Raw genomic sequence first — 72,089 nt, 5'->3', positions numbered from 1 at the left:
TTAGCGCGCTGCGAGAAGAACTACAATTCTTAGCGCGTCGCGGGAAGAACTATCGTTCTTAGCGCGCTGCGAGAAGAACTAAAATTCTTAGCGCGCTGCGAGAACAGTTCGCCTCGCGTATCGCAGGAACAACTGGTCTTCGCGCAGGCTTCCTTGTAAGGAGTCTGGCGCGTGGAGCTGCGCAGACAACCTTAGGCGGGAAGGAACAAAGGGACAAGCAAAGAGTTAGGAGAAAAAAGGGGGGGGGGTCAAGACTAAAGGGCGGAACAGCGACAAGAGAGAGAAAGAGGCGGGAAGGAAAATATTATTATTATTAAAAATAAAGTATAAGTATAAATAAATATTAAATCATAAAAGAAAGAGATCGGATCGGAGAAACGGGTACCTGGGTCGGGTCGGATCGGGGCAGATGTCACAGTGCCACTACCTCCTCCCTTCGCGCGGCGGAAAAGGGGAGCGGCGTTGCGCCTGCCGTTTCCTTTTCGACAGGTATACTTTGCTTATCCTTTATGGTTCTATGAGCGCGATTCTGATAGAGTCACTAATGAATCTTTGCTCACTCGAATGTTTGTAGAGCCGGCGACCTTGGTGGACCAACCTCAGGGGCAACCAGGTGCCGAGCCTGCGCCGGAGGTCGCTTCGAAGTCCCCTGTTTTACCCTCAAAAAAGGGGGAGAATGGACTTCATGGCGATGTTTGACTCGCGAACGGAGTTGCGCCAAGGTATGTATTGCGTTTTTATTTTCTGACTTTTTTCTTTTAGATCAAGTCATGAACCATTTGTTTGTTGGTTTTTTAATAGGAGTCATTGCTGGCGTACAAGCTGCTGGCGGCACTCCTGGCGCCGTGGTTGCCAGCGCCGTTGGTTCTGCTCCTGCTCCTGCAAGCGCTAAATCTCCCCTCATCGGGATTACTAAGGAGCAGGAGGCCGTTTTACGCGCCGATCTGGCGGCGTCGAGACCTCCCTCACCTCCTCCTGCGCGCAGCCCTCCTCGCGAGACTGATTTTGGTTCTAGGTCGCAGGAGAAAAGGCCTGTTTCAGAGGAGGATGAGGAGGTTCAAGCTGAAGGCTCCGACAGCGGCCGCGCCAGCCCTTCAGCGCCACGAGGTTTCGTGGCGCAGTCTTCTCGTGGGGCCGGCGCTGACTTTTCTGCTTCATCCCCGCAGGTATTGGTTCGTTTTTGCTCCGCTGCGCGGACTTCCATATTAGTGTTTTGATGACTTAGATCATTACTTTGTGTTTGCAGGAAGCCGATCACATTTACTGCCCAAGATGGAATATTACTGAGGACAGCTCATTTCAGTCCATGGGTGTGTGTGCGGACTTCTGGGCTCATTCTGTGGCTCCAGCTGAAAGGAGGTTTCAGGAGGGCCGCGCTCGCGATGACTTGCTCAACGATCATCTGTTTGCTGGGTCGGCTTTCTTTGCTGCCTCCCAAGAGCTTCGCTATGATTACGTAAAGGTACGTGATGCTCTTGCGGAAGCCAAGCAAGAGGCTAAAGTGTCTGCTTGGCATCTTTCTGATGCTCGAGAGAGAGCTGAGAAACTCCAAGCAGAGCTCAGCGAGAACAGAGCATGTGCCAACACCGCCTTCGTGAAGCGCGGGCATGAGCTACAGGCTGCGCGGGAGAAGCTACAGACGGCCGAGGTGGACGCGGCCAAGTACGCGCGTAGAGTGCGCGACTTGGAGCTTGACGCGGAGGCGCGTGACCAAGCTCTTGTCCAGTCTATAACTGAAAAATCATCATTGGAGAGTGAGGTTGCGCGCCTGAAGAAGGAGCTGGCGGCCGCGCGGGCCGAGAAAGATGAAGCCTTGGCGACGGCAGCGTCTAGCCAGGAAGCACTCGATCTTGCGCGAGCGGAAAAGGAAGAAGCCTTGGCGGCAGCAGCGTCCGACAAAGAGGAGCTGAAACAGACTAAGGAAACTGTTGAGTTGTTAAACTCTCAGATTCCTACTCTTGAGACATCTGTTGCTTCCCTCGCGCAGGATCGCCAATGGCTAATCTCACAGGGTATGACTCGTTGCGCTTACGCGATGAAATACTCAGACGAGTTTCAGGCCCTTGTGATGGATTGCAACGCTGCCGCGCGCTTGGTGGGTCGAGCTGAAGGGTTTAAGGATAGCTATGAATATGGCATGCTGAAGAAGAACCCATCCGACTACCCTTATCAGAGCGACGTTGCCTGCGCGGACATGGCCGCGATGGGGGAGAAGTATTTGAATACTCCCATTCCCATCCTTGCGCAGGTATTTTAACCTTAATGAGATTACCTTGACTTATTTTCCAAGTCTTTTTGTACTCATATTTTTCCTTATGATTTGCAGATATCCGCGCTTGCTGACCAGCCCGATCTCGGCGCACTAAAGAAATTACTTGACGAGTGCGAAGGGGCTGGTGGCGGCGATGATGGCGCGGGGAATGCTGCCCCTGCTAGCGGCTCTGGCGTGGCCAAAGGACCCGCTCCTGACACTATTGTGACAGAAGGCGACTCCATTCAGGACGAACATCTTGACTATGGTCAGTTTGGAGATGACGAGGAGTGGGCTGCGCTAGATGCTGAGGGCGGTGATGAGGACGATGAAGAGGTTGACGTCGACGTGGAGACTTGAGAAACCCTTCATGTTTTTTGTTTTTTATTTGTAGTTTTGTATCTCATCATCTTGTAAACTTGTAAATTTCAATGCTTTGGAATGAAATTTTGTTTTTCCCTTATTCACATCTTGCGCATTCCCCATTCATCTCTTTATATTGCATGTTTGCTTGTTGAATATAAGATATGCTTGCACGTTGAAATAAGAACAAGGTTGTAAGGAAATCATTAAACTTAATCCTTGTCATTTTGTAAGTGATTTTGCAATATCCTGACTATGTTGACACGTGCTTTGGCGCTTCATTATTCCTCTTTTGCGCGACGTTATCGCGCATTTATTATAGGGAATTATGAGTTTTTAAGCCTTTACGTGTCAGTATGCGTTACTCTGATATCCATTACAATTTCATGCGCGACCTCGACCTGAGACCTTAACAACTATGTTTTGGCATTTGCTTTGCCTTAGTTGTGCTTAGGTATTTTTATGGTCAGGCTGCGCAGCATGCAGGATGGATGTTGTGAGTGATTTGAGCTAAGGCTCACATTATTGGGCTAAGGCCCTGAGCTAAGGCTCATATTATTGGGCTAAGGCCCTGACGTTTTAGAGTTAAGACTCGTTAACGCGTTTGAGCTTGAAGCTCGCGCATGTATGTTTTACTTCGTTTTATTTTTTGTTTTGATGTCAATACAATATTGTCATATTGCTCAAAATTAATAAAGGGAAGTGTGAAACATGTATGCAAAAGGTAATAGAATCCACATTAAGAGAAGATAGCGCGTATCATTATTCATAATGGCTTAAAGAGCCTTGATTACAAATTTTACATGAAACATTTTCTAAGTTGTGTCGCGTTCCATGCGCGCGGGATCCTCTTTCCATTCAAATCTTTTAAAGCGTATGCGCCTTTTCCCAATTCTTCCGAGACTTGATAAGGTCCCTCCCAATTGGGGGACATTTTTCCCGGTGGTATCGCGCGGCTAGCTTCATTATTTCGAAGGACAAAATCATTCTTCTTGAAGTGGCATTCTTTCACGCGCTGATTGTAATATTTTTCCAGTTTTTTCTTGTACTTGGCTTCACTGATGATAGCCGCCTCTCTGCGCCCTTCAAGTAAGTTGAGATCCAACCTTCTTTCGCGCTCGTTATCAATCTTGCTCATCATGAGCACTCTATGGGATGGGCATCCAATTTCTGCTGGAATCATTGCCTCCGTTCCATAGGTTAGGCTGAACGGGGATTCGCCATTGCTGGTTTTGCTTAATGTCCTGTGTGCCCACAGGAAATTAGGTAGCTCTTCGACCCAAGAATGGGATTCTCCCTCCAACCTTTTCTTCAGCCCTTTTAACAAGCTTTGATTCGCGCGCTCCACTTGGCCATTCCCCTGAGGGTGATAAACTGAAGTGAAAATTTGGTTGATGCGCAATTCCTTGAGCCAGCTGGCTATCTTCTTGTCAGTGAATTGTTTGCCATTATCGCTCACAATTTCCATGGGCAGGCCAAAACGGCATATGATGTGGCTCCAGATAAACTGCTTCATCGCTTCGGCTGTGATTTTTGCTAGTGGCTTGGCTTCAACCCATTTTGTAAAATAGTCTACTGCCACTACCAAAAATTTTACTATCCCAGGCGCTTGCGGTAGGGGGCCCACAATATCGATTACCCATTTGTGGAAAGGCCATGCGGAGGTTACTGGAATCAAGTTGTTCTTTGGCCGCATGGTGTTTGGCGCATAGCTCTGACATGCTTTGCATTTTTGGATCTCCTTTAGAGCGTCCAAGTACATGCCTGGCCAATAGTAACCTGCGCTCATTGCCTTGGCAACCACCATGCGCGGGCCAGCATGAATTCCACAGATTCCTTCGTGTATCTCTCTGATCACATAGCTTGCTTCCTCAGCATCTAGGCATTTCATGAGCGGTCCCAGATAAGAGCGTCGATATAATGTACCATCAAGCAGTTCATAGTTCTGCGACTTGTGTCTTATCTTCCTCGCCTGTGCGCGATCGTCCGGTACTTTTCCCTCCTTCAAGAATTCCATTACTGGAGTTATCCATGATGAAGGGGTTGTATGAGTTACAATGACGGACTTTGCTCCCACCGACGGGTTGCTCATCACTTCTACCCTGACATCTTTGCCAAAGTGATCAAAGCTGGTTGATGCCATCTTGCTCAGCGCGTCAGCAGATTTGTTTTCACTGCGCGGAATATGGATGATTCTGAAGCAGTCAAATTGCTCGATGAGCTTTTTCGCCTGCTCTAGATACAGAGGCATGGTATTCTGCCTCGCGCTGAGCCTCTTCAATTTTTCCTTCGGGGATTTCTGCGATGAAATCAGCTAAAACTTGTCCCTTTATTGCTGGACGGGGCTTATAGGCGATCGTGTGTTCTCCTAATTCCAGCGCCCATTTTGTCAGCCTTCCTGAGAGCTCGGGGCGCCGCAAGACTTGCTGGATGTTGTAACCAGTCAGAACTTCAATGGGATGACCATTGAAGTATCTATGAAGCTTGCGCGACGCGTGTGTTAGTGACAAAACTAACTTTTCCATGATGGAGTAGCGCGTCTCAGGATCTGTCAGCACCCGACTCATATAGTATATTGGCGTTTGGATTCCCTTGCGATCCACCAACAATACTGCGCCTATGGCGCGCTCTCCTGCTGATAGGTACAATGTCAAAGTTTCACCAGGAAGTGGAGCTGTGAGCGCGGGCAGGTTTATCAAACATTCTTTTATCTCACTGAAAGCTTGCTCGGCCTCAGGAGTCCATTTGAATTGGCTTTTCTTTAAGCATTTCTCAATGTGTTGACAAATGGGGTAGATTTGCTTGCATGGTTCGCTAGGAACCTGTTGATTGAAACCAATCTACCATTCAGCTTCTGGACTTCTTTCATGGTGGATGGCGAGGGCATGTCAAGGATGGCCTCCACCTTTTCTGGGTTCACCTTGAAACCATCCTTGGTGACCATTACACCTAGAAATTTTCCCTCTTGTACGCCGAAAGTGCATTTGCTCGGATTGAGCTTCATGTTAACTTCCTTTAGGCGCCCAAGGGTTTCTTCGATGTCTTTGAGCATTTGTTTTTCCTCCCTGCTTTTGATCACCAAATCATCCACGTAGACTTCTAGGTTTCTTCCAATTTGCTCGCTGAAAACGGCATCCATAAGTCTTTGGTAGGTGGCTCCCGCATTTTTCAGACCAAAGGGCATTTTTGTGTAACAAAAAACACCCTTGTCGGTTCTGAAGGCGGTCTTGTCCTCATCTTGTGGTGCCATTTGAATCTGGTGATAGCCCTTGTAGGCATCCAGGAAACATTTGAGCTTGAATGGCGCCACGGAGTCCACCTTTGCATCGATGTTTGGGAGGGGGTAACAATCTTTTGGGCATGCTTTGTTGAGGTCCTTGAAGTCAATGCACATCCTCCACGACCCGTTACTTTTCTTTACCATCACAGGATTGGCTACCCATGTCTGGTATCGTATCGGGCGGATGATGTTTGCGCGTAGTAGATCCTCAACTTGCTCATTCATGGCCCTCGCCTTCTCATCCCCCATGACTCTCTTCTTTTGAGCAATTGGCTCTACAGACTTGAACGTGTTGAGAGAATGTTGCGCCAGGTCTAGCGGAACCCCAGTCATATCAGAGTGTTGCCACGCGAAGACCGACATATATGCTCTGAGCAATCTTTTCATTCTCAACCTCGTGTCGTCTGATATCGTAGCGCCAATTGTGATTGTCTGCTCCGGGAATTTTGGGTTGAGAATCCATTCCTCTGGCGCGTTGTCTGCCATTGGAAGTTTCATTCTCCCTTCCCGCGGAGTACTTGTCACTGCACACAAATGATCTCGGTATACAAAAGTTACACCTGTTGGTGTTGGGAACCCCAACGCGCCGTGCGCTGGCGACGGTATTGCGTTGAATTGGGCAATCGTTCCCCTACCCAAGATCATATTGTGGCATGAAGTGGTGGGCAAGACCAAGAAGTTGACAACTTCGGCTCGCTTGTGTTTCTCATCCCCCATGGTTAGTTCAAATTGTATTTGACCTAGGGGATGAATGATTTCATTTGAAACACCAGAGATCGGTGCATTCACAATTTCAAGCCTTGCTTGGTCTGCCGGATCCAGTTTCCTGAAACATTGCTCATACATGATGTCTGATTCGCTGCCAGTGTCCACCAGGACTTTTGACACTTCATAATGAGCAATGTGTGTAGTGATGACAAGAGGACTGCTGATAGAAGGGCCTCCCCTGATTCTTGGGAAGATTACTTGTTGCTCGCGCCAATCTCCTTGGATTTGCGCGCTTCTCTTTCTTGAATTTTGCCCTTGCCTTCCTCCCTCGGCTACACAGATTCTTTTGAACCTTTTGCTGGCAGAGGCACCTTCTGGTTGTTCATTTTCTGGTCTTGAGTTTTTTACCAGGTGAGCCAGCTTGCCTGATTTCACATCTTTTTCAATTGCATCCTTCAAGTGGTGGCATGCATCAGTGTTGTGTCCTGTGGACTTGTGAAACTCACAGTACTTGCCACTGTCTGATGGTCCCTTGTAGTGTAGTGGCTTGGGGCTTTTGAACTGGACATTCTCAGTGCTTCACACTTGTGAAGGCGTTTTAGTGAGGGGAGTCCATATTCTTGGCAGAGGTCTGTTAGGATCTCTGCCGCCTTCCCTCTTGTCACCCTCCCCGCGATTACGAACGTCTTTTTGGGGCTGGGGTGAGCTTGGTTGCGCCTGTTTTTCTGCGGGAGAAAAACTGGTTGGTTGCAACCTGGACCATACAGAGTTCTGTTTGCCCCTTCTTTCGTTGCTGCGCGGTGTCTCAGCTTGATGCGCTCTTTCTCTTGCCCTATCTTGGGCAATTTGTTTTTCATTTCTCGCGAAGACTCGCGATGCTTCCATTAGTTTGGCCCAAGTGGTTGGCATGCCATCTCTGCTTACGAGAGCTCGGCGGAGTTGATCACTGCGCGCGCCTTGTATAAAGGCCACGCGCAAGAGTTGCTCAGTGATACCTCCGATTGCCAGAGACTCCTGATTGAAACGAGTTATGTAGTCTTCAATCGTTTCATCATTCCTGCGCACGCAGTGCATGATGTCATCAGGGTCGCGCGTGTGTCTGCGCTGATGTACGAAGTGGGCTTGGAACTTTTCCAATAGTTCCTCGAACCCATCGATTTGCCCAGTCGGCAAGCTCTCGAACCAGACACGCGCCGCGCCCGTGAGGCAGCGAGCAAACATGTGACACCATGTTGGCATCGTCTAGCTTTCTAGGTTTCCAGTGTTGTAAAAACCTTGTAAGAAATCGTCTGGATCCGTTGTGCCGTCATATTTGCCCAAACCACTTGGCATCTTGGTTTTGTGCTGAATGGGAGCCTTCGCGATCCGCTCAGTGAATTTTGAATGTTTCACCAAGATGGCTGGCCTGTATGGTGTGGTTACGTCCACTTGCCCTCTCACTGGTGGGCTGTACGGCGTGTGCAGATCCAGATCGGCTTTGGCTCCAGGCGCCATGTTCACGTGCGCGCGGAGCTGTGAGCCTCCTGCATGAGTATCTCGCGTCTTCCTCATGCTGTGCACTTCTTCATCACTAAACTCAGTGTGTGCAGTGTGAACAGAATGACCATCTTCCGGCGCGCGCGCCCTTTTTGTTCCATGAACGTTTTGCTTGTCAAACGCTAGCCTTTGTGTTAAGTCGGCTGACTTTTTGTGTTTGACCAGCTCATTATACTTGTCCATTAGACGTCGTTGCTCGTTTATGAGCCATTCTTTGGGGTCATTGGTTTCATCTTCTGGACCCATTGGTCCTTTTTGTTTCGCGCCGGCAAGATTTTGGAACGTGAGATCGTCTGGAGGAGTTTCAGTCTGGCCATGAGGAGTTGTGATGAAAGGATGGTTACTGGTGGTGCGCGTAGAGTCACGCGGCACCCTCAGAAACTGCTGTCCCCCATTAACATCCTCACGCTCAATATCCTCCAGAACTTGATCGACGTTACGAACACCAGAAACCATGGTGAAAATTTTTTTTTTTTTTTAGAGAACTGATGAGATTTTGTTGCCGTTGTAACAGGTGATGGCGCCAATGAAGAAACGTGGATCGACTCACTGGTAGACGATCTACTTTCCTCGGGTGTGATTATGCTATTTCACCGATGGTTCTCTGGGATCTGGGTTCTTCCACCTACAAAATGAACAGCACCGTAAACTTACCCCTCAGAAAGGGACAGAGGGGTCCTCTTTGGGGTAACCCTCCGGTGTGAGAATAAGAGTTTGTAGGAGAAGATAATAATATGAGAGTAAGGAAAATGGAGTGTATTGCTTAATATAGCTGAATACTGTGTAATTGGGTGTCCCCCTCCTTGTGGAGTTGATGTGGTATTTATAGTGCTAGGGTTTCCCATGATTGGGCTCAGACCTAATTAGGGCCTTTTTGGCCTCCTCCAATTGCTTTGCGCCACGTGTCCTTGAGACACCTGGTGCTTTTTCATTGGTTATAATCACGTGGTAGCACATGGGTTTTGCTGAGTTGTCCACCTTTCATTGGCAGCTGTCAACATCAGCATATTCTTATTCCTTAAAAAGATACCTTCTGGAAGGTTGTCTGACGTGCACAATCAAGGTTGCCCTAATCCTGATTTGGATAAGGACGAGGTTGATTATGTGCATGTGTGATATGCGCCAATCCTGAGGATGCGCGAGGTCTTCTCTTTATTCTCACGCGCAGATGTTTCATGCGCAGATGTGATATGCACGAGCATGTGATATGCGCCACGCGCGGATGCGCCACGCGCATATGTGATATGCGTGAGCATATGTGATGCGTGAGCATATGTGATGCGTGAGCATATGTGATGCCTGAGCGTCTGTGATGCCTGAGCATATGTGATGCCTGAGCATGTGATGCCTGAGCATGTGATGCGTGAGCATGTGATGCATAAGCATATGTGATATGCGTGAGCATATGTGATATGCGCCATGCGCATAGGTTTTGGCTTTGTGCCTTCATAATGTCTTGATTTCAAGCCTCTTGTCTATATCTTGTGGGTTGACCCGCCTCGCTCGGTGTTGAGGCGGGTACATACCTCTTCACCCGTGAGTTTTCGTGGACCAATCAAAATCTGCCATGTGTCAAGCATCCCTACCTACCACACAAGTTTTCATCACAAATCCGTCTTAAACCTTATGAAAACCAACTTTAACGTGATGTTACAAGCTGTTTTAGTCTCCAACGTGAGTTTTCAAAAAAGATGATTTTTGAGTTTTTTTAAATTCATCTCCGAAGATGAATTTCATTTGAATTTTGTCTTTTTTAAAATAATTATATTCTTCATCTTCTTCATCATCTCATCTTCTTCATCATCTTCTTCATCATCTTCATCCTACCGGACACCACCACCACCACAACCACCCACCACCACCATGAAATTTGAGCCGAACCATGTTCCACCGCCGCTATCACCACCACCACCGCCGCCATTAACAACAATATCGTGGATGTCTGTGGTGGCGGTGGCGGTGACCGGAATAATCACCAGAATAAATTTATTCGCAACAGGTGTCCTTCATTGTTATTAAGATTAATATTGTTACATTAACTCTTAATGATATTAATTTATTCGCATCAAATTTATTCACCATAATTTCTTCTCTCCTCAAGTTTCATGGTGGTGGTGGGTGGTTGTGGTGGTGGTGTCCGGTAGCATTAGGTGGCGGAGGATATGGTGGGAGTTTGATGAAGAAGATGAAGAATATGATTTTTTTTAAAAAGACGAAATTCATTTACATTTCATCTTCGGAGTTGAATTTCAAAAAAACTTAAAAAAACATAATTTTGAAAACTCACGTTGGAGACGAAAACAGCTTGAAACATCACGTTAAAGTTGGTTTTCATAAGGTTAGATTTGATGCGAAAAGTAACGTTTAAGACGAATTTGTGATGAAAACTTGCGTGGTAGGTAGGGATGCTTGACACATGGCAGATTTTGATTGGTCCACGAAAACTCATGGGGAATACCCTAATCTCACGTGAAAGTTGGATTTCGAGGGCTATTATGAAAAAATGAAATCTAACATGCTATTTTGTATTTTCTCTCTCATAAAATGGGCTATTTTGGTAATTTGCTCCACAATAAATACCAATAAAATCTTTGCTTAGAATATCAGCTTAAAATAATATTCTGTTTATCATTACTGTAATAATATTGGAATAAATTACATTTATAGAATAATCATTTTTTTGTAGCTGCTAGATTTGTAGTGTTGAATGAATCATTTGCCAAAAAAAATAATAATTAAAAACATAACAAAGTGAAGAATATGCTAGGTTAATCTACCAATACTATTAAAATAAAACTATTTTTCTACATGTCATTTAACTAGAGTAAAAAATTAATATGCCAACTAATATTAGAGTAAAGTTAAAATATAAAGGATAACAAAAATGAGAAGAGCGAGAAGAAATCTAGTTCATTGATCTTATATTTGAATGACTGAGATTATTTAATAAATAAAAATTGATAAAAAGGGCATGAAAGGTAATAACCCACCTTTGTTGACTTTCTCTCTCCACATGCAAGACACATGTCAATTCCCCCATCATTTTAAAATGTCCATAACTTTTTCATACGACATTATTTTTTTTTTTTAAATTCATCATAATAATAAGCGTTTTTTATCTTTAAATTACTGGGTTTTTTAATGTGTTTTTTTGTTGTTCATCGTGTCATTGTGTAATATGTTGTTTTCATTGTGTTTTACGTTTCAAGTCATTGTGTTATATATTCACCATTGTGTCTTACGTTTTAGGTCATTGTGTAATATGTAACGTATTCACTATTGTGTCTTACGTTTTAGGTCATTGTGTCATACGTATTCACCATTGTGTTTTACGTTTCAAGTTATTGTGTAACATATATTAATCATTGTGTTTTATGTATTATATAAATTGTTGTTATTTTATCATTATTTTTACATATTATTACACAACGGTGTTATTAGTATTTAAAAAACATAATGATGAGTTGAAAGACACAATGACGAAAAAAGATACAATGATAAGCGAAAAGACACAATGGTGTGGGAAAAAAGACACAATGGTGTGCGAAAAAAGACACAATGATAAGCGAAAAGACACAACGGTGTGCCAAAAGACACAATGACGATAAGCGAAAGACACAATGGTGTGCGAAAAGACACAATGACGAAAAAAGACACAATGATAGCGAAAAGACACAATGGTGTGCGAAAAGACACAGTGACGAAAAAGACACAGTGACAAGCGAAAAGACACAATGGTGTGCGAAAAGACACAACGATAAGCGAAAAGACACAATTGTGTGCGAAAAGACACAATGGTGTGCGAAAAGAACAATGACGAAAAAAGACACAATGGTGTGCGAAAAGACACAATTACGTGATTTTTGTTTTAAATTTTATATAACAAAAATCATACTCATATCAAAGATAAGAAAAACGTTTGTTATTATGATGTATTTTTTTTTAAAAGAAAAATATCATACGAAAAAGTTATAAACATTCTAAAATGATGGGGGTATTGACATGTGCCTTGCATGTGGGAAGAGAAAATATGTACAATTACCTCTATACCCTTTTTCCTTTGGTCCTCACTTGACACATGTCAATTATTTATGGCTTCTCACACTTCTCATTTTTATTACCCTTTGTAGAATAACTTGACCCCTAATACTATTATCATTTATAAAATAACTAACAAAGTTACAAATAATGTTGTATTTAATACTATTACCATTTAATAAGATTTGTAGATATTTATGAATTATAAAATTTTATTTATCATTATTTATATCTTATGAATCTATAAGGTATGTTATTATGTATCTATCTATAATATATATAAACGAAAACATAAAAATCCTACGTGTCGTGATGTGGTCGCTCCCCCTTTTTTGGAGTTACCAGATTTGCTTGATTTTTAAATGGAGGCTTCTCATGCATTTGACCCGAATTCACGGGTATGGGTCTTACCAAACCCAGATATTCCTTAAACGGGTTATAACATCTCATTAAATTAATAACTAATCTCACTAAATATTTGATATAAAAATCCTATAAAATAGGGATATATTAAAAATTAATATATGATAATTTTAAAATATATTATTATAAATAAGAAACAATTTTATGGTAAAAAAATAAACGGGTCTTGGGTCTCACCAAACTCATATAGCTTTTAAACCGGGTTATAGCATCTTATTTATTTGTGAAACCTTTTATCATCAAACTATAAGTATATTCTTAACTTACATACAATAAACAAAGGTAAAATTCAAAAAATAAATAAATATTAGAAACAAATAATATAAAACAACCCCCGTAATACGGATGTGGTCGCTCCCCATTTTTTTGGAGTCACCAGATTTGCTTGATTTTTAAATGGGGGCTTTTCATGCATTTAACCCGAATTCACGGGTATGGGTCTTATCAAACCCATATATTCCTTAAACGGGTTATAAAATCTCATTAAACTAAAAATTATTCTCACCAAATTTTTGATGTGAAAATCCTATAAAATAGGATATACTAAATATTATTATATGATTTTTTTTTAAATATTATTTATAATTAAAAACAACTTTATAGTAAAAAAAATAAGCGGGTCTTGGGTCTTACCAAACACAGATAACTTTTAAACCGGGTTATAACATCTTACTTATTTGTGAAAACTTTTTATCATCAAACTCTAAGTATATTATAAATTTCATTACAATAAATAAAATTAAATCCAAAAAAGTATATAAATATTGAAAACGAGTAATGTAAAACAGCCCCGTAATACGGGGGACATATGTTTTTTATTGTTTTTTTAACCATTCATGTATTACACTTACTATATCCTAATATAATGATAATGTAATTGAACTAAAGGGAAGTAACTTTGGATATTTAATTGAACTAATAAAATTATACAATATGTTATAATGTTAATATAAAACTCAAGTTGTAGATTTTTTATAGCATGATATTTTTCATGGTAAATAGCTTGTCTAGATTTTTGGAAGATTATACGCTTCATTCCATTAGAATATTAGGTAGTTGCATAACATTTAAGTTCGTGTGTAAATATATTATGTATTGGCTCAGTTCTAACTATATAAATTTATATTCATTATCTTAGATACATAATAGCATAAATGATATATTACTTACACACACGCGCATATATATATATATATATATATATATATATATATATATATATATATATATATATATATATATATATATACTTAGACTGATTTAGACAAGTTTTTTGGCCATACCGGCAGCTACGATTTTTGAAAAGGCCAAATGAAATCGGCCGTGGGCAGTAAATGGTAGGTTCATAAAAAGATTGAATGTTTTAAATATTAAAGGTTTAAGAAAAATGAATGAAAATTTTCAAAAGCACGAAATACTTGTACGTTTTAATATTGTTAGATTCATGTACGTGAAAAGAATTATTTCACACGCAATCTTTATATAAATTTAATGTTTCTAATTTTTTATTAATATTTCAATTGATTTTGTTTACCTAGTCGGTTCCAAACTGTAAGCCGGACTGCATTACTCCTAACCTGGTCGAAAGAAATCTAATTTTTAATTTTTATAATTCCTTGTGTTTTTAAGTTTTTCATAATTTATCATGCTCATTTTTCATTGTTTCTTATGAATTTCAGTTGGTCTTACTTTAATCAAATCTAATATTATTAATTTTTTTCATATTTTTGTAATAAAGTCCAAACATTTACACGAATACAAATATCTTTTGTAATAAAATGAATTAGGACGTTTTATTCAATACAAATACACATAATACGCGACAACTGTTTCTACTTCATATACATGTTTTTAAAAGTCGTATGAAAATCCTATACACCAAAAGTGGATGAACTAGAAATGAGTAGAGATTGGGTATAACTTACCAAATACCAACCCAATCAGGCCTCTCATTAAGCTTATTATAGTTATAGTACACAAAGTGACCAGTCTATTTGTAGGTAGGTACCTGCCCAACAATCCATGTGGTTAAGCCACTCCTCTAGTCTCATGGACCACTTTTATAAACACATACATAAAGATGACATACCAAAACCATACGTAAATGTGTGACAGTGAAAGATTGTTGTGGAAGACTTGTTCTTTTTAGGAGCAAATGTACGATATGGGCCGGTACCATCAAGCATGGAGGTTGAGGTAGGGGGCATTATGATTGTGTCCAAAAATAAACAGATTAACAAACAAAAGGCGAATACTTCACGTGGTTTGGTTTACCTCTGAAAAGAGCAATGGCTAGTGGTAAAAGAGTAGTTATTATAGGAACAAAACGGTACGAATATAGATACAGAGTTTAATACCTATCATATGAAATCTTATCTTATGTTATTATTGAGTTAGGTGAAAGAGGAGTGTTAAGGGCATTTATAAGTTGTAAGTTATAATCCACCTTCTGACTTGTTTGCTTTTACCCCTCACATGCCTTCATATGGCATTTACCTTTAACATTCAATCAAACCAACAATCATACAGGTACTTATGATACGGCTCATAATTACATACATGTCAACATCTAACTTGAGCTATTCGGTTTCTCGTTTTCCAGGTATTTCACAACGCCATAGACAACCGTTCCAGCAACAAACAAGAAGACAGTTGGGGTAAATGAAGGATACAGATAACGAATAAAGCGTCCCATTCTTCTGGAAGGAAACCTGTATACACAACACATTCCAATCAAAGGAGAAAACAAAATTAACATAACAGAAAATATTTTTTTGATTCTAGAGAATAAGTATTATATTTACATGTACTATGGAAACGGGTAAAGAAAGACAGTCCTGTGGTTGCGATAGTTAAAAACGGTTTTGACTTTCAAAAAGAGTGAGCTTGAAAATGAAATCTTAACCGAAGATGAGTCAAAGTCATAAAGTTGCATCATTGTACAAATAATATCAGCTATGTATATTGCAGAGTTATTGATCTCTATTGAGGTGGAGAAATGAGTGGTTTTAGTTATTGGTCGAATATATTCGGGTCGTGATTAGGGGTGTCTACAAGCCAAGCCGCTCATGAGCTACTCGAGATCGGCTCCTTGAAAGCTCAAATCAAGCCGCACTTAAACGAGCCCGAGACTAAAACTAAGCTTGTTAAATAACTGAGCCGAGGCCCGGGTTCTCTTATTGAGCTCAAGCTAACTCACAAGCCTAAACTAGCCTATTATTCATATAATTTTTTTATTAAATATATATTTTACTATTGTTATTATTATATATAAACTTATGATAAAAACAACTAAATGATATATATTATGTTATATATTAAAATTATAATTAAAATACATATAAATGTATATAAACTAATTAATAAAATAATTATTTTGGCAAAAAAACAGCAAGAACGGCAAGATTTGTTGCAAAACTCAGCATTAGGGGTGGCAATCTTGACCCAAACCCTTTCAAATGAGTCAATTTAAGTTGTTTTAAAAGTTAAATGAGTTGGTTTGGGTAAAAGGTTTTAACTAAATGGGTCAAAATGAGTCATTTGAAATTCCATTCTTTTATTTTCGGGTCAAAATGGGTCGGTAAGTTCAAAGAAATGGGTCGATGTGAGTTAGTGTCCTAAGGAAATGTGACAGGTTTCGGATCGGAACGGGTTTTCGTACAAGACAGGTTTCGGCACGAAACGGGTTTCAGATTGGAACAGGTTCGGTTCAGGTTTCAAGCCAACACGAGTTTTCACCCGTGACGTGTTGGGTTTTGGTTTCTTTTGTTTCTTTCTGGTCGATTCCGGACTCGTTTTTGTTCATTTTTTCAGTTTTGTTTTTGTTCAGTTTGAATTCTTTTAGTTTCGTTTTGATTGATTTTTTCGATTTCGATTGATGTGGTCCGGTTTTGGCTTTTTGTTTCTTTGTTTCATTTTCGTCGATTCTTTCGGTTACGATTCGATTCTAGGTGGGTTTTTTTTTTTTTTTTTTTTTTTATGGAACGAGGACAACGTAGGAAACATTTTAGTGTTTTTACTTTTTTTGTTTATGATTTATATTTTGAGTTATAATTTTTTTATTACTATTTTTGAATATTTTTTTGAGGATTTTTGATCTTAATATAAAACCCCTCAAAAAAATTCAAAAAAATAATTATAAAAATCATAACTTAAAATATAAATAAAAAACGAAAAATCTAAAAAAACTAAAATGTTTCCGCCATTATTCTCATTCACAAAAAATAAAAAAAACACTCAAAACCCGGTTCGACCCTAACCTATTTCGACCCTAACCAAAATAACCCTTTTTTTAATTGACCCGTTTTGACCCAAACTCATTCTGACCCATACTTGTTTTGACCCATGACTCATTTCAACCCATGACTCGTTCGACCCAACCCAACCCATTTGCCACCTCTACTCAGCATTGACTATTTTTGGATTCTATTAACTAAAAGAAATTTTCTATCTACCAATATAAAAGGGTCCTATGATCTATTTATAACATTTCCAATTCTTGGGAACTAAGCATCCATAAAAGAAAAGACTTAATAATAAGAAACAAATAAAAAAGGCGGTTTCACTAGCCCGAAGGGCTAGAAATCCTTTCCAGAATTAAACCAATAAATGAATGAGCCGAGCCCAAGCCATGCTCGAGCTTTTGAAATAGAGCTCTAAACAAGCGAAGGTCGATTTCTCTCGTAAGTTTGAAAAGCCGAGCTCAAGCCTAGACAAGCTCGGGCTCGGCTTGTTTGCACCCTTAACTGAGCCCGGCTTCCTACAGCAACCATCAAACCACATTGGCACACCAATCACATATTTAAACATATAAACAATAATTTCTTCAGCAAACCTAATAACTATCTTCACATAGCCCATAGATTACTTATTTGGACTTAAACCGAAAAACCCCTAAATGAATTCACACACAAAACTGTAAACCTGTATCCATCCTTCATTTCATTTTTACTATGGTTATTTATTTTGAATTTCACTTGGTTTGTTTTTCTGGCCTATCAGTTAGGGTTTGTAGCAGGGAGATGGTAATAGTTGACGATAGAGATGAAACAATGAAGAGGTGAAGGCGACATAGCGGCGTTGGTACTTGGGTAAAGGTTGAAGGCAAGAGTGCAGAGAGTTTGTCCCGGTTTGGTAGGGAAGTGTGGATGGTCGGAGGTGTTAATTACAACTAGGGTTTATGATCGCTAGTTTATTATCAGGATTTATTTGTCTTAGCTCATGGGCGCGTTAAAGGACCGTCTGGCATTTCCGTTTTGTTTCCCATATATTGAGGGGGATTCTCCCTACATTGTAATCACAGTTGTTAGATATATATTAGTCCAGCCGCTTTTAAAGGTAAAATATGATGGTCATTCGGATAAGTTAACGAGAAGATATGTTTCAAGTCAGCAAGGGATAACAAAAGTGTTTTAACTACAAGTTGGGAGTCTGTCATGACATACATAGCAATCCACATATGCAAGTTTTGGTACAAAAAACACAAGCAACCGTTGTGTCAGCCTTTACACTAGTAAAATTTTCAAATTAAAATAGATACAAGGATGTTACAAATCTAATTTTTTTTAACTTCATAGCATATAAGACTTAATCAAAAGCTAAGCTAATCAATTAAATAGTGTAAACTAATCGAGTAACAAAGAAGTATACCTGAAGCGGCTAGAGCAATCCCCTCAATAATAATAATGGAGCCTAAGCCTAACCAGGCGAGAAGAAACGCACGCTCATTAGCTCCCTGCTCAGTCGGTTCTTCGGTCCGCTGCGAAACAAATTTAGGCGTTTCAACCGGTTCTCGTCGAATAATCCTCGGCCGCTCCTTTTTCCCCTTTTGTTTCGAGCCGAACCCTAGGGGAGAGGTGGTGGCGGCAGATGAGGTGTCATCGGTTGATTCTGGTGGTGAGTTTTGGGCTTTAATGGCGGTTAGATGGGTAAGATGACGGTGGGATTTGTGGCTGTAACTGATCAAGGTTGAAGATGAGGAGGGGAGAATAATTAACGCCATTTTCTCTTCAGTTCGTTAATCCTTTAGTTTTTTTTTGTTGGTGGTTTTTTAGTTTTTGCTTTTCATCTTGTAGTTCTAAAAAGTGTGTTTTGAACCCTTTTACTTGTAAAACTTTTCGTATTCGTTTTTATGTTTTTCTTTCGGTGTAACGACTTAGCTAGTTCGGTTTGGTTTGGTTTGGTTAGTTGAAACTTCTTTTTTTATCTCTTCTTTATGGAACCAGTACACGTTTCACTATATGAAACTAGAACATTATTAGTAAGTGGGCACTTACATTTTGGTTATAACCACTTGTTTAATGTCAGAGATGAATCATAACAAGTTAATGTGATCTAAATAACATAATATCCAGTATACTATAGCATATATCAAACAATAAAATGATTTAAGTCATTATACGAATGACCTTAAGTCATAATTAATTTAGCATGTTTCAACACTACATCAATAACATCGATTCAACACGTTGAGTTGAGGAGGTTATTCTTAACTGGATTTGACCCACTGGTTATGGGCCCAATAGACACTCATGAGCCTTCTAGCCCATATACACGCTTATATAAAGAGGATTGATCCTCACAGGAAGGGGATTTTTCCTTAATAATCAATCCATTATCAGCAGAATATTTAACGTTTTCAATGCCCTTTCATCTTCATTTTTCTTTAGTATGTACATTCATACACTGATTATCATGAATACCCGGCTGGGTCATGGTCTTTGACCCCTTCTAACGGGTTCTTGTTGATGCACGCCGATGCAAGAAAAGGCAGAAGACAAATATCTATTTGGGTTATTGGTCATCATCATTCACCCTTAATGCAAGTAGTCTCACAAGCAATTAGAAAGCGTGTGAGAACAAATAGTCTACTTCACACGCTTTCTACAATCACAAGTTTCAAACACCAAACCAAAAACTGCATCCTATCTTATTAATTGATACACTTAAAATAATTAATAAAAACCTTGACCACCCTTCTGGAAGACAAATGGGCGGGGAAGGGAGCAAGAAGGTAATTTCACATCACTACTTCCGTTTGCTGTATAAGATCCCTTGACTTGACAATAACCGGTAACACATCTCTATTTTGTCCCTTTTAATTTAGTAATCAGTTCCCTAAGTTCAATTCGCGACAAAGGCTTGTAATGTCGGGAATTATACCTCCATTTTGGTGCCTTGTAATACCAGCTCCAGCAACATCATTGAGTAATTGTGCAGGATCTTTAGCACCCCCGTGTTGCAGGAACTTTGTCCTGATAGCAGTACCCGTTTCTAATGATAACGGGTCGTCCTTGCATACTCTTTCCCAGATGGTTGATGCAAAACACTTGGCATACAAATAGCTATAATAACCTACACACAACATTAATTAATTACATAACATACAAGGTTTAGATTTACATTAATATGGTTCTTATGATGATTAGAAACTATAGGTTGATAAGAAATGTACCTGCACCGTAATATAATAGATGACTGAATCGCGTTTGCCAATGTGTACCCTCAACATGTTTCCAATTGGTATGTTGTTTTCTCAGTTCCGCAACAACCGAGGTGGAATTGATTGGTGACAATGTCTTATCACCATATAATGTTTGGTCCACCAGTGCATAAAATATCTGTAGATCAAAGCATTAATTAAGAATGATTTAAATATTCGTGGTTTATGTCACAATGCTAAAATTCAAAAGAAATATAGTATTAAATAAAAATTTGACCTGCTGTTGCAATTCCATTGCTGCAAACATCCTTTTGGATCCCTGCAATGAGGTGACAAGTTTCTCGGGAATGATTTCACCGGTTGAATAATGTTTGGCAAATTTCTTCAAGACTCTATAATCCCATGCATAGTACCTAAAATTATTAACAAATTTTAGAAGAAATATTAATAAAGTATTTAATATCATACTAGCTTCAACAAAACTGATTATATTGAGATAAACATAATCTAAAGACAATTAATATCTTTTTTTTAACCTAATGTGAACAAGAATATCTACTTTGCTAATCAGAACTAGTAATAGCCCCTTTCTTACAGGTCATTATCTAATTCTGATTATCGAAAATCACGTAATCACTTCACAAATATCCAAATATCCACATAGATAAATTGCCAAAACAGTAACTTAAAATACTAAATTTGCTGATGTGGGGCATATATATCTTTTCCCTCTTAAAGGATTGAGAAATGATTTTTTTTTCCTAAAACTAAATCTTTTTCATACAAATCACTGGTTTAATATAAATGGGATGTTAAAAAACTAACAACCCAAATAAAAAAACATTTTTGTAATAAAAAAGTTAGTTTTTGTAACTTTTTAATATAGATAGATGACCTTTCACAAAAACAAAAACTATACTTTTTCATATAACTCTTATGAAAACTACTAAATCAATTTGAAGCATGTATGAATGGACTTCTAAAAGCTAAAGTACTTTTTTTAAGCGGTGTTTAGTTAACAGCTAGTACTCACTCAAAAAGGTTTGAAGGGGTTTCAGCCATGTCAAAAGCCACCCGGGTTCCTGAAAAATGTTGATAATCCTGCAAAATATAGATGAAGATTACAATAAGACAAAGATACACATAACTACATAAGGCAAGGCCTTTATAACGTTAAACAATTAAAGGATCAAAAGAGTGCATACTGTTCTTGAAAGCAAGGAATGAAGAGCATGCCCAAATTCATGGAAAAGTGTATCTACATCAGAGTGATTAAGCCCCACAACTCGTGAACTTCGTGACTTTGAAAAATTGCAAACAAGAGCTATAACCTGCACAATAATCAAGAAAACATTCAGTCACTTGTTTTTTATACATACAGACAATTTTGACAGGTACAAACAGAGATTAACATACTGGCAATTGATATTCCGTTTTTGAAACTCGACGCCCTCCTCTGATTGCAAAATGAGCACAACCGGGATATTTTCCATTTCTAGAATTTAGATCAAGGTATATATACCCCAAATCTCCCTGCAAATAATATATTATTTGTGATACAATAATGTTATGTTCACTTATTATACAAGCTAAATGCAGAACCCATATTGGGTCTAAAATGTAGGTGAAAATGTGAAATTATGTAACAGCGCGATGCAATGTAGAATATAATATGAATCGTCATAAAAATATAAATGCACCTCGTTGGGTTGATGTAGGGCCATCTTTATCACATCCGGGTGCCATGATTCGCCTGGTGCGAGAGGAATATTAACAAATTTCATACCGAACAAGGACTCGACTAGAACTTTAAATCCCTCAATACATTGTGATAAAGAGAAATATGAAGAGACGGCCTGAGAAAGAATATTAATGCAATTGTTAAGTAAATAACAAAAGACATCATTAAGTGTATTAATATAGTTGAGATATAAAAAGCACAAGATAGCATACTGAGAAGTCCAAGTTGTAAGCAGATGATTTCATTGACCTTGCAATGTATGCTTCATCCCATGGCTCTAGTTCAACATCTTGCTGGCTGTTTTTCCTTCTTTTGAAATCACGCATTGACTCAAACTCCTAACATATTGAAGCAATAAAAGTATGAAATGAAACAGAGAAAATTGGAGTACTGGAACTACAGGTGGCAAAAAAGAGCCGGTGTGACACCTGCAAACGAGCAGAGCGTTCAGTGAACTGTTCGTGAAGCGTTAGGTGATAAGTTCAATTATTTTATTTAAACAAACAAGCACGGACACATGTCCCGTTCATTCAATTATGTTTGTGAAAGTTCATTTATGTTTCTCCAAGTTTGTTATATACTGATATCTATTAAAATATTTTAGATCTATTATAATTTAGTCTAGCTTTATTAATTACTTAAGCCTAGAAGATTGATGTCCACATTTACTTTTAATTGTTGTTTCCTCAATTATGTCCCTTTATGTTCGTTCATCTATGTTCAGTTATGTGTGTTTGTTTACGTTCATGAACCAATCGTTAATACTGTTAACAAACTAACATAAACGAATATGAACACGTTCACTATCATAACGAACAAACATGAACAAGAGCATTCCATTCGTTTAAATGTTCATGTTTGATCATCTGTTTGGTTTAAGTTAAACAAACGAACACGAACATACACCAATCGTGTTCGTTCTGTTCATTTACAGATCTACTGGTACGGTAACAGGAATGGGTATGCTCTAAGTATTGTTAAAACGCAACCTGCAAACACGGTTTTTTGGCTCTTCTTTAATCTAATTATAGTATTAAATTACAAGAATAAAATAGTTTTTTTAATAGAACAATTTGAGTACATTTTGCATACACTTTCAGTGACTTTCAAATCATTTGACCCATTTTCAATTTCAACAATTTTACCCATTCGATCCGCTAGAACAAAAAGTAAGTATAGCCCAAATCAACAAATTTGGTAAATGGGTCAAAACTGTCACCTTTGACTGAAACCAACCATTAGAAGAGACTTTTGAGAAAAGTACCTCAACTGCCTTGGGCTGTACAGTTTTACTCAGCTCAACTAAAAAGGATGATACAACATCTGGTGATGAAGCCATATTTGACTGCAAAGCATACTCAACATATGATTTATACCCCATTATCTGCAACAAAAAAGATGCTAATGGTTAGTTTCTTCACATGGAGCGCATCTCTGCTTGTTGAATGAAAATTTGGGACACATGTTTTTGATGTACAACATAAAAGACGTGATTAGCTAAAATTATTGCTTTTGCTAAGCAGTTCAGTCTACTAAAAGGATTTAAAATATATGCACAAGTGCACAACATAAAATGACATGATCACGTTATATTGTGCTTTATACTTCTGGTGGGATGAGTGAAAAAATGCTTTTTCAGGAATCAGAAGTATACTTGAAGATAAAACAATTTACACGCCATGTCGCCATGTAATATCATGACATGCTGCATGATGCATAAATACAATGTGTAAAAGAACTTTCCAAAATACATAAGGACAAACCTGAGAAATTTCATGACGTGCAGCGATTAGCTTGTCAAGAACACCAAGATTTGCATGTGGAACAGAATTGCTTTTTATATATGTCATTTTCCTAACCTGAACGAGAACAAATATATAGAGGGAAAAAATGGGTCAGTTTATTTGTTCCAAATTTGTCATCGTATATATTGCTGAGTTCATATTAACAAAATCAATAAAGTGAATGTATTTTCATTTAAAGGACTCATATTGAACCTCATCATCAGATGTACATTGCAAGACAGTAGACACAGTGCTTGGTTCTGTTACTATTCTGAACCCCTTTTCTCTAATGTTGACTATTGAACCAGGCGAAGTTAACCGATTAACAGGCTTAACAAGATTATGCAAGTTCTTTGGAATCCGTGATGCTGGATATACATCCACATAACCTGGCTCCTTTACTATATTTTCATTGTACCTAATGAAAATAGGTTAATCGATATAAACAAAGGTTTGTTTTTGTTGAATACAAACAACTGAAACAGTGCAATGCATCATTAAAGTAATCCAAAAATGAAGCAATATGGATTATAATTACTTACTGTGCACAGCATTTAGCAATTTCAACATTTAGCTGACTCACTCGCTCTTTCTTTTCTGTTAATATAAAAATATATAGTTAGTAAATATACTTACTAAAGATAGTACTTAACAGTTATACAACAGAGTGAATTAAAAAACCTGCACATAGATGAATTCCACCCTTCTCAAAATCAACGCGGAGATCCCGAGCAACTCTTTTAGCTTCTTCGCTTGTCAAAGTTTGATCTTTTTCAGCTTTCACCACCGCATCATATAAAGTAATATTTGTATTGAGATACTGCATAACATTGATCAAGAACACCACAATCATCATTGCAAAATCAAGAAGCTGCATCAAGTAATCTTAAAACATTCCAAAAACAGAGCTAAAAAGTTATTATTCATAATATCTATTCTCACATTAGACCTTCAAAGTACTAATAACAAAACCAATTATGTAACTTGTCACCTCACATGTAGATATTCGTTTATCCTCATTGACGCCTTCAACGCCTCGTCAACATATTCCCTGTATTCTAACTTAATTACAATCAAGAAACAGCATAAAGAAAATGATTCCAACAACACATATGCATCTTGGTTTTAATAGCTTGAGGCGCACCGAGGCGACAAGGTCCCAAATTTAAGAAAAAAACGCAAAGAGCAAAGGCGGCTTTTCGTACGCAAGACATGCAATATCATAGAAGTTTTTTTTATATATATTTTCTATAGGTTTATAGCCACATTTACTCAATATTTAGGCATCAATAAGCTTTATATATGATTTAATAATTGACTTGCATACATGTAAAACCTAAAAAGTTTGCTATACAACATCTGGATGCACGGAAAATCGCATTGTACAAAAAGCGCACGCCTCAAGGCTTTTTTCGGTGTGCCTTAGGGTTTTTTTTGTGCTTTTTTGTACAAACTGTGCCTTAAGTCATTTGAAGCGCACACAGCGTATTTTTTGACCGTTACAGGATCACTATAACTGACTCCACTGAGTTCACCACCGTAGAACTCAAGTGCGCCTCTCGCCTAGGTGCGCATTTTTAAACCAAGAGTCTCATTAATGGAAATAGGAAAAAAAAAACCTGTCTGGATGTGTATTTCTACATAGTTCCGCAGAGTCCACAACTTGGCATACCTAAAGCAAATAACCAGATCAATTATACTTTTCAAATCATATTTGATGTAAAAATTGAAGTAATAATATTAATGCATATACTATACACCAATATAAACCTTACTGTGTTTGATATTTCATCCATGGCATTAATAATTTCAGAAGCAGCCGGCATTCGAGAAATATAGCTAACAAGTTCATTAGACCTAATAATAAAAAACAAAAGCAATACATAACATAGTTAATTCATTAACCTCAAACATAAACAGTAATTAGGTTTACAATATACGGAATGAAGTAAATATATTGATTCGAATTTATTTAATTTTACCGTTCAATGGCGTCATCTACTATACGTTGAAATCCCCTAGGGTTTTTTAAATGATGGCAGCCGTATAAACCGGTTTCCTCCATGCGATGAACCGCCGGTGATATGAAGTGTCGGATGTTGAATTTGGACCTGAGAATTGAAGGTGATTTGCGGATTAGGGCGTACATGGTGGTTCTCCGGTTGCCGGTGGTGGTGGTTATTGGGAGGTTGAACACGACGGAGTCGAATATCTGACAACTTACTTAACTAACGTTCAATTACAGAAATCGTCCCTCGCTTTTAAAAAATGCAATCGACCAATCAAGCCCAAGCTCAAATTAAACGAGGCATCTCGGCCCGTTTACAAAATTAAGGCAGCTCGGCTCAGGTCGTTTCAAATTAGATTTTTTAGCTAGTTTTATCCAAGATTTCATTATGCGATCTATGAGCCACGGGCTTTTTAAACAACCGTTGGCATGGTGTTTATGATATACTTTGAGCAAATTACAAGTTTATTACACATGGTTTTATGAAATTTATGATACTTTGGTTCTTAGACATCGTTTATTACGTTAGTAGTATAGTAGTCCCTATTTTAAGGTATGCTTAAGTACACCATTACCACTAGTCGTGGTGATTAATTACGCACTAGCCTCCATGCAGTGGCGTAGCCAGAAACTTTTTCCTACGGGTTTGAAAATTTTTGAGGGACAAAAGACCGACTGTTTACCACTTATATTTGGGTTTTCTACGGGTTCGATGTTGAAATTTCTATGGGTTCGATGTCAAAATACACTAATATATAACATGAAAACAAAATTTTGTACGAGTTCGGCCGAACCCATTCCCCTAAGGCTGACTACGCCCCTGCCTCCATGCAGAATAACGCGTCTAGGGATGGTAAGAGTATGGTTTGATCATTTTGACGAACATTTGCTCCGAAGCTGTAAAATACAAACTGAACCGGCTGGTTTTTATGGTTATATGGTTTATCAGTTAAGGTTTACCGTTTAAACAGCAAAATGTTTAAAACATACATTTGCGGTAATTTTTTCTTAAAATATAAGGAATGTTCATGCATAATATCCATACAAAACTCTATATTTATAAAATATGAAAAGGTAAATAAATGTTAAGCAACCAAATCTGAGTTCAAATCGTAAACTATCACGCGTCGTTCCAACAACCGGCGGGGAGCACCTCAGTATACGATCGCGTACAGTAACTGGGAGTCCTATTACACCTAAGGCCAACTTCAATTCACCAAACCAAGGTTCATCTCGTGTAGTGATTGTGGACCCGTACAAGGATATTGAGTAGACGGTTGATGTATCATACTCGACCCTATCTTTCGTAGCATGCATTCCCATCCGTGTCGCAACTGATTCGGTAAGCTACGTGTCCGGTCCACGGAGAACTGCCTTCGGTCCCCCAAACTGACTTACTCATGGCGGCCGGAACCGGTAAATAAGACAACACATATTTTAAACTGCCGAAGCTGGCCGATTTTCACCAGTATGGACAGTTCTGTTGGTTTCAACTTTCAACGGTTTATGAACGGCCCTAGGTGTGGAAATGAGTCAAACTAAATCAAGCTTGTGTAACACCAAGTTCGGCTTGTTTAGCTTAAAAGAGCTGAGACACGGCTCATTGACCTTCACGTACATAGTTCGAGTATGGCATGCTTTTTGTCTATTATTATTTTTTTGTTTAGGTTCTAAATATATAAATTGATACAAATTATAGGACGACTATTTAGACTCGTAAGACAACTCTACTTAAGCATGGCCTCAAACTCGTTTATTAGGCTATGTATAGTGGAGGGGTTACAAAATGGGGTAACTTGCGCCATGTGACGCTTTCAACTTTCAACGGTTTATGAACGGCCCTAGGTGTGGAAATGAGTCAAACTAAATCAAGCTTGTGTAACACCAAGTTCGGCTTGTTTAGCTTAAAAGAGCTGAGACACGGCTCATTGACCTTCACGTACATAGTTCGAGTATGGCATGCTTTTTGTCTATTATTATTTTTTTTGTTTAGGTTCTAAATATATAAATTGATACAAATTATAGGACGACTATTTAGACTCATAAGACAACTCTACTTAAGCATGGCCTCAAACTCGTTTATTAGGCTATGTATAGTGGAGGGGTTACAAAATGGGGTAACTTGCGCCATGTGACGCCCAGTCAGCAATGTGTGAGTTTTTGTTTTAAGGGTGTAATGGTGTTGTATCCCATATATATGTATATCACACACACACACACAAACTATTACAATAATAATAGAAAAACAAACATTGCAGGTGACAAAACTAGTCGCCCACCCCTTATCGGCCCGGGAGCGGTGTTCACGCCCCGTTGTCGTCCAAATATGTAGACAACTACTTATAGTCTAAATCTATTATAATAAAAGCCTACCACTTTTGCCACTTGTCATTACCATAGCCCTTCTCATCTTTTTTTCCAATTTTCATATATGGTCCTTATTTTTTAAGTCATTTCAATATATGACATTAAAATTATAGGTTTATTCCAACTAAATTCATTACTACATATAATAAGTATTCTCCATAGACGATTGTGAATTTTGAAGTGTTAGTTAAAGTGTTTATTAGGTTTATTCCAACTAAATTCATTACTACATATAATAAGTATTCTCCATAGACGATTGGTGAATTTTGAAGTGTTAGTTAAAGTGTTTATTATGGTTTATATTCAAAATAATAAAAAAATAAACATTCGATTCATAATATTTGGAATGAGAACAATCGACTTGCACTAAATTCTGATAACGTCAGCGGCTAAGGCTTAGCCTTTAATACCTAAAAATACATATGATTTTAAAACAAAAAGTTCGGGTTGACCCGAAACCTAGAATTCTGACCCAAGAACCAACCCGAATTACTTCGGTTCAGGTTCGGTTTAGTATTTTCTTGGGTTCGAGTTTCATAGGTCAGGTTAGTTTGGGTTCAGGTATTGGTTTTATTGGGTTGGGTTTCATGTTACGGGTAAGAGTCGCAGCCCTACTTTCAGTGATTATAAATAAGAATCACTACATTCATTTTATGCGACTTTAAATCTTCTAATATTCTTTTAACTCAGAATAATCACTATTATTTGAACATGGTTTTAATGTTAGTATGTATTTTTCATTTTTCTGGCAATTACATTCATATGAATTATAGGTTTATTCCAATCAAATCAATTACTAAATATAATAAGTATTCTCCATAGACGATTAGTGAATTTTGAAGTCTTAATTAAAGTGTTTATTATGATTTATATTCAAAATAATAAACAATAAACATTTGATTCATAATATGTGGAATGAGAACAATTGACTTGGACTAAATTCAAATAACTCCAACGGCTAAGGCTTAGCATTTAATACCTAAAAATACATATGATTTTAAAACTATAAGTTTTCGGGTTGACCCGAAACCTAGAATTCGGACATCAGCCGGAATTACTTTGGTTCAGGTTCATGTTAGTATTTTCTTGGGTTCGAGTTTCTTAGGTCAGGTTAGTTTGGGTTCATGTACGAGTTTTCTTGGGTTGGGTTTCATGTTACGGACAAACGTGGCAGCCATACTTTCAACAATTGTAAATAAGAATCACCACATTCATTTTATGCAACTTTAAATATTCTAATATTTTTTAACTTAGAATAATCACTATTATCTGAAAATGGTTTTAATGTTAGTATGTATTTTCATTTTTCTAGCAATTACATTCATATGAAATAAACAAATCATTTTGTTATTTTTAAATTTTCGGTTTTTATGTTGCTTGATTATTTTTAATTGTAAAAATATGAAGTCAATTAAAAATTTGTCATACACAGAATATTAATGACAACAAATTTATCATGATCAATCAATTTTAAATTGTAAAGACTCTAAGGATGATTATATCATCAAAGTTCTGGTATATGGTTTTTGGGATAATAATGTTTTCGTTTTGGATAAACACAGGAGATGTTCTCAAATGACATCATATTAATTGATTAAAAACTATGATATTTTATGTGTATGAATATTTTTTTATTAGTATCATGGATATATATTATCGTTTATCTAAAGTTGGTATGTACTTAGAGAACCTTTTTTTGTCAGACGGACAACTATATATAGTTATATCAAGAGTTATAAGCGGCATATATTTTACTTATTAAGAGTTACAAGCAGACATGGACTAAAATTTTTGTTTTTTGATAAAGAATGTATACTAGCTAATACAATCATAAATGTAGTGCAAAAGAAAGTTTTTATCTATTTGTAACATATTTGTGGAATCTTAATTATGTAATTTCTGTAATTTTAATTTAATTATAATTGTATTAATAATATATGATCAATTTGTTGACTGTATTTCACTTAATGGTAAAAGTTTAAAATTTTAAACAATTACCCGTGTAATACACGGACCTCCGACTAGTATAAAATAAAATAATTATTTTGAATTTGAGCCAAAGTTGTTTAAAATATAAAATCATTTGACATGCCTCCGGAAGGGTGATGATTCGGATCGGTGTCCACTCCGTTTCCCGCAAATATCTCCCCATACGTTCTTCTTTCCCATCCTCCTCTGTTTCTTTCTATCAAAATTCCCCCAAATTCAACAAAAACCTAAAAGATATCATCATCTTCTTCATCTTCATCTTCAATCCCATCTCACTACACTGTGGAAAACAAATATGCCATGAACACCACCAATAATAATAATAATAATAATAATAAATCTACTAATGTCAATTCCACCACCACCACCGCCTCTTCTTCGTCATCATCATCATCAGAACCCGAACACAATTCCATCGATCATGTCTACAGAAACCTCAATTCCAACTCCAATTCCAATTCCATCCTCAAAATGAGGAAAATACCTCCCATTCCCATTCGCCACACCCGAACCATGGCCCAAATGCCAGACAATATTAATATTAAAGACGACGAAGATTGCCAGCTGGAAGAGGACGATGAGGCAGAGGAGGATTACTTACTCCATGCTTCTTCCCTTGGCCTCAATCACATTCGCACCACTTGCTCTGTTCCCTCTCCCCTTCGGGTTGTTTCCACCGATATTAACCTTTCCAATTTGGCCACTAGTAATAAAGATAAGACTCTTGTTCCTCCGCGCTGTGCTGATCCAGGTTCTTACATTATCATTTATTATCAACTAGTAGGGATTTCGATTAATCAATTCAAGAAGTTATCGCTCATGAATTTGTAGGCAAGAAGGTATCATGGAGTCAATCCAAATCTTTGCGAGTCCTTCCACCACCCATTGGTGGACTCGAGGTAATCTACTCCTTGTTAGAGAAGACTCACTTCATCTGTCTTACATATTTAATTAATGATTCAGATTTCTTTTATTTAATGCTTGGTTACAGGGTAATGCAACTATGTCTAAAGAAATGCAATCTCCAAGGTTCCAAGCCATACTGCGTGCCACGAGTGGTCTTAAAAAAAGAGCCTCCGATCTCAAGAGTTTAACTCATGACCTTGGCTCCAAAGGATCAAGGCCTCTATCTTTTGCAAAGTCGCTTGGATATGGGCGTGTGGAGGTATATCATTGGTTCATGTTATTCTAAATTTCATATATATATGGTTCGTTCACTCTTAATATGGTTGCTCTATGCCATTGCAATATGTATCAAGTTCAGGAGATTTTGGTAATGCTTAGAGGAAAGTTTGATAAGTTAAAGGAAGAAATCGATGCTGACCTGGCTATTTTCGCTGGAGATTTGGTGGGCATACTTGATGAAACTTCAATGCACCAAGAATTGCAAGAAAATTTGGAGGATTTGTTGATTATTGCAAGAAAGTGTGCAAAAATGGCACCCAATGAGTTTTGGTTGAAGTGTGAAAACATTGTTCAGATTTTGGATGACCGCCGTCAAGATTTACCAACGGGTATTCTTAAACAAGTTCATACACGCCTTTTGTTTATTCTTACTCGATGCACCCGGCTTGTGCAGTTCCACAAAGAATGTGGTTACGATGAAGGTCATCATATGTTAGGTCTTCACCAGCTTAGTGACCTTAGTGTTTATCAAAAAGTTATAGAATCTACATACCAAAACTCCAGTGGCTATTATGAAACTGAAGTCAATGAAACACAGGTTGATCAAAACAAAGAGCAAAATCAAGCAAAGTTAAGTTTAGTAGATGTAATTGACAATGTTGATGTTAGTGCTGCTAAAAGTGTTGCTTCATCAACAGTAGACAAGAATCTCAAAGGCCATGATGACGTGGACACCCCAACAAAAGATGTTTCTGACCAATTTGATCAAAAAGATGATCCTTTCTTAACTATTGGAATACCAGTTTGTCCTCCCGAGGAGTTGGAGATATCATCAAATTTAAGAAGAGATACATCTGAGGTTTCAGTTTCTCATCATAGTTATGAAAGTTCATTGATTTGTCGTATATGTGAAGTTGAAATACCGACTGTACATGTGGAAGAACATTCTAGAATATGTGCCATTGCTGACATATGTGATTTGAAAGGTTTAACTGTCAATGAAAGACTGTATAGAGTTGCAGAGACTTTTGAAAGGATTATTGACGCGTGTACACCCAAGAATGCAGATATTACTATTGGAAATCCCGAAACTGAAAGAATATCTTCTTCCAGTACACCAGATGACTCTGATGAATCATCACCTAGAAAACAACGGTTGACTTGTCAATGCTCTGAAGATATACTAGAATGTATTCATGAAGCTGACAGTAACTATGTGATGGAAAACCTGCAGACTTTGCCCGATATCTCTAATGAAAGACGTGGGACCCTTACACCTATTACATGTCACATAGGTTCTTCTGGTGGAAGCTTGACACCTAGATCAACTTTACTAACACCAAGAACCAATCAGATTGAACTATTTTTGAGTGAAAGAAAGACCACAACTGAGCATGAAAACTGGCAGCAGGTAGTAATTATTTATCAATCTTCATCTTTTTTATAATCTAAGATACTGAAATCATCTATCAAATCAAATGGCAGATACATAAGCTACTGGAAATTGCTAGATCAGTGGCCGGTATTAACAACACTAACCAATACAGTGCACTCGAGATAATGCTTGATCATATAACAGACCTAAAATATGCTATCCAAGACAGAAAGGCGGATGCGCTTGTTGTTGAGACGTTTGGTAGACGTATAGAGAAACTATTACAGTGAGTAATTCATTTATAAATTTTATCATAGGATCTCGTAACTAAACTGAAAGCCTTTCCTTCAAAATACAGGGAGAAATATGTACTACTCTGTGGGCAGATAGATGATGATAAGATAGAGTCATCAAGTAACATGGGCAATGAAGATAGTTCGGTAGATGATGAAATAGCCCGTAGTCTGCGGGCCAGCCCCGTGAATGCATTTTCTAAAGATCGGACGTCTATTGAAGATTTTGAAATAATAAAACCGATAAGCAGAGGCGCATTTGGACGGGTTTTTCTAGCCAAGAAACGGGCAACAGGTGATGTGTTTGCCATAAAGGTGAGAACTTTATACAACTTGAAGTAATTGATTTGGAATAATTTGAATAATCAGTGACTTAATTTGGATCAAGTATTGCAGTTTTTGAAGAAGGCTGATATGATTCGTAAAAATGCGGTTGAGAGTATTCTAGCTGAGCGTGATATTTTGATATCTGTTCGCAATCCTTTTGTGGTGAGATTAGATTATTAGAAGCACATAAAGAATTAGTCAAAACAGAGTTGACTTTTTTGTTTTGTAAAAATCATGAAAATTGTTACAGGTCAGGTTTTTCTACTCATTCACATGTAAAGAAAACCTGTATCTGGTTATGGAGTTTTTGAATGGAGGAGATCTTTTCTCTTTATTGAGAACTCTCGGTTGCTTAGAAGAGAACATGGCGCGTGTTTATATTGCTGAAGTTGTGAGTACTTTTTCTCTTTTCTGTTGTTTGTTTTAAAAAGTAATGTTTTCATGTAAACTTGAATTCTGGCTAATTATTTTGCAGGTTCTTGCATTGGAGTATTTACATTCTTTGAATATCATTCATAGAGACATGAAGCCAGATAATCTGTTAATTGGTCCAGATGGCCACATCAAGGTCCACAATTTCTATTTTCATTCTGTAATCCGTATTTTGATAATTGGCTACTGAATTTTATCTTATAACTTCAAAGAGCAAGGAGAAAGTTTATTTTGTTGTAATGTTACTATTTCATAATACTTTTACTGAGTCAGTGTTTTAACTGAATGCTACAGCTGTCAGATTTTGGGCTATCTAAGGTGGGTCTAATAAACAGCACAGACGATTTATCAGGGACATCAGGCGACAGGGCTCCTGTTTATGGGGAGAATGAAGTTACAACCGAAAGCGGTCAAAAACAGTCAGTTGTTGGTACCCCTGACTATTTGGCTCCTGAAATACTTCTTGGCGTGGGACACGGTTACCACTGTACCCTTTATTTGATAATAATGTCTTACTCTTCATACTTATCATGCAATGCTTTTGTTCTTGTAGGCGCAACAGCTGATTGGTGGTCCGTTGGTGTTATTCTTTTTGAGTTACTTGTAGGAATCCCACCATTCAACGCAGAATCTCCACAGGTGGGATATCTCTCACTAAAATTAATAGTTTCATTATTAGTTTTTAGTTCTTAAATATTACTTACGTGAAATCATCATCTTGTTTTGATGCAGCAAGTTTTTGTCAATATTATGAATAGAGATATACCATGGCCCAAGGTTCCTGAGGAGATGAGCTATGAAGCATATGATCTGATTAACAAGTTAGTTTGATGATATGAATTTGGCATAAAACTGAGCTTTTTTACTTTTATTTTATATTAAGGAAGCAGCTTATAAGTTGCATGATGTTGTAAAGTTAACCTTTTGCTTTATCTTAGGTTGTTGACTGAAAATCCAGCTCAACGTCTTGGTGCAACGGGGTCTCAAGAGGTAATTTTTTCTACAATTACATAAACAAACACACACATACATATAAATAAACATATACATACACATACTCATACTCATACTCATACTCATACACATACACATATACATATACATAGGCACATACGCATACACAAACGGTATACAAGGAGAGATTCATTACAAAAGACTAAATTCTTGCAAGAAGAAAGACAACAAACCCAAATCATTAAATTTTTTTCTATCAATGGTTCATATTTTTCAGGACTTCTACTTCTTACATATAAATGTCTATGCTATATACATAAAAAGTCACTAACGTAATTTGTTCATATGCTTTTTTTTTGTTTTCACTTTTAAACGTCTACCAACACATGTGTAGGAAGATATACCTACACATGATACACATAACCTACATATGCTTAGGTTTTAAACAAACAAATTTTGTTTTGTATATGTTTAGAATGGTAAAAGAGATGAATAAACATTGCAATTTAACCATTTTCTTGTATTTTAGTTTCTTTTTGTTTTTAATTGAAAATGGACGATTTAATTTGTTCTACCCATTGTCACAAAAAAACTGTCTACATATACATATACACCACAAAAGTTATAATTTGATCTGTTTTATGGTATAAACAGGTAAAGACACACCAGTTTTTTAGGAATATCCACTGGGACACACTTGCAAGGCAGAAGGTGATTTGATACTTCTCTATGAAATAGTAAAATTGCTTATATTTAGCAACTTTTATTATATAAGTTTCGTTTTCCTACAGGCCACATTCATACCATCTGCTGAAGCACTTGACACGAGTTATTTTATAGGTCGGTATATTTGGAATCCAGAAGATGATCAAGTTGATGGTGGTAGTGACTTTGATGATATGTCAGATACAGGCAGCACATTTGGCGATAGTTCATATGGCAATATGCTAGATGAGGAGGTATGTATGCATCCTTTATATATGCAAACATGTCACATCTCATTTTATTTTTATTGTTATTAGTTAGTCAATTAGCTCACATGTGGAAAGTTAATTATAAACGGAACAAGCTAATCGAGTCAAACCTGGTTAAACAAGTAGAAAGTAAACTTTTTTTTTTTCATTTCTAATCCTTTGGTTGTTTAAGCAGGATGATGAATGTGGTAACCTGGCAGAATTCGGTGCTTCGAATCTCAATGTGAATTACTCTTTTAGTAATTTCTCATTTAAGGTAACAGTTTGTACATCTGGTCAAACTGACCAAACCCGTTTTGCCTACATATCTAAATTAATCGATTTGACCCGTTAACTAAGCTAGCGATTTTGTTTTGTTTATCAGAACTTGTCTCAGCTAGCTTCTATAAATTATGATGTCCTTGTGAAGAATGCTCAAGACTCGATAGACGGTTTAGAACCGACAGACGGTTCTGATGTGCTTGCGAAGAATGCTCAAGACTCGATTGACGGTTCTAAACCGACAGACAGTTTTAAACCTAACAAGAAAAGCTAATCTGTTACTTTGGGTTCTATCATATTTGGTGTTCATGATGCATATATTCTTTAACCTCTCAAACAAAACTAAATAAATAAGTAAATAAATAAATAAAAGGGAGTTTATTTTTTATGCAAACCATCACTAACCAAAATTCATGAGATCGATTGTCATTATTATCATTACGCATTTACTCCTTTGTTTCAAGTGAAAGATTCTTTGAAAGCATGTTATGTTTCATTTTATTTATTTATTTGTTTATATTTAAAACTAGCTTGTGGACCCCGTGTATTACATGAGATTTGACAAATGATAAAAATAAATAAATTCCGTTATTTGAAATAAAACAAAATTATGGTTAAGAAAGTATTTCTTGTGAGTGTTGGCATGTGTGTTATCAATCATCCTTGTTTCGGCTAGAAGGTCAAGAAAGTATTTCTTCTGACACTTAGGACTTCAATTCTAAAAAGGGGCATTTACATATTTCCCCTTATTAACTTCTTTAATTACATATATTCCCAACCATAAAAATATAATTACATATTTCCTCTCTTTAAAACACATATATTACATATTTACCTAATTTATAAAAATTAACTCATTGATTTACTATTTTACCCTTTATATTAGAAAACAAAAAAAATAAATATAAACATATGAATGTTGATGTGTTGATATTCTCAAATTCTGCATCTATTCTTGTGCCTAAAATAAAAAAGATGAACGAAAGAATCAAGGAATCAAGGGTAAACGAAGGACTGCTCAGTGCTCATCGTCTCCGACGAGGAACCGCCGCACCACCACCACTTCATCCACTCCTTCTACCACACTTCTCGATTCCCAGTTCGTCAATGAAGATGACGAACCACCACACACATCCCACCGGTTTGCTCGATCCGTTTTCCGGCGAACACCACCACAATCAAGTTTTTCAGATCTGAAGCGAAACCTACCCAAACAACTAGTAAGCTCAAGATTCAAGAAACCATATGATTCTATGGAGAAACAAACCCTGAGTATTGGTGGGAGAAAATGATATGGGTTTTAACTCTTTAGTTTTGGTTTTAAAATTATTAGTTGCTAAAAGGGTAAAAAGGTAATTTAGTATGAAAAGAGGAAATATGTAATTAACTATTTAAGGTTGGGGAAATATGTAATTAATGGTCTTAATAGGGGGATATATGTAAAAATCCCTTTTAAGAAAGTACTTCAATATCCTCAAGTTTTTCATTCGAATTCTATGGATAAATTTACCTTCAATTTCTTCATTTCTTCATCATCATTTCCTCTAATGATCAATCAACATATATAATTAAACAAGTGACAAGTTTACCTCTTCGTTTAAGGAATAGTGTATGATCAGAATTGCTTTGCTGAAAGCCATATGTTTTCATTGCAAGAGTAAATCTGCCGAACCAAGATCGAGGTGACTGTTTAAGCCCGTAGAGGGTTTTTTTAGTCAACACGCTTCCTTTGTCTTGAAATTCTTTGTAAATCAAGGTGGGGCGTCCATGTAAACTTCTTTTAGCTCTCCATGCAGAAAGGCATTCTTAACATCAAATTAATAAAAATGCCATCCTTCATTTGCGACGATGGAAAAAAGATACACGAATTGTGTTGATTTTGGCTATGGTAGAAATTGTCTCAGACTAGTCAATCCCATATGTTTGGGTATAGCCTTTAGCGACTAGTCGTGCTTTATATCCTTTAGTAGTTCCATATGGTTTATGTTTAATAATAAAGACCCATCGACATCCCACAATTTTTTTCCTGAAGGAAGGTTACACTTTTCCCATGTGCCATTCTTCATTAACGCTTCATCTCTATTTCCATAGCATCCTTCCAGATTTTTTATTCTAAAGCTTGTTCTATGGAGGTTAGGATTTGTTCAGTATATAGGACCTAAGTAAAGGCTTTGACTTCTTTGGATAAGTTTCTCTCAACTATGTTTGTCATGGGATATCTTGAGGACCTACTTTGTTTGTTGGGGAGTACCGTTTAGTTGATATTCCTCGGTTAGCTCTAGGGCTGTTCACGAGTCGAGCCAGGGTGGTTTCGAGCTCGGGCTTGAAATTAAACGAGGCATCTCAGCAAAGGCTCTAGCTTGATTTTGAAGATAACCGAGATTTAAATCGAGCCAACGAGCCGAGCCTAAGTTGAGCCGAGCTTGATTACAAAAATGAGCCAACTCAACTCAGAATGTTTCAAATCAAGTTTTTTTAGCTAGTTTTATTCGAGTATCGAGCGAGCCACGAGCCCGAGCTTCGAGCCTCGAGCTTTTTGAACAGCCCTAGTTAGCTCTGGGTGGGAGAACGCATTTCTTAATTGTTTCTTCTTGTATGTGTTCTTCCTACACCGTTTATTGTATTGTTTCTTCTTGTATGCGTTCTTCCTGCATTGTTTGTTCTATCTCTATCTCACAATTATCAGGTGTACAAATACTTTGATTTTTATGAGATTCTTCGTGTGCGGAGAGTTGCTTACCTCAGACGCTAGTTGGAAGGATCTGGGTTGAAAAACTTATAGTTGGTCCAACATGTTGTTGTGAGTATAGTGACTTGTCTTGGGTACCGTGATCTTCAACTAATGATGATTGTGTACTTTGATCAACTTCTTCTGATGACTGAGCCCATTTTGGAACTCATTTTAGCCAATTCATTGTGTAATTATCCACTTTCTCCCCCTGACCGTTGTGTTGGGAAGTGTAAAGGAATTCGATTTCTAGAAAATCACAATTCATGGTATTGTACATATGACGTCTTGTTGGACTATAACACCGGTAACCTTTTTGGTTGATACCATAGCCCACAAATGCACACTTTTCAGCACAAGGGTTGAGTTAGGATCGATTTATTTTTGGTATGTTGACAAAAACAGAGCAGCCAAAGATGCGTGGTTGTAGTGTAAGTGCGGGAGGAAGTTCGGTAAACTCGGAAAGGGTTAGAAGAGGGGTTTTTAAGTCAAGAGCTTTGGCCGGAAGGCGGTTGTTAAGATTAGTGGCAGTAGCGAGAGCATTAGACCAAAAAGATTTACGTGTTTTAAATTCTATAAGAAGGGTTCGAGTTATTTCCAAGAGAATTCGATTTTTATGTTATACAGTTCCGTTTTGTTCGGGAGTGTGGGTGCACGATGTTTGGTGATTTATTCCTTTTTCTTGATAAATGTGACAATCGTCAATTTCAGGTTAACTCCGTTAACTCAACTCCGTCAATTCAAACCTAAAGATTTCTGAATCTATAACGCACACCTCATTACATTTAAACTAGGGTTTAAATGACGCTTGACACTTACTACATGTGTAGTCTTTCGGGAATTTGCACCGAAACGCAAACGAGTTGACGCAAACAATTGGTGAATAAACAAAAAACGTCAAAACAATAATTATGTGATAATTATGTGTTAGACTTATGTGTTATGTGATAACATGTTATTTAACGTTAACTCAATGTGCAAACTAAGTTAATTAAGCTAGAAAAGTAGCATTTGAAAGTTGAGGGACTTAAGTGTAATATATTATTATTATTAATGTTAACCTAAACCCTAAACTCTCTTCTCTCTTTCTCTCCCAAACCGACGGCAGCCCCCCCCCCCTTGTCTCCCTTGCGATCGGCCATCATACACACACATACAATCAAGATTGTTCAAGTTTGATTGAAGATTAAGGTGCTAGGAAGGTATAAACAACTATCCTATGCATCCTCTATGCTTAATTTCGGTTTTTAATGGGTTAATTATAAACCCTAGGTCCGATTTTTATATGTGGTTTGTGTTCATGTGTCTTGTTTTGATTGAAAGATGTATTGATTGTTGAATTGATAGCTAGTATTGGTGTTATTGCATGATAGTCGTTTGTTTCTTGATTTTGGGTTCAAGTAAAACCCTAATCATGGATGTAATGTGTAATTGATGTGCATGGATAGTGATTATGGTGTCTAGAGTGTTATATGAACGGATTATAGTCTATAGATGGTTAATATGTTGAGTTTTGTTGCAAACAGTTTCTGGACAGATTGTGTTGTTGATGTTCAATTGACTGTAACGGGGTGTAAATGTGAAAATTGGTTGAGATTATTGATACTACAGTAAACTAGGTTGAGTCTAGTTTCTAAAGAATATAAATTTGCAATTTTTCGACGTGTAAAAGTTAACTTTTATGATTTTACAAAAACGTTGTGCAAAGCTGAGTTGTTAGACCTGCTGTTAGGTTGTTTTGTAAATATTATATCTCATTAACTACGAGACCAATTGGGTTGGTTCCACTTCTGGAAGTTGACTTGTTGAGTTAGGAACCTAACCCAAGTGGTCTTGCATTTGTTGGATTTTTAGTTTAACGGGAATTTCAAATAACATTCTGTTGCGCATGAATTTGACTGTTATGAGTTTGTTGTAATGTTTTGATCATTATGAGAAATCTATGTGGAATAAAAATAAAATAAAATATCTTCTGGAAACCTAACACATGCATGCTTTTGTGATGATTTTTGGTAAATTAATTGAGATGCTATGATCGGTGGAATAGTACAATCTTTCAAGTAGAATTTCTGTCTCGGTGAAACTAGCTGCTGAATTTTGTGAAAATGCATGAAACATGATAATTGCTAGTTAATTGTTATGTTTTGACCAAATTGCCCCTGCGGGGAATACTTGCTAAATAGTTGTCGTGTTTTGACCAAATTTCCCTTACGGGGAGTAATTGCTAGTGATGTACATTATTAATACATGGCACGTAAATAATTGCTCACACATGCAACGTATCACAGATGTACTTGTTAAAGTCACACACGATTCACAAACGAAACACGAAATATATTGTGTGCATAGGTATTATGTGCCGAGTCTAGAGACTCGATAATATTTCCGACACTTAGAAAAATCTCTTTGTTGTTTTAGAACGCTAGAGAGAGTTTTTCTGTGACACGCATCCCTTGGTGATTTATTTTGGGAAATACTTCGCAAGCAGTGAGTTCACTTACCCCTTTTAAACTGTTTTCAAACGCTTTTCACTTGGGGAGATAACATACTCCGAAAACGCATTTAAGATTTTGTTAATATAGATTATATATCACTTGTAAAGACTAAGTGGCAAACGCAATAACTAAAGTCCTTCATTCACATCGAACCGTTTAATATTGGATAATAGCGAGTCATTGTTGAGTAGTACTACTGGGTTTGACAAACCCCACCCAACGCTAAACTCGACTGGAGGTCGAGTGGGTGTAATCTTGGCTAAACACATACCATGGTCGGGATAGACCCGGTGGCAAGGCAAATGATAAACAGTCAGCTTCGGTGTCGAACACTTAGTAATACTTGTTTTATAGGCTAGCTACCTATAGAAATATAATTGACATAACACTATCTGGTAACGCAAAACACTGAAACGCAAAACGCTGAACGCAAACGCTAAACGCTTTATTTTATATAAACTTGTGAACTCACCAACCCCGTGTTGACACTTTTAGTATGTTATTCTCAGGTAGCCGAGGCGGGCGCGCGGTATAGGATCATGCATTGCTTGAAACGCTTTTGTTATGCAAACTATTTTTTTTTAAACTGTTATCATTTGGTTTAAGTCGTCCTGCGTGACGCAACATTTATTTCATAGTGTTTACGCTTCCGCATTTAATTACTCGTAAACGTTTTCGTGGTTTGAAAACTTTGTTTTATGGTTTGATTATAACTAATGAATCCGATCCTGTTAGTTCACACCCTCTGACGGTAAAACTCCGTTAGTGGATTTTGAGGGTGTGACAGATTGGTATCAGATCCATTGGTTATAGCGAACTAGAAATTGCATGCATACTAGACTATAACCGCGACGACCAATTAGTTATAATGATACGCACTGCATAAGTTTGTGTAGTCTTTGTTATCTTATCTCTTTACCTCTTTCACTCATACGCGCGCATACACGGCTTACCTGTAGGGATGTCGACGCCACCATCATCACCATCTGATCAGATGACTCATGCTCATGGGAAGGAGCCGCAACTACCTACCTCATCGCCACCCCGTGTGTTCCCGGAACTCGAAGCTCCTGCACCGAAGAGGTATCGCTTATCCGGAGGCATGTACGAAAACGAAGTTAGCTGGGATTGGTACCCTAATATGATTAGGCGTATGGTCTATCGCGAACAAGTTCCCCCGCTACCTCACCCGAGCCATCCTGCTTACCCCAACACCCTACCACCCATAACCGAACCTGTAGAGCGTGTGCTCGCAGCTGTTGTTTCTTGTTTGGAGCGTGACGTGGGTTACATGCGCTATACGAGAGCTAACGTATCCGGACTGTTAAAAGATGGAACCGAAACTAAAGAGGAAATTTCCCGCCTGACAGCGGCAATGAAGGAAATGCAAGAGGCTAGTGATCAACAGATGAAGATTATGAGAAAGATGCAAGCCGAGATGATAGACTTGCAAGAGCAACTCCAAGTTGCAAGGACTCGAACCGAGATAGCTTTAGAGCGTTGCGATGTCCTACAAATGCAAATTGCTCAGAACGCAGCCGAACCTGAGGCAGAACCTGAGGCAAAGCCTGAAGAGGAACCCGAAGAAGATCCCGAAGAGGAACCTGAGGAGGATCCCGAGGAGGAACCTGAAGAAGAACCGGGGGAAGAACCGGTTGAGGAGGAGGCACACTCAGAGGTGTCCTCAGACGATGACATCTAAGGATGATAACACCTAGATGGAGGGGTTGTCTCCATCCAAACTATTATTTTCTATAATTTTAAGGATTGATTTGAAATACTTTGTAACGAATACAATGGTTTTAATCATGAATTTTTATTTGGATTAATATATGGTTGTGATGTGATGTTTGTTTCTTATTTCTTTCCTGCCTATCTTTTACATGTATGGCGTGTTGCATATGAAAGAAAAATTCATGTCTAACATTTTATGCTGTGATTCTAGGAAATGGCTGGAAGAAACGCTGGACACGGACGTGGTAACATCAACTTGACTGCAGCAGAACTCCAAACTCTGCTGAATGACCACGCGGCGGCCGCTCTAGCCGCACATGTCCAGAACCAAGCTGGAGGTCCAATAGGGACGTGTACCTTCAAGAACTACCTTGACTGCAAGCCCAGTACGTTTAAGGGCACTGAGGGAGCTATAGGCTTCCTGCGTTGGGCTGAGAAGGCCGAATCGGCATTTGAGATGTGTAATTGTCCCCCTGCCAGTAGGGTCAAATTTTCTGCTAGAACACTTGAAGATTCTACCCTCACTTGGTGGAATTCAAACGTACAGATTCTTGGATTGGAACTGGCTAACGCTATGAACTGGGAGGAGTTCAAAAACATGATGCGAGAAGAGTATTGTCCGAGAGAGGAGATTGAAAAGTTGGAATCCGAGTTTTGGTCATTGAAGATGGTGGGTTCAGAAATCGAAGCCTACACTACCCGCTCTCACGAGTTAGCCGTGATGTGTCCACGGATGGTAGACCCGCCGAGTAAGAGGATTGAAATGTATATTGAAGGGTTAGCACCGCAAATCCAGGGCATGGTGACGTCTTCCAGACGAGCCACGATTCAACAAGCGATTCGGTTAGCTCACAAACTAATGGATCAAGCAGTGACCCAAGGTGCGCTACCACCTAGGGGTTCAACCACTAAAGCCCGTGACAACCCGAGCACTGACAACAACAGCAACAACAACCAGAGCTATGGAAAGTGAAAGTTTGACAACACCAGATCCTCATCCTCGAACCCCCCATTTGGTAACGCAAAACACTGAAACGCAAAACGCTGAACGCAAACGCTAAACGCTTTATTTTATATAAACTTGTGAACTCACCAACCCCGTGTTGACACTTTTAGTATGTTATTCTCAGGTAGCCGAGGCGGGCGCGCGGTATAGGATCATGCATTGCTTGAAACGCTTTTGTTATGCAAACTATTTTTTTTTAAAACTGTTATCATTTGGTTTAAGTCGTCCTGCGTGACGCAACATTTATTTCATAGTGTTTACGCTTCCGCATTTAATTACTCGTAAACGTTTTCGTGGTTTGAAAACTTTGTTTTATGGTTTGATTATAACTAATGAATCCGATCCTGTTAGTTCACACCCTCTGACGGTAAAACTCCGTTAGTGGATTTTGAGGGTGTGACAATAAAAGTGCCCCATTGCCGAGTTAACAAACCCCCCCATTATCGGACCGAAGTATTTGGATGTAGGTTTTAAATTGTGTTTGTAGCATAATATAAAAATTAATAATTTTATTAAAAACTTTAGATTTGTGTTTTAGAAAATAAATCCAGGTCATACGAGTTCAATCATCAACAAAAAAACAAAAACACGAAAGCTTTGTCCATCAATAACTTCATCCTTCAGCCGACCCCCAAACGTCTGAATGAATATGGGACAAAGGTAAATTTACTTTTATGTTATTCCGTTTAAATGTATGTCTATGACTTTTAGCCAAAACACAAACTTCACAATTTATCGTTTCATTTAAAGGAAGTAGTTTTGGAAATAAAAGATGTAAATAACCGATAGAATGGTGTCCCAATCTTCGATGCCATAAGCAAGCTTCTCTATTCGTAGTTCCGTGAGCAAGCATCACAGTACCATGTCGAGTCACTTCGTCCACATAATACAATCCTTATCGTTCAGTGTACGCCTAATAATCGCTCTTGTCCTGATGTCCTGCAGTATACAAAAGCTGGGATGCATTAATACAGTGCAATTTAATTCTTTAGTTACATAACTGATAGATAATAGTTTGTGTGATAATGATGGAACATACAGACAATTTGATAGTTTTAAAGATAGTCCCCCCTCCTTTGACGGGAACTATTCCCTCGTTTGCGGTTTTAATGTGGTTAATCTTGGGTATAGAGTTTGATATTACATCGGACAATTCAAAAGTCATGGTGTCAGTAGCACCACAATCAAATATCCAAGACTTTTCCAATTATCACTGAATTTAGCCATATTAACTTGTCCAACGGAATTATACAAAAAACTTTTTATCAATCCCGGTTATTCCACAGTTTTATGTTTGTTAAAAAAATAATTTTGAGGGGCTTTTCTTGACAACCTACAATTATTTTGTGAATTCAGACCAGTATCATAATTACCAGAAATTTAGGGGGTTTATTTAACTTGTGTAAAACTATGGGGTTTAAGAAATTAAGGTTTAAAAAACAAGAAGGTCTTGAGGAGAGTTCCTCAAACCCGTTACCTCCATCGATGCCTGGTTCTTCTTCTTTTTCTCCGGCGGAAGTCATCCCACCGAACCCACCAGGCTTCTCTTTGTTGTCGCTGGTACTAGTACATCTGGGTTACCTATGGCGGCAACGGCTTTTCCCGTATCTTTATTATACCCTTCTTGTGACCGTCTTTCCACCATTCAAGATACCTGATGATCTTAAAACATTGTTCCTTGGTATGTTTTGTCATACCACAGTGACTACATTTCAACATGGACTTGTCAGGTTGGGAAACGATCCAGACGGTTTTCCAACTTGGTCTGACTGGCGCCGCCCCTTTGACACGAACCCTAATCCTTCATTTTCATTTATACCAGTGGTTACCAGCCCGACCGCCACACCTTGTTGTGATGAGTTACCGGAGACGACTCCAAGAATTTTTTGGTGTGTCGTTTCCTTTCTAACAGCCGCATAGGCTCCTTCGGCCGAGGGCAGTGGATCCCACTGGAGTATTTCGCGTTTTATCGGGTCATATTGCCTGTCAATAGCATTAAGGAATTGATAGAGCTTTTTGTTCATACCTAAATTTGTTATACGTTGCAATATCCATAGAACACATCACTGGATTTGGATCTTTGCGGTCAATTTCTCCCAGGTTCCTTGCATAACAATAAAAAATCCTCGAGAGGTACACCATTTTTTTTATTTCATTTGATGTGTAAATCGAATGTTTGAAGCTTAACATTTCCACTGTTGTATGTAGCCACGAGTGCATCCCATAACGATTTTGCATTCGAAAACTCGGTGAGGTTACCAGCGAGAGCCGGTTCAATATTTTGTATGCGCCATGAGAATACGATTAAATCGTTTTGTTCCCATTGCTCATATTTGTCGCTCTGTGGTTCGGGTGGGTCCATAATCCTGGATAAATGGTTAAGAAGAGTTTTTTGATTTCCCCCCGATAGCAACTCGAATCATTCTTGCCCACAAGGGGTAATTTCGGCTATTCAGTTTGAGGCTAATGTTGAGGTTGTCGAAAATGTTTGATTTTGGGATTTGGTTTAGAGAATTAAAGCTATTTTTGAGAAGGTTTGCAATTAAGCTGGGTTGTTAAATCTTCATTGTTTGGTCCTGTTTTTTTTTCGAGCTACCATCATCAGACATGGTGGCTTTGATAGAAAGAAACAAGAGGTTATGGGAATATGATGAGCAAACTAGAGCAGTTTGGTCCTAGAGCCAGACTTGCTTTGATACCATATGATCATTAGACAAAAATTGGGATTAATCTCCTCTGTTTATATTGCTTACAAGAGAAAATGATTACAAATAAATAGAAATGGCTACAAGATAAACATTGGAATACAATCAAGAAAATAATATGGGAACAATCTCCAACGGCGATTTAATAGCAAGAATCAAGGCTGCCAATGAGGTAATCTTCTTGAATAGGAAATGTGTAAACTGACCATACTTTAAATTTTAATGAAATCTTTATATTTTCTAACACATGTCACGTAAATCAATCCACTCAGTGTAATTGTCGAAATCTTTCTCATGCCCATCATCTTTTAAACATCGTGCATATTTGCATTCAATGATAAGAACAACTGGTTGGTTTACAGCATGATCTAAACGATATTCATCCGGGGGATTCGGTTCTATATGAAATAAAACATTAAATTACAATTAGTTATTGTATTACAGCCAAAAGAATTACTATCATCATTTAATACAATTCATACTACAATACCAGTGCCAAGATATTATGATAATGATGTAGTAACAGAGCTTCCGCGTTTTGTTTCACTTTCAACCAGCCTCCTACGTAATATGGTCAAAGATTTTGAATTCCATCGACCGGGTTTAGCACAATAGCCATCAATGATATTGGTTCCGTAGGATTAATATTTGAAACGTTAATTAAGCAGGTAATTTTCATTACAAATAAATAAATAAATGCAATAAAATGAATTCTACTTACAACAAGTGGCGGATCCAGAAAATTTAGCCAGTGGATGTGTCACACCCCGACCAAAGGCGGCAGAATATGCCGGGGTGCAACAGATTCCTTAAGAACACTATGACACTATTAAGTGACAATATTTAAACAACTCATTTAAATTCATAATATCATAAATAACACAACACTGTTCATACAAATAACCGAATAAATAGTCAACCAAATAAATTGTTCATTTATGTCTAATAACCTAAACGGTCACAAGATAATAGTTCTTCAAGTCTCCAAATCAAACGAGTAATAAACCTGTACATTGCATAAAATAAACTTTGTCAACATGAATGTTGGTGAGCAATTTTCATAGTTTTGAACTATAAGTATATAATAGATGAAATCCACAACTTGTATATGAAACAAAAAATAATAGCAACAATTTAGATATGCAAATAGTAAATAGTTTGAGACACCTTTCTATATGGTAACAACCAAATATACTCAGATAATAGTTGCCCTATGCTACTAGCAATTAAGATAAAGTAGTTAGGGGAGTGTATGATCATACTTAATAGTTTCATAGAGGCCAACCCGCCTAAAGCAATAAACATATAGCATGTAATTATGTAAAGCATATAACACCAAATCGAGCATTTATTTTAGTAACATATACTAAAAAGTTTGTGGTTTGAGACACAAATACAACTCATTTGAATTCGAATAAGTATGCAATGTCACCCCCAAAACGTAAGATGGAAAACGGGGGATGAAATTACTCATATGAAATAAATAACTTGAAGGGTTGTTTGTGATAACCAGGATAATAAGTTCAACGAGTGAGGTCTAGGTTAAAAGGGGTTTCAGTTTAGAAGATGGTCTTGAAATACTTTAAAGTAAAATAAAATGACAAATTAAATAATTAATCAAAGTTTGAGGTTTAAAATGTAAATATTTAAGAACTTGAAGTAACAATTTTTTAAAAGTAAGTTTGCTCGAAATCGGGTCTCGGTATTCTACTCATTAGTTTTACTTAACCTTTGTTAAGTAAATATGTGGGGATTGGTTTAATGCAATAGTGCATGACCCCTTGTTAGATATACCAAGACGAGTTTTTAACGAGTGTTCGGTTAGTCGGTTCGGGTCTTGATAAATAGTCAAGTCCGAACCCGACATTCCAAAGTGATAAATATCATGAGATATTATTTAAAACAAAGACTTAACTAATGTTAGAAGTTCTATTAAAGGAGAAACTCTAAACATCATCGTAAAGTGAGTGTTCGGTTTTATCGGTCAAAGCTTGTTATAAGATCAAGTTGGATCTGACATACCAAGTACTTTAAGAAAACATTTATAATTAGTTTGCAAAATTTCTCAAAGAAAATATAAGGTTCGATTTGTTTGGCTTAGTTGGTCCAAGACTTGATATATGACTAAGTTTGGGTCCAGCAAATCCATGCTAAAGTAAAAAATACAAAAGTGTAAATAAAAGAACTTAAACACTTAAAACTTTCATACAACTTGTTTTAAAACAATTAAATAATGAGTTAAACGAGAGTTCGGTTTTGGTTCGGTCCTTGACTCGGAATGAAACCGAGGATGGTTGCCACATACCCAATACCATGGAACTCATCAAGTAACGTTAGAAATTATAATACACAAATCTTACATGTAACACATTATTAAATCATTTAAAATATATAAAGCATTTAAACGAGAGTTCGGTCTTGGTTCGGTCTTTGACTCGGATTAAGACCGAGAATGGTTGCCACCTACCCAATACCATGGAACTCGTTAGAATAAACTTAAAAATTATAATACTCAAGTCTTACATACAACATGTTAAAATAAAGTATTTAAACAAAAGTTCAATTTTTGGTTCGGTTCTTGACTCGGGATGAAACCGAAGATGGTGACCACATCCCAAATACCATTGAACTATTAAAATGATTTGGAAACTAAAATAATTAAGAACTAAACAATATAAAGCTTAAACAAAACCAAAGCATAAATTGAAGTGTATAACAAGGATTGCAATAATCCTCCATGTAGCGTTGCCTTATAAGCATTTCACCTCAACCGACCATGACCGGAGAAGTGAAAGCCGAAGGAAACAAGGGGTATATATTATATACATATATGTGTGTGTGTGTTGTAATAATAATATTTAATTATAAGGAGTTAGTTAGAAACAAATAATGGTTCTTGTTTGACTCTTAGAAGTCAAACAAGAAGGAACTTGTAAGTTGAAGCTTACAACTTTGGATCTTAGATTGAGAGAAATTTTGGAGAAGAATAGCCACCAAAATGGTGCATGGGACATTGCTTTTGTAGTGGTAGAAATATGATTCATTCATAAGGGGTAAAATTGCATGTGATGGGTTAAAATGGTCAACAATGCACAAAACAACAAACCAAAAACGAGTTGGTCTGTAGGTGTTAGGGCATAGAAATTATGCTAAGGATCCTCAATCCTTGAATAGTTTATGGATCACTTATCCTTGTGATATGTTCCAGATTATAAAGGATCAAGGATTCTTGGTATTATTTGTTTACTAATAATTGTGTTTGAATGGTGTTGTGTTTAATAGATATAACGGCTGGAAGACTAAGTCATCCTATTCTTGCGCTAGTGGACGACTCTCGCACGTGGTCAAGAGAGAAGAAACGACTAGTGGAGAAGATGGCGTAATTATAGGAAAGATAGTTAGATATTATTTTGTATATAATCGAGTTATTGATCAACTAGGAACACATGCACACTCATTAGCTGATACTCGCATACACATTAGCTCAACTCTCTATAATCACACACTTAGCTTTATTGTATTCGTTGATCATAAGCTCCACCCATTGTAACCCGATTTTGATATTAATAAAGTGGTGATAAACGATTTGTCATCACCCAGGTTTTTTTCCTTTTATCTAATCGAGATCAAGGGGTTTTTCCTCGCAACAAATCACGGTGTTCATCTCCATTTTGTTCATATATTAATTATTATCACCATAGCACTAATCCCCACTAAATGAACTTGGATACATTATCCCTAGAAGATTTTTGTCCGAAAACAATTTGACACCCACCGTGGGGCAATTGGTGCTATAATCCAGAAAATACCCTATCAATTTTCAACCTTTTCTATCAATACCACTCTCAATGGTCTCTCAACAATCTTCTGCTTCATCAGCCATGCTATCATCCGTTTCTCACTCATCAAGAACCTAGCCACCAATGCCTCCCCCGCTAGCAGCAGCTCCAAGGACAACCGCGGCTGGAAACAAGGCCCAACTACCAGTCTTCTAGAGCTTGAAAACCTCGGCTGCCACTTCGGTGGTCAATACTAACAATGATGTTTCTGCTATGTTTTCACAGGTTAAAGCATACATGGAGCAGCAAAGCAAAACTAATCAAAGGATCCTTCGAGAGATAGAAGACTTGAGGAAGACTAAGAGGCCGACAGAGGACCAAACTCCTCTGATGCCCAGGATGTTGGAATTTAATACTCCAGTATCCTTGGCTCAACCTACTCAAGGATCATCCATCCTTCAACCGGGAGCCATGAATCTACAGACTCACGGACCCCCAATTTTCCAGCAAGGATCATCTATCCTTAACCCGGGGTCCATGGATCAACAGGTTCAAGGATCCTCAACTTTTCAACAAGGATCACATATCCTCCAGTCAGGATCAATTGGTCATCAGACATAAGGATCCTCGATCCTTCATCAAGGATTCTTGATCCTTCATCAAGGATCGTCGATCCTTCAACCAGGATCCTCGGGGTTATGCTACCAAGGATCCTATAACTTCCAGCCTAAAGGATCCTTCCTTCAGAATCAAGGATCCTCCGGAATTCAGCATCAGAGATCTTCGAAAGTTCATGAAGGAGATATTATCCCCATGCATACTATCGCATCTGGTGGACCAACTCCTATAGAAGACACTTCATACCTCAGCTACTATTTTGGAATACCAACCTTCACCCAACAAGGAGGTAACACACATGATCCTATATCCTTAAATGCTAACCGTGGTTCCATGCAGTATGCAGGTATTAACCAAGCTATGGCTAAGCAACTGCAAAAGCTCAAGGATATGATATCCAGCGTACCAGGGGTGGTCCGGCCTATTCCTAAAATACCTGAAGGGAGTCATAAGTTATCCGGATTCACTCCACCTATCTGTGATGCTGAAATCCCAAAGCGATTTTAGACCCCAACATGAAGACTTATGATGGGACCAATGATCCTGAGGAGCATGTCGCTTAATATAGGGAAAGGATGGAAATCAATCCAATTCCTGAGAGGCTCAAGGAGGCTTGTCTGTGCAACTGATCTTGTTGAGAAGTTAACTAGTGATTTATAAGTATCCTCTGTGACTGCCGACGTTGATCGGATCTCTCACATCAGAACAACTCATCTTGTTGAGGACTTGAACAGTCTGATACGACGTACAAACACTTTCCCTGTGTCAGTAGACAATTTGTTCGTGAGTGGTAAGACGACGTTAAAGAGGAGAAGAGTCGCTGTAAGTCTCTAGTTTAGTACGAGTTGGGAAAGCACAGAAGGGTGTCAGGTCACGTCAAAACTCAGACATGAACCAAGAGTTGAGTCTGTCCCGTTCCGATTCCATGTCCAGTCATCGGTCGTCAGCGTCTAGGATCGATCAGCTATATGATTATCTTATCTACCTGATGATTCTAAAATCCCTATTACTAGTATGCCCTTAGTTAATCCTTATAGTGTCTTTTCAAAGCCCCAAAATTCTCTTTCTAAAAGAGTAAAATAAATAATTAGTCCAAAGCCAACCCAGGTGTCAAGGAGTATGTTCAAACCTCCAAGTTTGATTCACACCAGCTTCCGGCCACAAACTCCAAACACCTTCTAAACCAATCCCTTCCCCCAAATCTTCCAAGGATCTGCCAAGCACAAGGCTTCACCCACATCCACTTCGGTGCTGTAAGGCTAGCCCTGACCTTCCATGGTAGAAAAGGTCTACCAGCGTTCTCTCGAATCGCCCTAGTCGATTCTAGGTTTGTCGAATACCAACACGCTTGAATTGGTACTATTCAAACCACGTTGAACGCTGACACAGTGTTTGTCACCTTCTACCTGAACTTCAACATGCCTCTCAACGATCCATCACTGTTAACCGCCTTGAAAGCCCAGATCCAGATTAGAGGTGCCCAACAGGTCAATACCTTTCAAGCAATCTTCCACTATCAGATGGCGTACAGAGTCCAAAACCACTGTTTGGACATCATGATTCCCGGGCATGACAATTCATGTGACGCGCTGCTTATCGACATCGATTCCAACGCAGTGCCAACAATAACACATGTTCCTAAGCAGCTATCCAGAAAAGAGCTCCTCAAGCTCCTCCCAGAAAAATGGATAACTAATTACAAACAGATCCATCAGGCTCCTGTCCAGACAACGACAGCTCCAGACTTCGTCCGACTCCAGGACGGTCTTGTCGAACTGAAATTCAAGAAGGAAGACAAAAGAAACGTCTTCTCAACGATGTACATGATGCAGCCTGTAAAGACCCCAGCCTCGACATAACATTTCCCTTATGACGTGTGCAACTGCCAATCATGCTTAGACGAAGCAGACAGGGTTGAATACGATGAAGACGCTCCACAGAAGAGGAAAGATCCCAAAAGTCTCTGAAAAAGAGATATGAAGCGGGAGATCCAACAGTTGGTCTTCTTGGTGAACCATCGGGCAAGTTTGACTACTATGTCCGTTACGGTGACTCAGCACCACAACCAACACCATGACCAGCCAATCCTTCATCACCTAAACCCCCTCCTAAGCAGAAAGGAATGTTTGTCATGATACCTATCCCATCCACCTCGTCCCCATATCTCAAGACTGAGTTCCCAGCCCTCACCTCGTTTGACGATCCTACACAGAAAACAAAACATAGTTGGAAAGTTCAACCTTCCAGTACTATGAACCCCACCGGATCCTCAAGCAGATTACTACTGCAGAAGCTACACTCAACTGGCAAAGTGAGAATGCAGTTGCCCAGAACAACGCTCTCAAAGCCATCTTAGCTCAGTAGAACAGGTTCAGCCAAACCCAAGAAAGCTTGGTTGGCAGAGTGCAAACCCTGGAGGGTATCATTTATGAGCTACGGACCAAGATGCTTGGCCTTCATAATGAATTACTCCAGTTAGTCAACTCAGCTCCTGGCTCGCAGACTCAAAACAGTCTAGTCCAGAAAGAAATGGAGATGAAGTTCCTCAAAGCTCAGCTTTTAGACCTTGAAAGGCAGCACAAGCAACAGAAAACTTCAACCATGGCAAATGATCCATGGAGGCTACCAAGTGCCCCGTTCGTGAGAACAACCTTTGAGCCACAGCCGTTACCGATACACACGTGGTAAGAAACGTCACCATCGATGAACCTCTGGGCAAACGAACAAGCTCATATCAGAGCTAGAGCAAGAAAGTCATCCTTAAACCGTAGTGCTTCGTCAAGTAGTACGGACCAGAAACCGTCAATCAGTTCTAAGAAAGACAAGCTGGTCTGAGATGAAAGCATGATGATGGCCTACAAGAAGACTCAGCATGACCACCAATGACCACCAACAGATGCCCCAATCATTAGTCATTCTGATGATGAATCGTGTGTCAGCTTAGAAGAATCGTCAGAATATTCTGATGTAGCTCCAAATTATGAATTTGAGCACTTATTCATGACACAACCAGAAACCACAGAGCCAAATCATATTGACTCTGATATAGAAGAGGTGGAGTCACGTACAGAACCACAGACAAGTAAAAATGTGTTCTCCAACACAGACTCAAAGCAACAGTTCACCTTCGATGACATCCCGCCATCACAATGGCGCGAAAGATATGTTGAGATGCTAACATGGTGCTCTGCAGAATTGCAGTATTATGACATTGATATGGTCATCAAGCGTTTCCTGGCAAGATGTCAAGGAAGACTCAGGGATTGGTACTTAAGTTTGGGAGCTTATCGGCAAATGCAAATTCAGCAACGTCCAACGGCAGAAGACATTATAATGAATTTCTGGGAAACCCAATAGAACTCACTGTGAAAGCACGTGATGAATTCCTGAACATGAAGTGTTACTCCTTTAAACAAAAGGACCTTGAAAGATATTATAACAGAATGTCCGAACGCTTCTACATCCTAAACGGTGTAGACGACGTAAATCTCAAACAAGTCTTTCTAAACTCGTTCCCTGAATCAATGTCAAATGATGTATGCAGATACCTCGAAACAAAGAACATCCAACTCGCCCAAATGTCGCTTGGAGAGCTATACCAGCTAATTCTAAACGCTCTTTCAAGACTTTGTAACCAAAGAAAATTTTTGGCAGAATTTGAAAGAACTGGAAAGAGCCTTGGATCAGCCTGTGATGATAAGCATCTCAAGGTAAAAGGCAAATATAAATCCTTCTGCAACTGCTCACGACCTTCCAAAAATTATGATTTTAATGAAGACTACTCATCAAGAAGAAAGAAGTCTCACAAGAGAAGATATAAGGCAGAAAGGAAATGGAAATTCCTGAGCAGAAAATCAAACAGAGGAAGAAACACAGACAGGTGTTATGTCTGCAACCAAAAGGGACACTTCGCAAGAGACTGCAAAGACAAGAAGAAAACCCAGGCCTTAATGCAGCAAATCAACATGGTCGACCCAATAGATGTCTTCGACCTAGAGTCTTTATATTCTCTTGATGACGAGCCAAAGAAATAGACGATTTGCTCCATCAGGTATGATAATTAGAGTAGTGATTCAAGTGCTTCAGACTCGAGTGACTCAGATGATGACGTCAGAGAAATGTATATGCTAATGTCATCTCACGACGAAGTCTTCCTTCCCAAAGAAGATGAAGAGAGGCTTCTTGTGGAAGATTATCTGCCAACCTGGAAAAACAGTCAAGAACAGTTAACCACTATTTGCACAATGTCGGTAAAGATTCCTGAAGAAACGGACAAACGAATATCTCAGAAAAAGGAAGCTCCACTTGAAAAAGCAAAAGGTGACTGTCAGAAGACCACATGCGAGGAAATCTTGAAAGATAAGAGAAGTATCCAGGAGAGCGGTATTAACCACAACTTTAAAAAGAAACAGTCAAAAGTAAAGATTCGAGTGTCACCTCGAAAATCTAAACTGTTGTGGAAACCCCTGTTACAAAGAATCTCTACTGTTCCTCATAGCGCCGAGAAAGGTCCGACGGTCTATAAAAGCATAGACAACTCCATGATCCAGCATCACCCCACCAGTGAAAACATTCATCTGAAAGCCTCTGAGAAAATGGAAAGAGTTCCATTCCCAAGCAGCCAAAACATCCCGAATCCCAGAAGAAGTTTTCAAGGTGATCAACAGAAACAACATTGAAGTTTCTGATTTAAACTACAAAACCTTCCTAACCATCACTCTTAAATAAAATTGCCCTTTCATGAAGAATTACAGGTTTCACCCAGACTACCCCTTTCTTAACATCTTACAAATTGGCAACCTGTACCAACTATCAACAGAAACTTTAGGATTTTTCTGGTACTTGTTTTAAAATTATAAAATAGCCATTTCCTTCAACTCTGAAAAACTCATCACCTACCTAATTACCCTTGAAGCCGGAATTATGGCCCCAGAAAGATCAAACGTAGTTAAACTCCTTGATTGGTTCTGCCCAATCAAAGGATGGGTAAAGATGCTGTCATCCAGACAAGGCAGGCACTGCCTAGTGTTGTTTGAAAACCCAGAAAGTTACATACGGAGTGGTCCGACAAGGAAGATTAATGACCCGTCCAAATTTGTCTACGGTTGGTTTGAGATGAACCTGACCAGCTATTACTTCAAAATCAATTATCTTCAGCCATGGCAAGAAATCCGTCGTTACATGGCAAAGGTAAACAAAGTAAGTTTTGCTGAGATTCCCCCTGAAATCTTGGCAAAGGAAGACGCTTGGACGACTGAAGAGCCCCAGACAAAAGAATGGGATCAAGTCATTCTGGATTACTGGAACAGTAAGTGCCCATACAATGAAGTTTTCGAGATTGATGAAGACAGATACTCATGAGTGAAAGACCCATCTGATCCTGAGGGTTATGACCCACGAAACGAAGACCCGCACACAAGTTCATCGGGTTTCACCATCGAATTATGTGATATGACGGATATGAAGAAGCACGTGCCTAAAGAATTCCATTAAGTTGTGTGTTTTATTTGTTTGCTTTTCGTGTGCTTATTGTGTGCTTAAGAATAAAGCTTAATCACTCTTAAAGTGGTTTTAAGCAAGTAGGTTATGTATTAAAATATCTAGTATTGTGTGATGTAAGCCATGATGTAATTTGCTAGTGTGATGTAAGCAAAGATGTCATGGACACCCTTCCTTGGCCTATAAAAGGAGGGTTCCCCCTAGTGTATTTTTCATCCTTAGAAAGAAATAAAAACTTCTTCTTATATATTTATCTCTAACCTCTCTCTAGTTTCTCTCTTTAAAAACTCATTTGAGTCTTTTATCTTTTATATTTTCCAGTGGGTTGTTTGAGGGTTCTCTCAAGTCTAGAAAGACTAGCTACTTGAGGTTCAGAAGATTTCCAAGCCGAGCTCCGCCTTGTGTCTGAGGTTCTTACTGGTCTTCCTAAAGATCAGCCATACACTCCCCCCTTTTATCCGAGTTATCCAACCTTATGATGAATCCCTTAGGGATTTTGTTACAAGGTTTGGCAGGGAAGCTCTGGAAATCCCCAATCTTGATATGGATACTGATGTTGAAGCATTCAAGATGGGACTTCATAGGGGCTCCCCCTTTTATGATGATCTTGTGATGACTCCTTGCAGGTCTTTAGATGAAGTAAGGAACATAGCACTGAGGTTCATACGGTTAGAAGATGACAAAAGGATCCAAGAACGGTTGGGGGCTCAAACGAAGCAAGAATCTCCTAACAAAAAGCAAGGATCCTCGTTCATAAATAGTAACTCGAAGCCATACTCCAATTTCAACAATCAAAATGTCCGAGCGGTTGAAGAAGGAGATGATGATAAAGATTACCCCAGCATATCTGAATACTGCTTCTCTATGGATACTCATGGCTTGATTTGTGCCATGAAGGATCTTGGAGAGAAGGCAAGGTGGCCCCGAAAGAACTAGAAGTCAACGGCCTTCAAAGACAAATCCAAATGGTGCGCTTTCCATGAGGATTTTGGCCACATGACTAGGGCTGTTCACGAACCGAATCGAACTGAACGCAGGTATGCTCATACTTGGTTTGGTTTGAAACCGAGCCGAACCGAGCGGCTTGAATTTAAAGAAACAAGCGATATGTTTATGCTTGAACTTGGTTTGGTTTTAAATCGAGCGGCTTGGTTCGGCTTGGTTTTGCTTGGTTTCGTATAAAATTATCAATTTTAAAATTATAAAACTCCAAAATATCATTAATTGAAAACTTTCAACTAGAAAATGTATAGAGTTCCAACTCTAAAATGTCTATAACTCAAAGTTAGCAATAAAACATACATAATAAGTTCAGCGAATATACCTGGTCAATATTTTCTCCTAACAATAGAAAAAAATAGTTCGTGTATCAAGTGTGACGAGAACCAGTAGCTAGTTTTTTAAAGGTGTAATCGAAGTACTGAACAACAGAATGACATGAAAGTTTATGGAAAAGTGGAATTGTGAAAGTATTGAACAAGTGGCTAGGGTTTAAAATTAAACTTTGATAGTTTGATGTCAACACAAAAGTAGGAAATTAAAAAAATCCTTAAAATTTTGTATATTTTTGTATAAATACATATTATATATAAATTTTAAATTAAAAAATAATTCGAGCAAAACAAACCGAACCGAACCAAGCGAAGCTTTGCTCATGCTTGGTTTGTTTTCAAATCGAACCGATCCGATCGGTTCATTTCCAAATCGAGCAGAAATCGAACGAGCATTTTTCGAGCGCTTTTCGAGCGAGCGACGAACGGGCATCGAGCGGCGAGCGGTTTGGACAGCCCTACACATGACGTACGATTGCATCGGCTTGAGGAGGGAAATTGGTTATCTCCTAAGCAAGGGCCATTTTAAGGAACTGTTGGGAAGAAAGAAATCGAGGATCCAGGATCCTGAATAGGTTCCTCATAAAGCGACTCCGCCCCCCACCAGATGCTTAAGTGATCAACTTCATTACAGGTAATTCAGACATATGTGGAACTTTCTTCTCCGCAGCTAAGAGGCTCTCCAAGGAAACCAAGTTGGATAACGAGGAACGACCGATTATATCCACCACTTTGACAACTGACAAAAGGATCTTCTTCAATGAAGAAGATAAATCAAACATCCAGGATCCACATCACAGCGGTATGATTGTTACTTTGTTATTGCTAACCATTATGTATGCAGGATCCTAGTAGATGGTGGAAGCTCGGTCAATATCATCCAACACGATGTGCTTCAGAAGATGAACATACCAGACTTGGAGATCATCCCCAGGACATCGGTGCTAGTTGGTTTCAGTGGTGAAACCAAGAAAACATTGGGGGACATCAAACTCCCAATATACATCGAAGGGTTAAATTCTAACAAAAAATTCTATGTTATTGATAACCTATCTTGTTGCAATGTTATTTTGGGCAGGCCTTGGCTACATGGGATGAAGGTAGTGGCCTCTACTTACCATCAATGCATCAAACTACCAACTCCTTGGGGAGTCGTAAGGATAGATGGTGACCAAGTTGAAGCAAATAATTACTATTCTTCATCGATGAAGCCAGCTGCTAAACAGACGCTAGCATAGAAACCACAGCAACATCCTAGGGACGTGCTGGAAGCTCGAGAACGAGACATAAAAGAAGTATCCTTGGATCCAGAGGATCCAGATGTGAAAGTGTTCCTAGGATCCAGTATCCATAGTGAAATCGAGGAGGATATAATATCCTTCCTAAAGCGAAGAAAGTCCACGTTTGCCTTCAAACATTCAGACATGACAGGTATTTCTAAGGAGGTAATTACTCACAAGTTAGGCCTTGATTTATCTATTAAACCCGTCCATCAGAAGCGAAGGAAATTCGCTCCTGAGAGGAACACGATTATATAAGAAGTTGAAAAACTTCTTAAGGCCGGTATGATCAGAGATGTTAAGTATACTCGATGGTTAGCTAATGTGGTTGTTGTTTCTAAAAAGAATGGAAAGTGGAGGGCGTTTGTCGATTTTACTTATTTAAACAAGGCATGCCCCAAGGATCCTTCCCATTACCACATATAGACTCCATGGTGGATGCAACGACAGGACATGAGATGCTCACCTTTATAGATGCTTCCTCTGGATTTCAACAAATTCAGATGGAACCATCTGATCAAGAGGATACATCATTCATGACTCCTATTGGCATATACTGTTATATTGCTATGCCATTCGGACTAAGAAATGCATGTTCAAGGATCAGTTAGGCAAGACTATGGAGGTCTACATAGATGACATGGTGGTGAAATCAAAAAGGGCAGAGGATCACCTCAAAGTGTCAGGTCCCCGATTTCAGATGGAGCTTACTCAAATCATGTCATAACTCACACAAATAAATGTGCCGACAAGAGAGTTAATGACGTGTTGCTATATTTAGAAAGATTACCGTTTGTTAAAGGCGGAATCAATAACAAACATATGGTTGCTTAATCAGTATTCAAAGGTAACCAACACAAACAAGATTCACTCAAAAGATTTCCATTTATATAATATAAATCATACAAAGTGGATAATCGATTTAGGGTTTCTTGAATGAAGGTTTTATCCGTACTATTTTAAGACAGCCGTCACACACAAAATTCTTTCTTAATTAATGTGTTTGTCTGCCTTGGGCGGCGTGCCTTAAAACATTCTATTTATAGGCCTGCCACCCTATGACAGCTGTCAATCCGTCTAGAAATCCTAAATGATAAGACACATTCAAGTTACATATTCAGAAATAATCCTAAGTCTAAAACAAGTCTTCCGGGTAGGCTTGCATCAATCTTGTCTTTCCGAGTATGCTCTGTCATCCTTTAGGACTTGGTAATATAGAAGTGTGCTTGGAATCAGTTTCCGGGTAGACTTTACTCGAAGAGTATTTTACCAAGTAAAATACTCACCGGGTAGGCTTCAGTCTTCTTGACTTTGTCAGACTTTGCCCGACAAACTCTTACGAGCAACCTTGTTCTTCAATGGTCCCTTCAACCCTTTGCTAGAAAATAGCTTATTAGCAAAGTGTGCTTGTTAGCACTGTTCCTTGCTTGAGTTGAACCTTGCCCGATCATACTTGAGATATATCATTAAATGATCAAGCCTACCTGGACCATAATTATTAATGAATACCTTACCCGGTCTTCCAATTACTTGGTTTCATGAGCTTGGTTAGCCTAAAGCTTACTCGGAAGTGAACTTTACTTGGCAATGAAGAACAAACCTGCTTGATACAGTGCACCATGCCCGGACTTTCATAAACTAGTGAACCTTGCCCGGTAATACACTAATTTGCAAACCCTGCCCGGATTTTCACTAAAGAAGACTTCAAGAAGGTAACCCTGCCCGATAGACAAAATATTGTACCCGGCTAAGTAGAAGCTTGCTCAGAAGTCTAAGGTGTGCCTGGATCCATACTTAGCAAGTTCTGAGGAGGTTGAGAAGATTCCAATCTACCATATGTTCCATAGAACAAGTCTTTGACTTAACAATCTTCCCTTTAGGTCAATTTCTTGACTCAACAATCTCCCCCTAGATTGGAACACCTCAGTTGACCCAAAACACATCTATAGTTACTTACACAGGATTAAAATACACATCAAATTAAAGTCAAAGTTACATAATCAAATTACATAAACAGTTACATATTCAAAGGCTGTCAAACGACATTACAAATCAAATCCTACTCTATGAATCTTGTCTTCTTCTTTCATTGTAGGCAGCTTGTCTTCTGTTTATTATCACTGATGCAGCTCTCATTTTAAAGATATTAAGGGCTCTGTAATGAATATGACCTTCAGGTATGACTAAGTCCCTTATATCCATTAGATCTTCATTATGCAAGCAATTCAAGTCTTCATCCTTCTTGATTTTCCCCAGTACTTTTCCATCAGAGTTTTTCAGCAAGTAATGGTCAGCATTTTGTTTGTATTCAACTTCAGTAATGATGCCATTTCTTTGTACTGTGTAGTTGGGGCGTGTCATTCTTCTTCCAAGGCTTAAGCATGCATTAAGGTTTGACACTGGATTCCTGTCTCTGACATTCATTTGGTAGTACAGTTCAGCTTGGTCCATTTTTATCAACTTCTCTGACCTTTTCGATATGTGAAGTTGAATCATTCTCCAACTTCTCTTTTCTTTTAAGAACCGGAATCCCTGGTCAGCTTCTTTCTTCAAAAACTTTTAGAGATCATTCATTTGCTTACCTGCCATCTTGTTTCTGTCTCTGTAATCATACAGGTCAAGTGTGGCCATTCTTTCTAGTTGTTCTTGAGTATAATCATAAAAGTCACTTCTCACAACTATCTCTCTTAGCTTTCTGCTTTCCATAATCACTCTCAAGCATTCAGATACAGAATCATAGTATAGTTCTCTAGGAAGATCCAGATCTGATTGTGGTCTTGATGTTCTTTGTAGTGCAGACCTACTTGATTCACCTCTTCCACCTTCACCTCTTTCACCTTGTGGATGTCTTCTTGAGATTGGAGGCCTAAATGGAATAGACTTCATGGGTTTTCTTGGCCTCAGATTGAAGGTTTTGATGTAGATTGCCTCTACCATCTCAGGTGGAAGGTTATCTAGTTCAACCACATCTTGTCCAGCTAGTTCTTTAAGATTGAGCAACATTTTTGCCATACCAGGTCTGTTTGACAGACCAGCAGGTACAAATTTTCCATCAACAAAGCTTCTAGGGTTTTCTCCTTCCCTTAGAGCTTTCTCCCAGTTAGCCTTCTGAATGTAGAAAAGATTTCTCAAATCTTCCTTTTCTAATGCATCAAAAGAGGCTTCATCCATTCCCATTTGGTTTATCATTATCCCCCTTAGAATATTTATCATTTCTTCATTCTCCCAAGGGACAATTAGTTCATCTTCAGGATCAGGCTTATCTTCTTGAGGAGTTGGGGTTTCATCAACAGGTACTTCCTTTGTCATTTCCTTTTCACTCTGAATCTTCTGTTTCTCCCTCAGAGTCATTTTCTTTCTTTTCTTTGTTGGAGGCTCAACAGATGTTTCAGATTATTTAGTAGAGCTCTCAGTTTGGACCCTCTTCAGTTTCTCATTCCTTTTCAGTTTATTGTATTGGTCCAATACTGATTCTCTAGACAAGTTCTCAACCATTTCAGGCTTCAAACCTTTCTCCAGAAGGTATCCACACATACCTCCAAAATTCTCTTTCAAAGTTTCCATCTTTTCAATCCTCTCATTCTCCTTTACACATTTCTCAATCACCTTTTCTCTTTCACTGTTGTAAAGGTCTTGGAGTTTATCATGATTGAAATGACTCAAATCCTTTTCAGAGTATCCATGCCTTCTCAGATATTCTCTGTGTTTCTGAGCATCTTTATTCTTTTGTTGCATGGCTCTTTTGATCTTTTCATTTTCTTCCTCAAGCCTCTGATTCAGCTCACTATCATTCATATGAGCCACACTTTCAAAGTTCACACCAAGTGCCCCTAGCTTCTTAATCAAAGGATTGTTCTTTTTAGCATTCAACAAACTCTGCTCAATGTTTAATCTTTGCTCATTAGTCATTACTACTTATGGATTCTCAACATTTGCAGTCTTAGCACTCTTTCGTTGATCATCATCAGGATTATCATCATCATCTGAATCCTCAGATTCATCCTCCTCTTCACTTAAGTCATTTACAGCATCAATCTTGGGTTCATCAGAGGGTGGATGCTCTGTATTTGTTTCAGTTCTATTGGGCATATTAGGAACATTTGGAACACCTTGCATGAATTCTTCAGGTCTTAGGGTTTGCAAAGGTATTGCTCTGATTGGACTTGCCTCATCATCAGGAGTCTCAACAAAATACTTGTTCTTGTCATCCCATCTTCCTTTCTTTGCAGACTTAGTACCTTCAGCTGGCATAAATGCTTCTGGTCTATCCCTTTTTCTTGAGTATTTCTTTCCATATTTGGGATCATCCACATACTGCCATTCATCAGGATTTTGTCTTATGTCATCTTTAATCTGTTGAGCCCATTTCTTTGCAGCCATTGAGGCCATGGACTCACCAATTTCTTCTTCAACCATCATATCAGTATTCAGATTTCCTGGTTCAACAGTCTCATTTGACTTTGTTTCTTGTTGACTTTCAGTTTGAAACATGCTAACCACTATAGATAAGGAATTGTCAGCTTCCTCTTGCTCTTTTAACTTAATCAAGGCTTCAATCACCTCTTGATCAGCCACTTCTTCAATAACTTCTTTTGCAAACTTGGCTTGGTTGATCAAGTTTTCCTGCTCTGCCAACTCTACAGGGTCCATGGTTTGGGCCAATATCTCTCTGTCCCTTGTTTCTCTTAAAATATTTTCTTGTTCCCTTAAAGCAGCAGCTTCAGCATCTTCTGTAAACAACACATCCTTTTCTGGATAGGCCTTAACAGGCTCTTCTTCTGTGACCTTTTCTTTGCCTTTATCCATCCTTTTAGGCACTACTTCCTCCTCATAATTAGATTGTCCATACTCATCAATTTCCTTCTCAAGTGCTTCCAATTCAGGATCATACTCTACCCTCTTGGAGCTTTCAGGTTGTTCACCTTCAGTATTGATTGGCTCCTCAGTAGCAGTAATCCCTTGAATGATTTCATCAGTTTGAGTTTCTTTCTGCACAACAGTGACTATATCAGTGGTGGCCACTATCTCTTCATCATTTATCTTTTCAATATTTTCCATTGTCTCAACATTCTCTTCAACATTTTTTTCATCCCTTTCCACATTTCTAATTTCATCATTTCTTTCTTCATTGTAATCATAATCCTGCTCTCCTACATCTGATCTATCACCTTCATATTCATCATCCTCAATCCTCCTCTCCTCACTACTTTCCTCTCCATCATCATAATCAATCATAATCAATTTCAAACTGTCTGCAGTCTCCATAACTGTTACAGTTTCAGCAACGTTTACATTAGAGACAGTTGTCATATTCTCATTCTCCCCCTGTTTTGGGGAAGCTGAAGTCTTCTCAACCTCCTGCTCCCGGGCTTGAATTTTCAAATTTGCTTGTACCAACTTCTCTATCAGCATAACATTCTCATTTGTAACCTCCTCATTTCTTCTTTTCAACTCAGCATTTTCTAACATTAAGTCTAGATTTCTTTCAAATAGGTCTGTGCCTGTATGTGAGGTTGTAGGTGGTGATGTAGAAAAAGGTTCAAAATCAGGTTGTTCTGTGTTGTGAGTTTGGAAAGTGGATTGGTGTGGTGATTGTATATGTGGTTGGTTTGGGATAAGTGGATCAGAATGACTTGGGTTAAATGTTGGTGGTGTTTGTGGTGTTGGTGATGTATGTGTTGAAGTTGCAGGTTGGCTAATGGTTAGGGTTTGGGGTGGGGGTTGAGTGGTTTGATGTGGTGGAGTTTGTGGTGGTGATGGTATAATGTGTTGGTCGATGTGTAATGGTGATTGTTGTGGTGGTGGAATAGGTTGTTCTTGTTACTCAAGTTGCTCCCCCTGATCAGGTGTATCAACATTCATAGCTACTCCTGATCCTCCTCCATTTCCATCATCAACATTATCATCTCCATCATCAGAACCATTATCATCATCCTCATCATTATCTACCCCTCCTTCCTCCTCTGAGCTCAACTCAGGCACTAGAATCACATTCAAGTCATGGTCCAACAACCATGGCAAGATCTCAAACGGAATGTTTGAGTCAAATCTATTGGCCACACCCGGATTTCTGATTCTCTTGAAAGTGTCAGGATTCTGCAGTAGGTGTGTAATGCCAATAGTGGGTAGATTTTGCAATTCATGGTTGAAGATTATTTGTAGGAACCTTGGGTACTACAGAAATCTATCTACCTCAGCCTTCTTCAAGTTTGATATCAACCCATTTAAAAATCATTTTTGAGAAATTGAACGACAAATCATATATAATCCCCACAGTGGCATTTTCTAGATCACGACTCGTCAGAGTCCATGATCCCTTTCGTGGAGAAAATCCCTGTATCACATGGTGAATGAGAAATCTATACAACATAGGGAACATTCCCTTTTAAAATTGTCCATCATGGACTGTTCCCTGATAACCCATCGTCTCTTCAAATATTCTCATCAGGTATGCTGTATTGAAGTTTATTGGATTATGGTCACCATCATTCAACCGCAAGCATCTTCTTATCATCCTTTCAGTTATGTGTATTTCTTGTCTTGCAACAGTTGCTTCGATTCTCTTTCCATTGATGTCTTTAACAAGTTCTGCAGATCTCCAGAAATCCAGTGAATGATTTCTGTAGATGACAGGACATTCAGTGAAAGCAAAGCTGACATTCGATCGAGCCATCCAAGTAATCATTCTCGCCACCGGCTCGTTGTCAGGTGTGACTTGCAAAAGTGTACACATGTTATGCTTCTTTTCAAAGAAGTACTTGGGCTGTTCTTCTTCTGCCATATCTGAACAACACAATCAAACACATTCAAAGTGAAATTAGTCATAAAGTTCAGTACTTTAAGTAATTTCAAGGTATAAAATTGAAGAAGAAAGAGAGAAAAAAATCATCAAGAACCTGTTCTTCGACAAGTTTATAACCTAAACACATAAACAAAAATATTAGTAATCAAATATATAATCAAAGCCCATAATAGTCTAATCGTGATCGGAAAACACATTATTAATGCTTACCGAGTCGGAATTAGAGGGCTGATTCAAATTAGGGTTTGGATTAAGAATGAATGCGATAGGTCGGTTTGGGTTTCTTTGCGAGTAAGCAGTTGCAGTGGAAGGAGAGAGAGGGAAATGTAATGTTGAAAGTTTTGCCTAACTCCCTCTTATATACCTTTTGAAAGTGGGTTTTAAATGCTTTTTGTCGTTTTGTGAATTATTAGTTGTCAAACAGTAACATTATCCACTTGATATTTTAAAACAATTCTAAAACATATAACTCTTTATTATTTTATGCTTAGCAAACCTTACTCGGAAAAGTAAACCTTTGCAAAGTCTACTCGGTATACTTCCACTTACACAAAGCTTACCCGATAAAATATTAAACCTTGCTTGATAACATTTTCTTATAAGGTTTATCCGATTCCTTGTTATTCACAAACATTGATTGGTCAAGTTAGATAATTTAAAGTCAAGTAAATATGAAGAAAGCTTACCCGAAATACCAGATTTCTTGAGAACTTAATCACAAGACAGTTAATCAAGTATAAAATATATCATAAACATCCTTGCAAGGAATCAATTAAGATACCCATATAAATTTCTCAAATTTAAATTAAGTAACTCAATCTAGCATAAACCCTATCAAAATTAGAAACATATTCAATCAAACACACTTTGATGAACAGTGTGCCCGAGCAACCTTCATAAGAGTACTAAGTGTGCCCGAACAGGCTTTCCATGCAAAGTATACCCGAATAACCTTCCTAGAGTATAAAGTGTGCCCGAAATAATATCTAGCAGACAGTGTACTCGGAAAGTCAAATTTTGAAATTACCAAATATATTGAGGGAACAAAAGTGTACCCGGAATATATAGTGTGTCGGGAAGACTAAGTCTGCCCGAAAACACTTGTAATTTCAAAGCAATCATAATCACAAGGAATACATAGCATGCCCGAAATGAAATTAAATATAAAACACCTAAGTGTACTATAGTCTAAAATTTCAAAGAGCTTGCCAGACAATCCTATGTTAGCACTAAGCTTCCTAGGATCAACACATTCACACATCAGGTATGCTTGGGAACTAAACTAAACATGATAGTCTACCCGAGACAATTCAAATTATCAAATCATACCCGAAAAAGACAAACTTAGATAAATGTACCTAAGTGTGCCCGGAAAGGTTATAAAGCATCAAACCTTACCCGGAAATACGCATACCATCATAAACAATCAGGCTTGCCCGGAAAGTGACTAAAATAGTAACTCTACCCGAAAAGTATCAAATACTTCAAAACATGCCCGAAAATAGTAAACTTAGATAAAAACATCTAAGTGTACCCGGAAAGGTTATAAAACATTAAACCTTACCCGAAAATACATATTCAACTGTTTTTGTGCCCGGAAAGATTTGAGAACATCAAACCTTACCCGAACTTACATATTCATTCTATTAAAGGCAAAATGCAACACTGTTTGACTTAAACCACTTGTCAAAGACATTTCTAAGTTATGTATCATTTTAGATCATAGTTTAAGAGCAAATGGTGCATTTAGAGATCAAATTTCAGTTATGTTTCAATTCAAAACAATTTCTTTTGTAAACTGAAAAGATCTCAGGAATGGGATCATATTGACTAAGTAGCTTTCTCAATACTTCATTCTCAGCATTATTATAACTACAAAGACAGGTCAACAGCAGGTCTAGACTTAACATGATTTTCATTTCTTTGGTGATATGTTTAAGTTTCAATTAAGGTGCAGAAAATTTAATGGATAACACATATTGTTTTCTGATGCTCCTTATCTATCCTCAAGGCTTATTTGGCTTTCTCCAGATCACCCCAATTTTACTTTGACCCCCTGGTTTTGGTTAAAAAAACTTTTAATGACAGAACATATTTTTGAAAATTTATAAGATATTTCTTTTCAAATCTACAAACATATGTGAGGTTGAACGTTGGACTTACATGCCACGCAAGTCGGACTTACAGGCCTTTCATTCAGGATGTTTAAAGGACTTATATGATTGCCTCCACCCTTGTAGTTCTGGAATTAACTTTCATGTTTGTATTTTCTTAATAAAAATTTGTGAACATGTATCAACTTTTGGTTGACAAAAATTTTGAAATTAAAGTAGTTCACAACTGTTCTTTGTCATTCTTTAAAAGATGTTTCATTTTGGGTAACCAAAGACCAACAGGCTTGTGTATGACTGGATAATCACTTTTCTGCCTATCATTTGAAAAGATTTATCTAGGAACATGCATAGACAACAATGTAACTCCACATAAATCTTAGCATTTTCTTTATGTTTATATCACCTTAGATTTTACATATCATGAGAAAGCAACCATGCATGTCAATGACTGTACTAAGAGTCCTTTTAGCCTAATAAATAAATATGATTGGCTAAGTAGTCAATGTACTATCATTTCCCATAATATTCTGTTTAATATTCAATCACCCCAATGTCTCTTAATTGTCAGGTAAATGGCTATTCTGTTTGACCACAGGTGGTTAACAGGACCAAACATACATTGTGAGTATATGTCCTTTCAAAGCAGAGCAATTGACATAGTTTTAAGTGAAGGAATAGAAAACAAGTTATAATTGCCCCAAATGCTTTCAGTTTTCTGGCTAATGGCTATCCTTTTAATCTTTTCAGATTGCAAGACCAAACATACACAGGTGTATGTCCTTCCAACTGGGCAAATGACATAATTTTCAGCAAAGATAACTACCTGAGACTTTTCATTGAAAAATCCTCCTTTTAAGCTTCTTTAAAGCTTGAACTGAATAGTATTATCATGTCTCAGCACCATTAACAACATGCTCATGTTTTGATTCAAAATATAGTATTTATGCAAAATTCATTTGAAAATTCATTTTATCACTTAATTTTGACATAAAACACATTTTGACATAAACAGTTGCAGCACATAATCAAATCTTAATCAAACATAACATCATCAAGACAAGCAGACAACATTATCATTCAATGTCTATCCTATCTTAATAACATCAGAAGATCAGACAAAGCACATATTCAATCAGTTAAGCAGTGATGTTAGATAAGCATTTAACAGGTACTTCATAACATGATTACTCATCTAAACATCACAAATGCACATCAACTGATAAACATGCACATATTTTAACCAAATTAATCATGTTAAACTTTGCATACAAAATCAGTTAAAGCACATACCAGTCAACATGTCAAGCAACATAATCAAGCATATTCATTCAAGATTCAAAGTATGTGTTCTCAATCAAGAATAATCAATTAACACATAGAGATACTGAAGGTTCCCAGCCGGATCTACACGGAAATACCTCGTTCTACGTAGGTGCGGAATCCCTACGTAAGACGATACGAGTGTAGAATCGATATACGTTAAACACAAGCAAACACACGTTACAATAACCAAAGAACACGTTGTATTGCAACTAATAACACGTGATATATCAATCACCGATTACACGAACTGAACAACTGATTACAAATAAGCCGTAACCTAACACTTATATCATTCGACAACTTCGCCTAACATGCTAGGCGAAGTTGTCACTAACTTCGCTTGTTCCACAAGTTCGCCTATATCAGGCGAACTTGTGAGACAACTTTGCTTAATCATAAATACAAAACATACTAACTCGATTACAGACACTAGATACTTAATGTAACACCCTGTAACCGCAGCGGAAACGTAAACGGGATGCAACAGACACGTCTGATATTAACAGCATTGCTTATAAAGAAAACACCACTACATTAATTTACACCATATTACATTGTTCCGAGTTTAGTTACCGTCTAGGCGTTAGCACATAAGTTTTACCAACAGTATATTAACGTATTTAATACACAAAAAGATCATTAAGCTTCCACAAAAAGCACGCATCGTCAAGCATGTAGCAATTATTCCAGTTTGTGGGTACCTAGAAAGCATGTAAAGAAAACGGGTCAACTACGAATAGTTGGTGAGTTTCACTAATTTAAATAAACAGTGACAAATCATTATAATAATCATATATTAGCGATGTAATTATGCTGAGCCCACAAGTGAAACCTCTGACTATCCACATACAACCCCGTGGCATACTCCGCCCACGAACCTGCACCAAACCGCTATGCCTAACATTACATAGCAAAATAAATAACAACAAAATAGACATGTGCAACTGGCTGGGAAACATCAGCAGGACCAGTTGGGTTTGTCAGACCAATAGTACTATTCACACTCTACCGGCTTTTAGATAATCACTCGTGTTACGGGGCCTTACAATGTTAGCAACTCAGACAATTACCATCTTAGTACATTTCAGTACGATTCCCGTACAATAAAATATATATAAATTCACGCAAATCCATGCGTTCAGTATGTACTTAAACATTTTAATAGTAACATGCTTTCCGTCCCGGGAAAATATTTAAAAACAATTCAGAAAAAGGGGCTCGTGAAACTCACCTTATCGCAAGCAAGTAGGTAACACAGTACGCTGCTACTAATCCGGATCTGTAATACGATCCCTAAGTTCGTTACTATACAATCACTATTAATATAACTTTAACCGTGTTAACCGGTACATCTGGGGTCACTGTTAACCCAGTACTGTACCCGTTCCGGGGGCAATGTTAACCCAGAAACACTTGTCCGGACTCATATTGTGATATCGTTTAGAGTTCAATAGTTAAAATTACTATTAGTTCGTTTTCCCCGTTTTGCGTGCCTAGCACGGTTATCCGTTTTTACGTTTCAAAAATGATTTTGGTCACACACGACCCGAAAATAGTTGTTGACTGATAATTTAATTAAAGTTGTGAAATTAGAGCTCGTTTTAGACGATTGGCCGCGGGACCCGTTTCCGTCTTTAGTGTACCGGAAACTGTTAAATCGGATAAAATTACTCAAATCATCCGAATTATTTTCGGATGATTTATTTTTACCTGTTTAACTCAGCTATATGAAAATAGTTCATTTTTAGGGTTTTTATACACCAGTCAGCTCGTTTAGGCGAACTTTACCGGTTTACGCGTTTTAAACTTTAAAAGTTTGTTTTTATTTTCTTTTTAGCACAAATAATTATCCGTTTAATCTCGGATCTTGAAATTTTGCACAATTCACTTTTTGACAGTGGGGAATTTTATAAAAATATTTCCAGAATTAATTTTTATATTTAAAATTTATTTATCTATTTTTAAACACCATTTAAACACTAAATATGTCGTAAATACCAAACGACCTTAGAAAAATCCCAAATTTTTCCTGGATGACCCCTGCCATCCCCATAGTCCCCTGTAATTTTTCCAGAACCAAAATCTTTTTTTACATGCCATTTTCACTAAAACCAAGCTAGAAAACCCTAGAACTCGTTTAACCGAAAAGCCTACTTAGACTTCTCCAACTGACCTAAAATTTTGTGTGTGACTTTTACATGATATAAAAAGCTTATCTGGAATTTTCCAGAATTTATCATGATATTTAACTATTTTTCACCATTTTTAGCCAAAACCGAGCATTAAATTCACCAAATATTCATCCTTTGTCCAAAAATTACCAAATTTTCACAGATCTCATATTTTCATGTGTAGATCATCTCTGTGAAATTTCGTAGCCTAGATCTAAATTTACCACAATCTGTCCAAAACACATACACCATATAAAAACCGAACTACCTTGTGTTTTTAGCTTCAAATCGCAAGGATCTTGTTTCTAGCCTTTGTTAACAACTAGATACAACACCTACAAGCACAATAACACCACACCAAGCAAGTTACACCCACAATCAAGCCATTTCTTTCATGGGTTCGGTTATGATTTAAAAACAAAGATTTAAACCGTAAAAATTCGTTTTTGGTTCGTTTAACTCCTTTCTTGGACCAAGATCCCTTGTATAACCCGTATACATCACTTGATCATGCAAGAATCGGTTTTCAACTCGGGTTTTCACCCTTTTTTACTTGAAACCTCATTTTCTTGCAAATAAACTCAAGAAAAGAAGATGAAAACGTAAATAACTCGATTTTTACCTTGCTTTTCTTGCTACAAACCCGGGTTTTTAGATCATAATGTGGAGAGAATTGATGAATGTTGAAATGTTGTTTACAAAAAAAAAATAACAAAGGCATGGGGTATAACCCCTTGCCGATCGGAAGTGAGGGGGGAGGTGGGGTGGGACCCACCTTTCCATTTCTAGCCACTCATTTGGATTTTGGAAATCCGGATAACGTTTTGGATAATC

At 38.0% G+C, this 72,089-nt stretch overlaps 2 protein-coding genes and 1 pseudogene across 3 annotated transcripts; 1 reads left to right on the top strand and 2 right to left on the bottom strand.

The window, feature by feature from the left end:
* Nucleotides 1-14,851: 14,851 nt before the first annotated feature.
* Nucleotides 14,852-18,600, bottom strand: LOC143573422 (protein LPA2-like; annotated as a pseudogene). Its single transcript, XR_013142427.1, has 2 exons — nucleotides 18,249-18,600; nucleotides 14,852-15,310 (listed from the first exon to the last, which is right to left on the bottom strand). The product of XR_013142427.1 is annotated as a protein LPA2-like (transcript).
* An 890-nt stretch (nucleotides 18,601-19,490) lies between these two features.
* LOC143573421 (mitochondrial intermediate peptidase, mitochondrial-like) lies at nucleotides 19,491-25,747 on the bottom strand. The gene is made up of 17 exons (XM_077058309.1): nucleotides 25,548-25,747; nucleotides 25,341-25,422; nucleotides 25,185-25,237; nucleotides 24,562-24,616; nucleotides 24,247-24,385; nucleotides 24,108-24,162; nucleotides 23,779-23,983; nucleotides 23,545-23,640; nucleotides 23,046-23,165; nucleotides 21,994-22,119; nucleotides 21,741-21,896; nucleotides 21,457-21,573; nucleotides 21,246-21,371; nucleotides 21,074-21,141; nucleotides 20,318-20,453; nucleotides 20,053-20,218; nucleotides 19,491-19,952 (listed from the first exon to the last, which is right to left on the bottom strand). The coding sequence occupies exons 1-17, from the start codon at nucleotides 25,712-25,714 to the stop codon at nucleotides 19,708-19,710; spliced, it is 2,112 nt and encodes a 703-aa protein (XP_076914424.1). The 5' UTR covers nucleotides 25,715-25,747; the 3' UTR covers nucleotides 19,491-19,707.
* A 4,482-nt stretch (nucleotides 25,748-30,229) lies between these two features.
* On the top strand, nucleotides 30,230-35,944 carry LOC143573420 (putative serine/threonine protein kinase IRE). The gene is made up of 17 exons (XM_077058308.1): nucleotides 30,230-30,680; nucleotides 30,761-30,827; nucleotides 30,914-31,094; nucleotides 31,194-32,465; nucleotides 32,540-32,715; nucleotides 32,788-33,037; nucleotides 33,119-33,211; nucleotides 33,300-33,440; nucleotides 33,525-33,617; nucleotides 33,776-33,959; nucleotides 34,035-34,120; nucleotides 34,214-34,302; nucleotides 34,420-34,471; nucleotides 35,090-35,146; nucleotides 35,227-35,394; nucleotides 35,585-35,665; nucleotides 35,774-35,944. Exons 1-17 carry the CDS (start codon nucleotides 30,230-30,232, stop codon nucleotides 35,942-35,944), a joined length of 3,612 nt encoding a protein of 1,203 aa, XP_076914423.1.
* Nucleotides 35,945-72,089: the final 36,145 nt, after the last annotated feature.

Source organism: Bidens hawaiensis, unplaced genomic scaffold (assembly GCF_021521415.1).
Source record: "Bidens hawaiensis isolate Kalapana, Puna unplaced genomic scaffold, B.hawaiensis_p1.1 tig00026420_1, whole genome shotgun sequence".
NCBI classification, from domain to species: Eukaryota; Viridiplantae; Streptophyta; class Magnoliopsida; order Asterales; family Asteraceae; genus Bidens; species Bidens hawaiensis.
The sequence above is the reverse complement of the archived record's forward strand: the minus strand, read 5'-3'. Positions and strand labels throughout refer to the sequence as shown.

Excerpts from the sequence above, each read along its gene's own strand:
- LOC143573421 (XM_077058309.1), bottom strand. The coding sequence starts at position 25,714 with ATGTACGCCCTAATCCGCAAATCACCTTCAATTCTCAGGTCCAAATTC. Across the intron at positions 21,897-21,993 it reads CTTACAACTTGGACTTCTCA|GCCGTCTCTTCATATTTCTC; the intron begins GTATGCTATCTT and ends ATTCTTTCTCAG. Across the intron at positions 20,219-20,317 it reads CAATGGAATTGCAACAGCAG|ATATTTTATGCACTGGTGGA; the intron begins GTCAAATTTTTA and ends TTTGATCTACAG.
- LOC143573420 (XM_077058308.1), top strand. The coding sequence starts at position 30,230 with ATGAACACCACCAATAATAATAATAATAATAATAATAAATCTACTAAT. Across the intron at positions 30,828-30,913 it reads CCACCCATTGGTGGACTCGA|GTTACAGGGTAATGCAACTA; the intron begins GGTAATCTACTC and ends ATTTAATGCTTG. Across the intron at positions 33,960-34,034 it reads ACTTCTTGGCGTGGGACACG|GCGCAACAGCTGATTGGTGG; the intron begins GTTACCACTGTA and ends TTGTTCTTGTAG.